This window comes from Nicotiana tabacum, chromosome 18 (assembly GCF_000715075.1).
Source record: "Nicotiana tabacum cultivar K326 chromosome 18, ASM71507v2, whole genome shotgun sequence".
Lineage (NCBI taxonomy): Eukaryota > Viridiplantae > Streptophyta > Magnoliopsida > Solanales > Solanaceae > Nicotiana > Nicotiana tabacum.
In genome coordinates, this window is record NC_134097.1 from 141,438,370 (window position 1) to 141,510,458 (window position 72,089).

At 39.3% G+C, this 72,089-nt stretch overlaps 2 protein-coding genes and 1 long non-coding RNA gene across 3 annotated transcripts; all 3 read right to left on the reverse strand.

The window, feature by feature from the left end:
• Positions 1-24,280: 24,280 nt before the first annotated feature.
• Positions 24,281-36,375, reverse strand: LOC142172842 (uncharacterized). The gene is made up of 3 exons (XR_012701806.1): positions 35,871-36,375; positions 25,704-25,772; positions 24,281-24,765 (listed from the first exon to the last, which is right to left on the reverse strand). It is a non-coding gene; the product is annotated as an uncharacterized LOC142172842 (long non-coding RNA).
• An 11,503-nt stretch (positions 36,376-47,878) lies between these two features.
• Positions 47,879-48,702, reverse strand: LOC107791128 (zinc finger protein ZAT12). Its single transcript, XM_016613141.2, has one exon. It carries the CDS (start codon positions 48,545-48,547, stop codon positions 47,996-47,998), a length of 552 nt encoding a protein of 183 aa, XP_016468627.1. The 5' UTR covers positions 48,548-48,702; the 3' UTR covers positions 47,879-47,995.
• A 2,579-nt stretch (positions 48,703-51,281) lies between these two features.
• Positions 51,282-52,119, reverse strand: LOC142172739 (uncharacterized). The gene is made up of 3 exons (XM_075236415.1): positions 52,063-52,119; positions 51,411-51,908; positions 51,282-51,299 (listed from the first exon to the last, which is right to left on the reverse strand). Exons 1-3 carry the CDS (start codon positions 52,117-52,119, stop codon positions 51,282-51,284), a joined length of 573 nt encoding a protein of 190 aa, XP_075092516.1.
• Between the last annotated feature and the right edge of the window lie 19,970 nt (positions 52,120-72,089).

Genomic DNA, 72,089 nt, shown 5'->3' on the forward strand with positions numbered 1-72,089 from the left:
ACGTTTTGATTACAACGACTAATCCTATCGATTTTAATCATAAAAACTAACAGCCTCGAAAAAGGGGAACTAACAGACTCCAACAAAAAAATGAAAATATAGACTAGAAAACAGACTAACAAACTCCAATAGAAAGACGAAAATACAAACTCAAACAAAATTATGAATACATTAATGCCTAAACTGCTCTGGGGGCCCGCGCGACATCAGTTGGTCTTGCCACGGGCCTACGCGCCAAATCCCCTTGGAGATGATAGAGATCTTCCATTATCTAGAGGACGAAGGTCATTACGGTGGCGAAGAACATGGATCTGGTCATGTCCTCACACTTACTGCATTTCATTGTGATGTAGTCAGCGATCCTTCTGACCCTTTCTCTTATGATGCCCTTTTCTTGCAACAAACGCCCAATCTGTTGGGCCCTAGCTTCCAAAGTTTGTTCAGCTGTATGGTTTTGTTCTTGAAGTTGTTGCAGATCTTTTTCTAACTGTGACAGCGCTGCATAACAGTGTTCTCTTTCTGCTTTGAAATCTTTTGCCTGCTAGATCATTTTGTTCTCAAAGACGGTGATCTTTTTCTTCAATCCCACAACCTCATTGTCATATTTCTCTTTTAACTGTATAACCAAGCGCGCTCATTCGTCTACATTTTTAGCCAATTTTGTTCGAGCCCTTCCTAATTCACCCTCTACCTTGTTCAGATCAAAACCATACTCATTCACCTTCTGCCTAAGGTTATCTATAAGCTTTCCATCTTTTGCACTTCTGGCGGGGTTTTCGGCTGCTATATTCATTTCCCGAATTTGGGCTCGAAGGGCGTCATTTTCTTTAGCTAGCTTTTTCTTCTCGCCATCATCCGCGGCGGCTTGCAAACCATTCTCAAATTGAAGATCCTTGACTTGCTTTTCCAGCTTGCTTATGGTAGCCCTATACTCATTTTCTTTGGCCAACCAATCCCATTGCACCTGCGTTCCATCGGTGAATTGTTGGACATGGGGCCTTTTTGTGGGCCGTTCGGGCTCCAAATGGGTTTGGTACCTTTTACCGTACCAAGCTGTGTAACTAGGCTCCAACTCGCCTCTGGATAGATCTCGTACCTGGGTCTTTGGCTCTAAAAACCTACATTGATGCCAAATCCTCCGCACCCTTTCTTCTGGAAAAGAGGCTTTTGGTTCCAACTCAATGACCTGCCGACTCAAGTCCTCCTCATGTGGGATGGTCTGGTATCTGCCTAACTATCGTAGAACTCTATGCGGGGCATAAGGCTAAATGCTCCGGAGGCCCATCAGTAGAAGAAAACACACCTCTGCTAACATATAAATGACTTCCCTGACCGAGAGCCACCCGAATGTCCATTCAATCTTGTTTGCAGTCAAGGAGCTCAAGTGTGCATACCATGCTTCCGTACAGTCCAGGAACTCATAACCCTCTATCCGTTTTTTATGTTTTTCAATGCATTCAAGACCGGTCATGCCACAATTCATGTATCCCAAACGGTGGCAAAGGTGTTCCTCCATATAGAGTTGTAAAAGCATATTGCATCCTTCAAAAAACTTCCCCCCTTTTCATCAGGCGGTTAGGGCTCGGTAAATTTCCGCCAAGATCATCGGTACAATGGTGCCAATTACCTTCTTGGTCATGAAGTCATCTATCCCCACAAGCCCCAACTCAATGTTCCCATCTTTTCTGGGACAAATCAAAACACCCAGGAACACCACTATAAAAGCTAATCCTCTCCGAGCTTCCCACTTATCTTTGTTTCCCGCGTGAATAAGACCGGTATCTAGCGTCTGAAAACCAAGGGGGTTACCATAACGTCGGTACAGAAAGTAGAAGGTACAAAATCCTTTTGCTAAATTTCCGTCTTGAACTTCCCGACTGATGCTTAATAGGTCCAAAAATCTGTGCGGAGTTACTGTTCTAGGTGCCACCGGGTATTGATTTCTAAGATTCCCATTAAAACCAGCATAGTCCGTTATCTCATCAAGCGTATGAGTTAGGTTAAAATCAGCAAAGTGGAACACATTATGTGCTGGGTCCCAGAATGGTATCAGGACCTCAATTATATCCTTCCTCGGCTTAATCTTCAAAAGCCCAACAAGACCACCCAAAGCTTTTGTCACAATTTTTCTGTTGTCCTCCCCCAAATAATGTCACCACATGTGTAGCTCTAACGGGATTTCTTCGCGGACTGAGAAAGGTTCATTTTGAATTGTGCTCATCCTGCACATTTATTTAAGGTGATTGATTAAAAGACTGTGATTTACTTTAACTCTAGAAAAAAACACTCATTTTCACAAAATTTTAAAACAAAACATTCTTGCGAATACAGCCCTTTAGCACCTTAAGATAATGATAAAAAGAACAATTTTAAGGACTGTTTTTTTAGTCAACCAAAGTTTTTCAGAAAAAAGCCTAAGTGGCTATTCTTGCAAAACGGCCTTCCGGCACCTTTTGGGGCATTTTTGGCTATTTTAGACAAGAATGGCGCCACCTTATTACTTATGACAAAATAATGACACTTCATTTATATATTTTTTAGGTTATTTTTACAAAAGTAGTTGGGCCCGATATGGGTTGCCTACGTATCCCACATCCGGTGAGAATCAAACTTGCGTAGTTCGGCCAATTTTGACGCAACAGAAAACACAAACTTTGAAATAGCTTTTTCTATTTTTTTCTTTTTTTTAGAAAAATCGATAGAGTTTTGGGGTATTTTGGACACCAGGTTTTTTCACAGGCGGGTAAATTCTTCTTTCTCTCCTCCATTTGGGTTTTCTCAATTTTTCCCTTATTCTAGACGCCGGTCGACATGCAGTCCGAATCAAATAAATGCGCAAGCAGCAAGAAAAAATGCATCGAGATGGTCTTTTGATTTCAGGTGCACCTGTCCTAGATGGACCCAACCCTTGTGTTGAGTCCCCAAAGTCAAAATGCACATGATGCAAACAAGCGTTCCTATTAGAGATCTCGCATGAGGCTATGTTATACTAAGTTTAAGAACCTTGATTTATTTGTTCTAGACCTGGCTTACCCGAGCGGACAGCTCGAGCCGGGGAGGGGGGCAGCGTATCGGGAATACAAAAGCTTCACCGGCTTTGTAACTTGTCCGAACCTCATTCTAAAATTGGAATATGACTCTAACAGAAGAGAAGTCACATAAAGTGCACACTTCCCAGATAATTTAGAACGAGGTTCAACAATATCAAAGCGGTAAAAAGCAACATTTAGCACATTAGGCCCAAACATGTAAATAAAATCAGATAGAAAATAAAGCCAAATATAACAATTATTCTAAGCTCGAATTCTTGAACCCCAATCCAGAAGTTCTGGGTTCTTATCCCCAGCAGAGTCGCCAGAGCTGTCACACCTCCTTTTTCCTACCCTCGGAAGGGGCATAAGGGAGTTTTTTCCAACTTAAAGTGACGATGGAGACATGATTGTTTATTTATTCAGAGTCGCCACTTGGGATAATTTATGGTGTCCCAAGTCACTGGTTCAAATCCCGAATCGAGAAAAGAATGACCCTATTTTATAGTCCGCGAACACAGAAATCCGGGTGAGGAATTCTGTTAACCCGGGAGAAGGTGTTAGGCATTTCCAGGTTCTGTTGTTTTAGCACGGTCGCTCAACTATTATTATTGGCCTAATTATCTGATTTTAAAACATTTTTAAAACCTATGTGCATTTTAACTTTAAAACTGCTTTTATTCATTTTTAAGAAGATTCAACGCTATTTAAAACACGCCTTGGACCACGCCACATGAAATGCATCTGCGGTCCGCGACATATTTTATCTAACGTTGTTGGGATTTGGATTTAGGTCACATGAAATGCACACCCGAGTTTAAGGAAATTAATTTAAATTACGCGCCTAAAACAACTACCCACTTTCAAATGTGCGAGGGCCATGGAAAATTCGCTAATGGCACGCCTCGAATTATAAAGGGTCAAAATTAATTACTCGAAGGCCATGAATTATCTAACTTTGTTTATGGCACACCTCGAGTCTAATCATAAAGGATTTCTTAATCTGATCTTTGGGGGCCATAGGCGATCTAATTAAAATGGCACGCCCCAATCCACTTAATTAAACATACAAGCTACCTTTATTTCATTTGCAAAATAATTGATGGCCAACAACGAAATAGAAATCCAAATATTTAAGCAATCAGTTGGTTTCGAATCACGCTAAACTTTAACAAGTTACACAAAGTGGCAAGGTTGAACCTAATTCGAATCCATGAATATCTCAAACACTGCGTGCCTTTAAATGACTTGCAGATCTAAGTCCAATTATGCCAAAAAGAGCTGCAGCATATAAGGCCCGACAGTGGCAGCACTGGTGAGGAAATTTGGGCTCGAGAATAAGCCCAGAAGTAGAGAACATTCAGCACATCCCATACAAAATCTGATTCATATAACACTTTTGAACAAAAACCATAGGTTTCAAATTATCTCTAAAGAAAACAAGATGTGAAAGAGTCGAAACTGAATCTGAAAATTCCTAAACCTGAAATCGAGCCCAAAAATCCATTTGAAAGCCTTTACGAATTCAAATTACTCGGACACAAGCAAAGGAAACCTGAATGTCAAAACTGATACCACTGAGCTACTCTATAGACCATGAGAAAACTGACCAACATAATAACCAGCTAATTGATAGGGAAAAACAGATCTTGAACCAAATATGCTAGAAGAAACAAAATGAATAAACTATTCTAATGAGCTTTCAACCATAACCATAGGCAGTACTTTTCAGAAAAATCCCACATAAGCCACATATCAAGCTAATGAAACTCATATTCCTCCACTTATGCATATTATCCTAAACATGAGCAACTCATAAACCATACACATGTGAACAACAAACCAACAAGAGGTGTTCTCCTGCAAATACCTCCAATTCGACAGTGTAACAAATTCCAAGTCCAACCTTAAGATGAAATGTAATATGAAGGATACGAACGAACACAACAAACCATAGATACATTAAATTACTACAAAAATTACTAAAAAACATAGCTAACATTCCATAGGAGGAGGCTAATATTCATTTTGAAATCTCCAATCAATTACAAAAGCTCCAAACTTGCATCTCATATATTCAGAGAATCCAAGAAGTACCTAGATGCAGGAATCAAAGCAAAAAAAATATGAGGAGATCTGTAGCAATAGAATAGTGCCAAGTAGCAACTCAACAACAGCAAACCCAACTTCCTTGAACCATTTTCGAACCCCAGATGAATCAGAGATTCCTTCAAAACATGAAGACCCCAAGAATTACAGGAAAAATTTCAATGTAACAGTAATTTTACGATATGTCTTTTTCTTCTGATTATTCAAACCCTTTCAGTATTTTTCAACTGTTTCCAATTTTCTCAAATCTGATCCCCCTTGAAATTTTAGGCAATAGGACCTTTATAGAGGGGTTTTAGGGCAGCAGTAATGATTTTGCTAATTATCATTTACCCCTTCCCCAAGTCCCTTTTGTTCATTTTAAACCCTGATTTAAAACCTATTTTTTTTAAGTCAGTCCCTTCCCCAATTTCCTGGAAGCTTCCCTAGGCAGTTACAAAAGATTCCCTCTACAAAAATACCTTAAGTACCTTTTTAAGTTCTGTTATTTACCCTCCAAGACAGTCACATGAGTCAGATTAACCCAAGCCCATGGGTCTGTATACTAACAGCCCAAACCTGCAATTTCAAACCAACACTCAATGGGTATTGAAGCTCACATGACCCAAACTGCTAAAAACAAACGATAAAAAAACAGGAAAGGGAACTAAACAAATTGCGGAGGACACAACAATTTAAACCAAGAGAACACTTAACCAATTTTAGCAGTATTTCGAATCCTATAAGCCAAACCGGATGAAACCAAACAGAAGAATCAAGCTATGAAATAAACAGTGAACAAAATGGCTTAGAAGCAGTTAACCTCAACTATATTCTCAAAATGAATTCAACGAAGATGCAATTAAATGGGAAGAGAAGAAATAGAGATAAAATAAAAAATAAAAGAAAAGAAAAAAACCTACTGTGATTATGAGAGACAACTGAGTGGCCTAGTAACGGGCATCTTTTAACAAACTTGGTGATCTAGGTCTCGCATGGGGCCGACGGGCTTTGAAATGAGACGAAATCCATGCTAATCGCTCGTTCTCAAGGAGAATAGTCGACTGGCATAAGCTTCGACTTATTAATGGCCCAAAAAAGCTGCTTCAACTCTGAAAGGGAGCAAGGTTAAGTTTCCGAGTTTCGATGCCAGATTTGGGATTTGGAGGCAAGGGTGGGGACTTTGGGAAAATTTGTATCAGATTTGTATTCTATGGGGTGTGGGGATTATGGAGGATGAATTTGGGGTTAAATGGGTGGCGTCGCCGATCGGAAATGGCGAAGAGATTGAGGCCGGCCCTAGGGTTTGCTGAGGAGGGTGAGAGACAAAAAGGAGTTAGAACTAGGCTGTCTCTGAGAATGCTTGGATAGTCTTAAACGAAAATGGAGAAGTGTTTTGGGCCGTTGGATGAAACGAGATGAAAGGCCAGGATTTGTTGAAGCTTGTTGAACTCAAAACAGCGCAGTTCTATTCCCATACTACATCGTTTCTAGGGTCTTGGGGGCTGAAGGCTTTGCGCCGAGTATGGGCGTGGTTCGGATGGGTTCAATGGAGATTGGATGGGCTGTAACAATGGTTTAGCCCAATTCTTAAAAGACAAGTCAATTTTTCAACTCCTTTTATTCTTAATTTCTTTTCTTTTAACCAAATTAATTTAACACCTAAATTAACTCTTAAACTAAAACGACCTACCAAATTAAACTAATCACTTAACACAGTATTTTCAAATATTAAATAAATCCTAAAGTAAAAGAAACTTCAAAATTTAAAGTTAAAAAAGAATTAAAAATGCAAAACGAGTCATTTTGTGGTTTTAATCATTTATATAAGACAACTAAATTGCTAATTAACCTAAAAATGTAGGATTAAATCCTAAATGCAAATGCGATGTATATTTTGTATTTTTTTTGTCATGAATAAAATAAACGAAACATGTACAAACAAACGCAAACAATTTAACAAAATGCTACAGACAATCTACGAAATTGCAAATAATGGGAAAATTTTATTTTCTTGAATTTATGGGAGTAATTCACATATGGCAAAAATCACATGCTCACAGTCAACACAAGAGTCTCAAGGTCACGACTTTCTCCATCCTAAACAGAACAACTTGTTTTTTATCATGATATCAAAGGCAAATGTGCTAGGCCAAGTGAAGCTTTGCTTGAGGTATCCTTAACTACAAACTACTAAAAACAAAAAGGAAAACGGACTCAAACCCTTAAAAAGGTTGTCACGCCATCCATCATTGGGAAGAGCCACCTGGTTCACACAACACTCCACCTTTGAAAAAAACCGTAGCATCAAGAAAACCAAAGTCTTATTGAAAACGTCCAAAACAAAACAAAAAGCTACGAACATAAATAAGAAGCTAAAAACGAAAAATTTTGTGGAAAATAGAATGAATATATACAAGAGGGGATTTGAATATACAACGGATGGGATGAATATATACAATGTGATATAGCTTTATATACAAACCCAAAGTAAAATAAAAGTGCAATAAATGTAACTAAATATTAAATTATATACAGACCAAAGAAGAAAAATCAAGAAAGCATAAAAATATATCAATATATATACAGTCATCCATCAAATGAATAGTAGGGCCTACCCCCTCAAATGAAAGCTGACATTGTCCCCAATGCCAACTAGTCTAAATAAACACCAAAAAGATAGAGAAAAAGGATATAGAAGACTCCCTAAGCCCTGTCTGTCTGCATAGGATCATGAGTGGTCCTTGGGTCCTTTGTGTGCTCGGGAACCTCAGACTGGTTCCTGGTGGTCTACTCCTTTGCTACTGGGACCTGGACCTAGACCTCGACAGGCTCTGGAATTGGTATATGCTATGGCTGACTAGAGGAAGTCTTCGGTGGGTCCACCAACTGAATGATAACATCATTAGCTCTAGGAATCCTCCTCAGAGGCCTCTGTGTCTGCTCCGGCTGTGGGTGAGCTACTGCCACTAGGTCATCAAGCAACAAGTCTAAAGGCAGTTGGTCTGCCTTCAGTCTATCAACATCTGCCCCCAGCACCTTCACGGACTCCTTAGAGGCCCATGTCTTCCGCAGCTTCTTATGCTCCTTAGCAAGCTCCTTGAGAGCCTTGCTATGTGAATCGACTACCTTTGAGAGCGCAGCCTGAGTATCGAGGATCTTCTTCTGGTTGTCAAGTATCTCTTTGAGCGCATCCTCTATTGACTGTGGCACCTGTGGAGTTGGGGGAACCGACTGAGCCTCAACAGTGGTAGTCAAAATGGACAACTTGGATGAGGCAGTTTGCATCCAGTTGTTGATACTCAAAAGTGCTTGGCTCAGATGGTGGGCAGTAATAGGATGGGCCCGGGTAGATGTGATCTTCGGGCTTGCTGATATGGATGGACCGGGAGAGATATCTGGAGATGTGGAGGTATGCTCAGCAGAAGACACTACCTCAACCGGCTCCTCAGACTGGCCAGTTGGAGCAGTAGCTGGTACTTTGTAGTTCTTGCTCTTGGGGTTGTCATCCCCCTTCATGCTATACCAGGAAAATGGGGTTGTCTCCTTGACCTTGATGTCATAGGGCCTTTTGTCCACATTTAAGTCAAAGAAGTACATTGTGAGGATACTGGGGAAAGGATAGTTCTGGGATGCTCCGCGCCCACAATAGAGATAATCCGGGACATCACATTCCCCACATCTATGGGTACCCCTCCATAATCGAAGCAACCAATACAGCCCGGTGGAGAGGAAGGGTGTTGTCATGAGTGGTAGGGTCCAACCGATTGCAAACAAAAGTCTCCCATCCCCTCCCTTCAAAGTCAAGGTCCTTCTCAAATATTTTGACCCCAGCAATCAACCAATCGGGGACGGTACCTGGGATTGCCAGGTACTGTGCAAGCCATGGACAGACCTCCTCACCCATCTCCATCTTCGCCATATACAGAGTCTTATCCTCCTCATTGAAGCCCAGATATTCATTAGTCGACTTCCCATCAAATAACGCCTTGAGGTTCCAAACCTTGGTCACTTTGGAGCCCTTTTTGATGTGGGCTACATTGCAATAAAACTCCTTGACCAAGTATTTGTTGGCATCTACACAAGCATCTAGGAAGTGCTCCCAGCCCACTCTAGTCCTGAACTGTCTCTACACATCAAGGTTGTAAGGTAGTAGGTCTCCATCTATGAAGCTCCTCTCCGGAATCAATTTTCTCACCGGCCACCACTCCCGAAACTTATGGTATGCTACCTCACTTACAAATCTATCTTCCCAAGCTTCGGGTATCCTAGTTCTAGCAACGCCTCACACTTGAGGCTCACCACCTTTAGCTACTCCCTCATCTCCCTGTATATCCTCCTCACCTTCTCCTACACCCTTCCCGGATAATGAAGCTGTGGGAGAAGTGGAGTATTCCCTACTACCTTCACCTGAGCCCTCAGACGACCCAGAAGAAATGTTCACTGATGCTTGCGCAGCGGAGGGAGAGGGAGGAATGTCTCTATGTCTGGCCCTCTCCGGATACGGGATGTATTCTGGGACTGAGTCCGAAGAGATCTCCCGAGAGGGCTCGTACTCACTCCCCGACATGTCAATGGCTCTGTCAGCCGCTTTTATGGCCTTCCTCATGTTATTGATGTTTTGCCTAGCTTGGGGAGTGAGTTTGACCATTTTCTGTTTCCCACCCCGGGAGGATTCACCTCTGCTGGGTAGTTTCGAGCCTTTTCCTCGTTATTTAACCATAGCTTGCAAGCACAATTAAATGAACTCGTTAATATCATTGTAGCAGTTGAAAGCAGTGTTACAGAATGAGTTGCAAATCAGGCATGAAGAATTGCAGACAGTTGCAGAAAACAGCCCAGTGCGGACAACACAAAATGGAGTGCAGCCGCACAGGGGTCAGTGCGGACCGCACAAAATTAACTACGGTCCGCACAGGGGTGGGGTACAGAATACCCACCCTCTGTATCGTGACAGTATGGACCGTACAAAACAATAGTGCGGCCGCACAGGGACCAGTGCGGACCGCACTGCCCAAAGTTCAGCTTCCCAGAAGTTCTTCAGTGCGGTCCGCACAAAATGGTACTGCGGACCGCACAAGGGCACCGCGGACCGCACTAAAACGACTACGGTCCGCATTGAGTGCCCAGATGTGGCACTAAGCTAGGGTTCATGAAATTTTTCTTTTAAGTCCAATTTTTGCACCTAATAGGTGTTGCTAAGTGATTACCCAATCCATTAAGCTAACTAATTCCGCTTGAATCAAAATTTAAACTAACCTAACTTAGCAGTTAAGAAAAAAAGGAAAGGAAGAAAAAATAGCAGCTAAGAAAATGAAAATTAAATGAAATTGATAAAATTAAACAAGTAAAAAGAAGATTGTGGTACCAGATTATGAGATGAATTGAAGCAAATAAGTTCCAACAAGTAATTAGGAGCAAGTAAGGGTAGTGAATAGTGATTATATCTCTGAGATTTCAAATTTGCGAAAATTGTAAAAGGGAGCCCTCAGGGTCTATTTATAGAAAAGCCCCTGGGGCCCATTCTCACAAACCAGTGCGGACCACACAAAATGGACCGCGGTCTGCACTACACAATTATGTTCAAACCTGAGAAGGTAATGCTCTGCGGGCCGCACAGAATGGACTACGGCCGCAGAGGTCCAGTGCGGACTGCACAAAATGTAGTGCAGCCGCACTGCAAACTTCTGAGAGGTCTCGATTCACCCTTTCACTAGTGCGGACCGCACAAAATGTAGTGTGGCCGCACTGGCAACTTTAGAGACCTGTGCATATTTTCACCTTGTCTTACTCTGCATCAACACAACCCTATAACATCTCACAACTAGTTAGTCCAAAAATCAGTCCTATACTACAAAGAAAATCAAAGAAAACAAGAGGAAAAACACATGGGTTGTCTCCCAAGAAGCGCCTAATTTAACATCGCGGCACGACGCAGGTTACCATCACATCATTTGAAGTGAAGAAGTGCCACCACGTGGCTATCATCAATTTTCCCAAGATAATGCTTGACCCAGTGCCCGTTAACTCTGAAGACTTCACCGTTATTATTTTTCAAATCAAGAGCACCAAAAGGGGTCACAAACACAACTTCATACGGTCCACTCCATTTGGATTTGAGCTTTCCCGGAAACAGACATAACCGGGAGTTGAACAAGAGAACTAAATCACCTACTTTGAACTCCTTTCCACGAGCATATTTGTCATGAAGGTAGTTCATCTTGTCCTTATATAAGGATGAATTGGAGTAGGCATGGAATCTAAATTCATCAAGTTCACTGAGCTGCTCTACACGAAGATTGGCTGCAATATCTCATTCAAGATTCAACTTCCTCAAAGCCCTTATGGCCTTGTGCTCTAACTCAACCGGAAGATGGCAAGCTTTCCTAAACACCAACCAATATGGAGACATACCAATCGGAGTTTTGTAAGCCGTCCGATAAGCCCATAGAGCGTCATCCAACTTTTTCGACCAATCGATCCTATTTGCATTGACCGTCTTTGACAATATGCTTTTGATTTCCCGATTGGAGACTTCCACTTGACCACTTTCTTGAGGGTGATAGGGGGTAGAAACTTTGTGATTGACACCGTACTTAGAAAGCAACGTGTCAAAAGATTTATTGTAAAAATGAGATCCCCATGACTAATAATCGCACGGGGAGTGCCAAACCTTGTGAAAAATGCTCTTCTTAAGAAATGCAACAACAATCCGGGCTTCATTGTTAAGCAAAGTCACGGCTTCAACTCATTTTGAGACATAGTCAACCGCCACGAGAATGTAAGTATTCCCACAAGAGTTAACAAATGGACCCATGAAATCAATGCCCCAAACATCAAAGATATCCACTTCAAGAATGGTATTAAGAGGCATCTCATCCCTTTTTGAAATTCCACCCGCTTTTGGAAATCGTCACACCTCTTCACAAAATCACCTGCATCTTTGAACAAGGTTGGCCAATAGAATCCACAACTAAGAACTTTCGAGGCGGTCCTCACCCCACCGTGATGGCCGCCATAGGGTGAAGAATGGCAAGCCTCTAAGATACTCAATTGTTCTTCCTCCGGGACACATCTATGAATCACACCATCCATGCAAATCTTGAACAAGTATGGCTCATCCTAATAGAAATCCAAACTATCCCACTTGAGCTTCTTCCTTTGGTTAGAAGAGAGCTCACACGGGATTATTCCAGACACAAAGTAATTGGCAACATCGGCAAACCATGGTATATCATTCATTGACACCGCAAGGAGTTGTTCGTTGGGAAATGAATCATGATCTCAAGGCCATCACAAGGCCTCCCCTCCTCCTCCAAACGGGACAAGTGGTCCGCCACTTAGTTCTCACTACCTTTCCGGTCCACAATTTCTAGATTAAACTCTTGAAGTAGTAACACCCATCGTATCAATCTCGCCTTGGAGTCTTTCTTTGTCATCAAGTACCTAAGAGCGGCATGATGAGTGTACACTATGACCTTGGCCCCCATAAGATATCGGCGAAACTTTTCCATTGCAAATACTATAGCCAACAACTCTTTTTCGGTAACCGTGTAGTTCCTTTGAGCCTCATTCATGGTCTTGCTTGTGTAGTACACCAGATGAAACATCTTGTTAACCTTTTGACCCAAGACAGCCCCAACCGCAATGTCACTTGCGTCATACATGAGCTCGAAAGGTAAGCTCCAATTTGGTACGGTAATGATTGGGGTAGTGGTCAACTTAAGCTTGAGAAGCTCAAATGCTTGCATACATCCCTCATCGAACACAAACTTTGCATCCTTTTCTAGTAGCTTGCACAAGGGGTTTACCACCTTTGAAAAATCTTTTATAAACCTCCGGTAGAACCCCGCGTGCCCAAGAAAACTCCTCACACCCTTGACGGAAATGGGGGGAGGAAGCCTTGAAATCACCTCTATCTTGACTTTGTCAACTTCAATTCTATGCTTTGAAATCTTGTGGCCCAACACTATGCCTTCCTCCACCATAAAGTGGCATTTTCCCCAATTAAGCACGAGATTGGTGTCTTCGCATCAGGCTAATACTCTATCCAAATTTCTCAAACACTCTTCAAAGGAATCACCAACCACACTAAAATCATCCATGAAGACCTCCAAGATATCTTCCACCATATCGGTGAAAATAGCCATCATGCATCGTTGGAAGGTCGCCGGAGCATTACACAACCCGAACGGCATCCTAGAGAAAGCAAATGTGTCATATGGACAAGTGAATGTGGTCTTTTCCTGATCTTCCAGAGCTATCAAGATTTGATTATACCCCAAGTATCCATCCAAAAAGCAATAAAAAGCACGCCCCGCAAGACGATCAAGCATTTGGTCAAGGAATGGCAATGGGAAATGATCCTTTTGGGTCACCTTGTTTAGCTTTCGGTAGTCCATACATACCTTCATCCGGTAACTATCCGAGTGGGAATAAGTTCATTGTTGTGATTTGTTACCACAGTCATACCACCTTTCTTTGGTACACATTGCACTGGAGAAGTCCATGAGCTATCGGAAATGAGGTACACAACATCGGCATCCAACCACTTGATTACTTCTTTCTTCACCACTTCTTGCATTGCCTCGTTCAATCTTATTTGATGCTCCAAGGAAGGCTTTGCATCATCCACCAAAATAAGTTTGTGCATATGGAATGCGGGGCTTATTCCTCGAATGTCAGCCAAAGTCCATCCAATTGCCCTTTTCCGCTTTTGAAGCACCGTCAAAGTGGCCTCAACCTGCAGGTTAGTTAGGTAAGAAGAAAGAATAGCTGGTAGAGTAGAATTTGAGCCTAAGAATTCATACCTGAGGTGTGGAGGAAGTGGTTTCAACTCCAATACCGGGGGTTCCTCAATTGATGGTTTTGTTGGTGGAGTTTTCCGGTTTTCAAGATCCAAAGACAATTTTCTAGGCTCATAAGAATAAGAGCCCATTCCATGTAAAGCATTCACGCACTCCACTCGGCTTGCATCCTTATTAACATCAAGATTTAACAATACGGCTTCTAATGGGTCCTCCACATTAATCATTGCACTAGTGTCATCAATTATCACTACTGTGACAAGGTCAACAAAAGAGCACACCTCGGTACTGTTGGGCTGCTTCATAGATTTGCATACATGAAAGATGACTTTTTCATCTCCCACTCGGAAAGTGAGCTCACCCGCTTCAACATCAACCAATGCCTTCCCCGTTGCAAGGAAAGGCCTTCCCTAGATAATAGGAACCTCATAGTCCACCTCACAATCTAGAATCACAAAGTCGGCCGGCAATATGAATTTGTCCACTCAGACAAGCACGTCATCAATAATTTCCAAAGGTCGCTTCATCGATCGATCCGCCATTTGAAGTCTCATTGAGGTTGGCCTAGGTTACCCGATATCCAAAGTTTTGAAAACCGAGTAAGGTATCAAATTGATACTAGCTCCCAAGTCACATAGAGCCTTGGCAAAATCTGCACTCCCAATGGTGCAAGGAATGGTGAAAGCACCGGGATTTTCAAGCTTCGGGGCCATTGAATGCACTATAGCACTAACTTGGTGAGTCATCTTTATAGTTTCACAATCCATAGAACACTTCTTTGTAACCAAGTCTTTCATGAATTTTGCATAACCCGACATTTGTTCAAGTGCCTCCACCAAAGGCACATTAATAGATGAGCTTTTCATCATGACAATGAACTTTTTAAACTGATTATCATCCTTCTGCTTCGCGAACCTTTGAGGATAAGGTGGAGGTGGCCTTGGCAAAGGAGCCTTGGCTTTTGGCACAACCGGCTCAAGCATGTCAATTATGTGTTTCCTAGACGAGTTCACATCATTTAGAGTTTCCACCTCGACTTCTTGAATATCAATCCTCACTTCATTGTTCACATTTTCATCAACCACATCTTCAACTACCAAAGGGACTTCGTCATCTTGCAACTCAACATCATCATCCACGACTTGCTTTTGCTTAGAGGCATTCACTTCACCGCCTCTCCCATTTCTTTTTGTAACCGCCATAACATGATTGTTCCCACCCTTTGGGTTCACTACCATATCACTTGGTAGAGCACCCTTCGGGCAAGTATTCAATGACTGAGAGATTTGGCCTAATTGCATCTCCAAGTTTCGGATAGAGGTATTGTGAGAAGCTAACTATGCATCAGAATCCGCATTCCTCTTCATCATCTGCTCAAACATCATTTCATTTCTACCCATATCATTACCCAAAGAACTAGGACCTTAAGATGGAAATGGTGGTGGATTGTTCGGTTGTTGGTACATTGGGGGCCTTTGAAAGCCTTGCCCCCGGTTTCCTTGGTTTCCATTGTTCCATACTCCTTGATTATTATTGTCACCCCAATTATTGTTATTACCATTCCAATTCCCTTGGTTGCCTTGATTGTTGTTCTGATTGCCCCAGTTGTTGTTTTGGTTGTTGTTCCCCCAATTGCCACTGTTTTGTTGTTGATTGCCCCAATTGCCTTGAGGTTTCCACTGTTGTTAGTTGGAAGAGTTTCCCCGTTGGCCTTGATAGTTGTTTACATATTGAACCTCTTTACTTTGGTCATCATAACCATCATTTTGAAAACCATCACATGCATCATCAAATTGCTCAGAATTCCCTTGATTTTGTTGCCTTCTTTTCCTTCTCTTGTTGACAAGAATATTAACACCCTCCATGGCATTCACTTGGCGAGGATTTTGGACTTGTTGTAACTGTGCCTTAGCCAATTGATTCATAGTAGTTGTCAACTCCACTATAGCTTGCCCATGGTTATGTAATTCCTTATGCAAATGAATCATCGTAGGGTCGCCTTGAGGTACATTGGCTCTATTTTGCCATGCAGAAGAAGTGTCGGCCATCTCATTAGTACATCATATGCCTCATCATATGACAACTTCATAAAGTTGCCCCGACAAGTTGGTTCACTATGCATTGATTTGTTGTATTGATGCACCGGTAGAAAGTTTGTTGGATCATAGCGTCGGTCATATCATTATTGGGGCATTCCTTCACCATCATTCTATACCGCTCCCAAATCTCATGCAAAGGTTCCGTGGGCTCTTGCTTGAAAGCCAATATCTCATCTTGAAGTGCCGCCATATGCCCGGGTGAAAAGAATTTAGAAATGAATTTATCTGCCAACTCATCTCAAGTCGTGATGGAATGGTTGGGGAGTCTCTTGAGCCAATCTAATGTCTTCCCCCGAAGTAAGCATGGGAAAAGTCTCAACCTAAGAGCATCTTCGGACACATTCATTTGTTTGCTCCCCCAGCATGTATCCACGAACCCCTTGAGATGTTTGTAGGCATTTTGATTCGCAGCGCCCGTGAAGTACCCACGATGCTCAAGTAAGGTCAACATCGCATTGGTTATCTGAAAGTTGCCCGCCCGGATTCTGGGTAGGACAATAGCTCTTGCATAACCCTGGTTTGGAATTACTCTGGGAGCCAGTCTTGGAGGTGGCAGAGAAGGGTCTGGAATATTGTCATTTGGATTAGCATTGGCATTGCGGCTTCTACATTGTCCTTGAGGTACAAGAGGCACCTCATCTTGCTCAACATCATCTACCTCCTCCCCTGCAATCACGTTTCCAAGAGGGTCATTAGCGTTGTTCAAAGCCATATTGGTACCTGAGTAGTGACACAAACAAGTAAGTAACAAAGAAGGAAAGAAGAACAATACACAAAACTAACTAAATAGATAGCCAAAACTGTTAACTCCCCGGCAACGGCGCCAAAAATGTGATCGCTGCCTATTCCGCACCACTAAAAAGTAGCGAGAGAGGGTCGCAATAGCTTTTACCCGATTTTGGGTCGGGAGCGATTTCCACCGAGAAGTAGAAGGGGAGTTGAGTATCTATTTAGGTTGGGATTGCGTATTGGTTCCAAATTGCCTTCTATTCATTTTTGGGTTTTCTTTTATAATTCTACTATTATCAAACTACAAATTATAATTGTAACTAGATTAAGCTAAGAGTAAAATGCTACAAGTTGTTCAAATATTCTAAAAGGCACTAGGGTAGTGACTTTCACCTAGGTGGCCAATTGACGGGTAATTGCGTCTAAGACACGATTGATATGATTGGGGAATATGTTATAACCGTTGCTCGATATTACCCATTCTCACACCTCTCGATAGAAAGAATGATTTTGCCCAATTGACTTTCTCAAGACCAATTGGGTATGCATATTTGCTCAAGCAACTAAGGTCCAAGTCGGGTATTGCTCTCTCTAGGTTTAACCCTTTAATAGGGACTACCAATTCTCTTGAGTCCATCCCAATTCCTTGTTGGATCAATTTCGGAGACTTAGGCTCTCTTTCTCAAGAAGAGCCCAAGTCAACTTAGCACAAACTAGTATTTGCAACCACTAATTAAGTAATTAAACCATGAAATTGACCCAAATAGCAAACACCCATAGTCAATCTAGCCCTGAATTGCAACACCCATCAATTACCCACACTAGGGTTGAGCCACAACCCTAGATAATGGGTCTAGCTACTCATACTTGAAGAGAAAAACAGAGAAATAGATGAAGATGAACACATATTAATTAATTGCTAAGCTAAATACAAAGATTCAATGATAAAAAGTAAGTAAAAATTCCCAAATTGGCTACAAGATATGTTCCCACGAGCGCAACAGCTATTCTAAAATGTCTTATACCCTAAAAATGGAAAAAGAATCTATTTATACTAAGCTGGAAAAACTGGACAAAATGCCCTTGCGGGGTTAGTGCGGACCGCATAAAATAGTGTGCGGCTGCACTAGGCTCTTGAACTTGAAAACTTGGCTCTCTAAACTCAGGCTCCATGGACCGCACAAGATGGATTGCGGCCGCGGAGGCTTCTAGTGCGGTCCACACAAACTGGACCGCGGACCGCACAGGCTTGAAAGCTCCAATCTTCACCCTCTCTGAACCTTTACTCTGTGGACCGCATAGAATGGTAGTGCGGCCGCATTGCCTTCAGTGCGGACCGCACAAAACCTTCTGCGGCCGCACTGCCTTGATGCCCGAAGTACCAACTCTCTGAGTCTCCCTAGTGCGATCGCACTGGGCCTGTTTTTCCTGAGTTTGTCTTGTCTTTGGTACTTGTGCAAGTTTCACTCCTTTTGAGCTGATCTTTGACATCTTATCACTTTATTGATCAAACCTGCAATCAAGCACAACTTATGAGCCTTTTGGGACTATTTGTATGAATTTATAATCAAAGCTAAGCAAGAAGGAGTATAAAATGCGTCAAAATTCCTAGTTATCAAGGGCCTATGTTGTGAGGAAACACTAATTGTGATTATGAGGCCGAGGACCTGAGATTTGTACACCACGATGTGGCTGGTTGATATGAGGTCGAGAGCCTAGTGATGATGTCATGAGATGGCTTGATATTGTGCTTGGGCCGTAAGGGGCCCCTCCAGGAGTCTGCACACCCCTAATGAGCGCGGGTACCCATTGTGATGTGAGATATAGCCCCTCCGAGGGGCAATCCTTTATTTTCTTATTTGTCTTATTTGTCTGTCATTTACCTGCTTAATTGTTAAAAAGAGCGTTTCATGAAGTTTGAACTGAACTAAAATGACTTTACACATTATCACTGTTTTACTATTTTCAATGGCTTTTACTGCTTCTGTATAGCCTATAATGTGCCTTACGTGATTTCTTGTTTTTAGTATTTATTTATGATTATTACTCACTGAGTTGGAGTACTCACTTTACTCCATGCACCCCGTGTGCAGATTCAGGCGCTGCTGATCCTGCTTGCGAGGGTTGAGAGCTGCCGGTAGATTTTGGAGTTCACGAGGTAGCTGCTGACATGCGCAGTCCCGTGTTTCTCCCCCTTTATCTCATTTCTTCCTCTGTCAGTGATTCTATAATAGTTTAGTAGACACTTCAAAATTGTAGTACATTGATAGATGCTCATGACTAGTGACACTCCGGTATCGGGCTGTGTTGGGTTTTATTTTTGCAAATTGTAATGTTCACTACTTACTTTTGGATTATTTATTACGTTTTACACTTAATTCTTATTGCTTAACTGCTTAAATTGAAATGGGAAAGTGTCGACTAGCCTTGTCTTCACGAGAGGCGCCATCATGATCGGGTCCGGGTTTAGGGTCGTGACAAGTTGGCTTCAAAGCCTAGGTTACATTGGTCTCACGAGTTATTAGCAGGTTTAGTAAAGTCTCACGGATCAGTACGGAGACGTTTGTACTTATCCTCAGCAGGCTGCAGAACCTTTAGGAAAAACTTCACATTCTTGAATTCTTATCGTACGTCCTTGATTCAGCTTGAAAAGTAACTCTTTGAATTCCTTCCACGCGTCGCATGCGCGCATGAGCGCTCATTATCATGCATTTGATAAACATAGTTATTTTAAAACATGGTAGTTTACGATATCGAGTAAATCAAATGAACCAATGATTGCGACACTTTAGAGACATTACGATTTCTTTGCATTAGAATTTTGAAGGTCCCCAGTTTAGTAAGCGATTCTTCGGTCGTTCTGCATGTGATGAAGTTTGTTGGATTTGCTCCAGAATTTTGAGAATCCTTCTCAAAATTCTACCCCAGTTACTTAACCGATTATCTGACTGTCTTGCATATGATGACGTCGGTTGGACTTGCTCCGTAATTTTGAGGGTCCTCTTCAAAATTTTGCCCCAATTTCTGGTTGTGGGGAAAATGAGAATTTTATTGAGATGTGACCGAACCTATAGAGCTGCCTGTGTGTCCCCTCTTAAACGAGAATCAGGTCAAACGTAGTTCAATTATATTAGATGAAAAAATGTAAATAATTTAAAAATAGTATCTCTTGACTGCTTCCGAATTGATATGTTTTGGCTAAACTTCTTCCTCCATTTCTGAAAGTATGAGTGCTCCTCCTATTAGTACCCTGTGAACCATGTAGGGCCCTTGCCAATTAGGCGAAAACTTTTCTTTAGCTTCGTCTTGATGTGGGAAGATTCGTTTCAACACCAGCTGCCCCGGTGTGAACTGTCTAGGTTTGACCCTTTTGTTGAAAGCTTTGGACATTCTGTTCTGATAAAGTTGACCATGACATACTGCATTCATTCTTTTTCTGATGGTGACAAGTGCATACTTATGCAGGTTTCTTTGGCTGTTTCGGAATCTCCCAAGTTGGCTATCTCAGTTTCGTCCAGGTTGGACTTAGGCTTATTTTCAAAATTCTCAACTTCTTTGACAATTTCCTCAGGTATCATATCGTCTTCATCTATCTCTTCCGAATCACTATCCTTATGTTGCATTGTCTCATTACATGTCACAGTCGTGGTTCATTAGGATAAGTCATAATAATGTTGTAGAGAGAAAATGTAAAAGATAATAATAAATACTAAAATAGCAATGAATTAAATAAATCTTGAGAACATTAAAACAAGTATGGCCCGATAACTCGAGCAATTATTTCAAAACAAAATGCGTCTAAACAAAATACTGAAAATGTCTTAAATGCATAAAATTGCTTTTTTATAAATAGATCGTGTTAATTGCCAGGATACCCAGGAACTTGATGAACTCGGGATGGTGCAGTAGTCCAATTATGAGAACAACTCCCTTACCCACGGTTTGGATTGTAAGGTCTTCCTCCTCCTTAACTATTGCATTGCAGTCCATGTATTCATTGTCTAGAAGCAGATTCCTTATGCTAGCTAAAGCCCCATCTTCTTCAAATCCCCATATCACGTCAATCTGTTGAAATGTCTGGTGCAAATATGGTATTGGCTGTTCGAAAGGTTAATAGGGACCACTCCATGGCGGCGACTAATCATCGTACTCCTTCCAGGTGTATTAGTATCCAATCCAAAGGTTGTGTCGTGACGTTTTGGTTGTATTGGCTTAGTGATACCCTGGAGATTCTTGCCGAGACCTTTACCGGGTTCATACCATGTCCATAACAGTATGCTTTCAATCTTATTACTCCACCACTTGTCTTTCTCGATTGCATTGACGCACTCAACGCGATGGTACGTCTCTTCACCCAACTTACTTCTATTCTCGACAACCAGAATGGTTTGATTGGTGTAAATGGGATTACTTCCTTCTCTATGAATGATCACTTCCTGGTGATTCCATTCGAATTTCAGGGCCTAGTATAGCGTAGAAGCTACGGCTCCAGCATCATGTATCCAAGGTCGTCCCAACAGCAGGTTCTATGTGGCGGATATGTCCAATACTTGAAATTCAACATCAAACTAAATCGGGCCCATCTTCAAACAAAGGTTGATTTCTACAATTGTGGCCCTTTGAGACCCATCAAATGCTTTCACGTTTATAGTTCCTGCTCGTATCTCGTGCAAACCTTTACCCAACCTCTTCTAAGTAGTCAATGGACAAATTTTAAGACTCGAACGCCCATCTATCAGGACCCTGGCAATGAATTTATCCTCAAACTACATTGTGATGTGTAGTGCCCTATTGTGACTTAGTCCTTCTGGTGGCAATTCGTCTTCGTAAAAGGTGATCTTGTGGCTTTCCAACACTTGTCCTACCATATTGGTCATTTCTCCGCTAGTGATGTTATTGGGTACATAAGCTTCGTTCAATACTTTCATCAATGCATTCCTATGTGCCTCAAAATTCTGTAGTAGGGATAGAATAGATATCTAAGCAGGCGTTTTGTTCAAATGATCAACCACAGAATATTCTCTTGCTTGAACCTTCCTCCAAAGATCATCCGGGCCTGTTTCAATGATAGGCTGCTTGGGAGCGGCTTCTTTACTTGTTCCTCCCAAATGCTCAAGTGTGTAAACCCTGCCGGTCCTAGTCATTCTTTGTGCGGAACCTGTTTCTTCTATTTTACCTTTTACCTTTTCCCTTTCTTCTTGCCTCTGCAACATAGTCCAATGGTATAACATTGGAATTAAAGGATGGTGTGGGTGCTACAATCACAGTGAAGGGTGTGGTCACTTCCACCTCAAACGGAGCTGGTGCGGCTGAGGGCATTGTTGTATTAACCTCAAACTGAGTTAGCGTGGCTATTTCAACCTCAATTAGTGACTAAATTTACACTATAATGGGTGTGAGAGTGACTGGAGGTACTGTGGTTTCATTCCCTTCACGAATGAGTCCAATTGATCCTTTTGGATCCCATTCTTCATCAGTTTCGATCACATTTACCCCTTCGCCCCTGTGATTTGGGAGGGGGGTTGTTGCGGACATTTTGTGTAGCCTCTTTTGCTTGTATAACCTTGGTGTCAATTAACGTCTGGATCTTATCCTTCAAAGTGTGACATTCATAAATAGTGTGTCCCTTTATGCCCGAGTGATAGGCATATGTCTCGTTTGGATTGACCCACTGGGAAGAGTTTTCCATAGAAATAATGGGAATGAGGGTAACATAACCGGCAGCCTTCAACCTTTCATAAAGTTGATCAATGGGTTCGATGATGGGAGTGTATTGTCTGGGTGGTCTTCAGTCAAAATTTGGTTTGGGTTTCTGGTAGTTTTGGCAGGCTGGTAGTGGTGAGTGGTAATATGTTGGTTGAGTGTTATAAGTATGGTAAGTGGTGGTAGGTTGTTGGTATCTGGGAGGTGAAGGCTGATACGTGGGTGGTGGGGTTTGGTATGTGAGAGGAGATTTTGGTCCTTGGGCTACCATCACGGCTCCTGCTTCTTTCTTCTTGGATATGCCTCTTGGCTGCAAGGCCTTGTTTGAAGCTTGGAGTGCTTTAAAGTTCGTCACCATTCCGCTTTTAATTCTGTCTTCTATTCTTTCTCCTAATTTGATGATGTCAGAAAATTTATGATTTTCAATAACTATCAATCTCTCATAGTATTGCAGATCCTGGGCCCGAACAAAGAATTTGTTCATCTACTCTTCCTCTAATGCCGGCCTTACTTTCGCAGCTTCCGATCCCCATCGAGTAGCATACTCGCGGAAAGTTTCTGTTGGCTTTTTCTTGAGATTCTATATATAGAAGACATCTGGTGCATTCTCCGTGTTGAATCTAAACCGATCCATGAAATTTGATGCCATGCTTACCCAGTTAGCCCACTTCTTTGGATTTTTTGCTGATATACCAAGATAGGGCGTCTCCAGTAAGGCTCCTCATAAATAACTTCATACGGATTCTTTCATCTTTACCAACCCCTACGAGCTTGTCACAATATGTTTTGAAATGTACCTACGAGCTTGTAACCCTCCGGCAGTTCTACGTCCGGCTGAATACACAAATCTTCATAGTTCAAACATTTGATGCCTTTACCACCTTGGACTCGACTAGTAAGCTTTCTAAGTTCCTCTACCATGTTCTTGATGAGCAGATCCTTCTCAGTGGATTCAGGTATGTATAGGGTTTGTTATGGAGTGTGGGGGTAAGGTTTCTTTGTATATGGGGTTGCTTTGAGAACTCTAGGAATTTGGGTATAGTGGTGGTCGTTGGTTGAATTTTGAGGATCGGGGATAGGTTGTGGTTTGTAGATACTGGGTTGGCTCATGATGATGTTGTGAAGGAGTCGGTACTGGTGGAGGATTGGGATTTGAGGCGGTTTGGCATATTGGTGAGATGTATGAGGATATTGTGGATGCTGGTTTGGTGTATTTTGGGGAGGTGATGGGTTTTTAGTGTTTTGTTGGTTGATGTCGGGGACGTTCAAAGTGAGGGAGAGGTTTGCCAAGTTACGGACCTGCTCGAGTTCCCCTTATAATTCCAATATCTTGTGTTCCAACCTTAAAACCAAGTCATTCGGTGCTGGAGTGCTTTGACCATATGAAGTTTCGACATTCTCCTCATGCGTGGCATTGTCTTTCCTGATATTTTGTATCATCCATTCTGTCCTTTCCTTTGCTTTTAGGATCGTTTGGAGGAGGAGGAGGTGGAGGACCTCTTGATCTGGTATGATATGCTGATGATGCCAGTATGCATGAACCAACCTTAGGGGATGGGAATAAGCAAATAAAGAAAAAGAAAAAACAAAAGGTAAACAAGTCAGTGATGAGTATTAAAAGGTTATCTGCAGTATTTAAACACATATTGCAGAATTATAAATTCGTGTCCTGATTTGGGGACCTCATTGTGCCCGATGTAGGCCTAAATGACATATAGATTTGGAGAAAATTGATGCTAATAACTGCGTCATTTCATTAATATGATAAATAAACCGAATCTCTACTAAAATGACAATAATAATAAAGAGTCACTAATGACGCATGCCTTATTACAACCAAAACCTAAAACGAGTCTAGAAAGTAAGTAAAATATAATTTCTAATCTATTTGGTCCCAGAAGGACCTTCTCCATACTTGGTCTTCTGTCATGACCCTATACCCGGACCCGATCGTGATGGCGCCTCTCGTGAAGACAAGGCCAGTCGAAACATTCCCATTTCAGTTTAAGTAGTTAAACAATAAGAATTAAGTCTAAAACGTAATAAATAATCCAAAAGTAAGCAGTGAACATTACAATTTGCGAAAATAAAACCCAACAAAGCCCGATACCGGTGTCACTAGTCATGGGCATCTATCAATGTACTACAAGTCTGAAGTGTCTACTAAACTATTACAGAATCACTGACAGAGGAAGAAATGAGATAAAGGGGGAGAAACACGGGACTGTGAATGCCAAGCAGCTACCTCGTGAACTCCGAAATCTGTCGGGAGCTCTCAACCCTCGCAAGCAGGATTAGCAGCGCCTGAATCTGCACACGGGGTGCAGGGAGTAAAGTGAGTACTCCAACTCAGTGAGTAATAATCATAAATAAAGACTGAAAGCAAGAAATCACGTAAGGCACATTATATGCTATACAGAAGCAGTAAAAGCCAATAAAAACAGTGAAGCAGTGATAATGTGTAAAGTCATTTTAGTTCAGTTCAAACTTCATGAAACGCCTTTTTTACAATTAAGCAGGTAAATGACAGACAAATAAGACAGATAAGCACATAAAGGATTGCCCCTCGGGCAGAATGTCAACAATACCTGCCCCTCGGGCTATATCTCACATCACAATGGGTACCAGCACTCACTGGGGGTGTGTAGACTCTTGGAGGGGCTCCCTTACGGCCCAAACACAATATCAAGTCATCTCGTGGCATCATCACTAGGCTCTCGGCCTCATATCAACAAGCCACCTCGTGGCGTACAAATCTCAGGCCCTCGGCCTCATAATCACAACTAGTGTTTCCTCACAACATAAGCCCTCGACCTTACTCAGTCAGAATCTCACAAGCCACTCGGGTAATAGTAAAACATGATGCTCAGCCCAAAATATCATTTAAAATATTATTTTAAGTGTTAAAGCAGAGTAGACATGGCTGAGTTATGAAAACAGTAGAATATAGCATGACTGAGTACAAGTATAAAGTCAAAACAGTGAGGAAATATCAGTAAAAATTCCCTAAGGGTTCAAATAGTTGGCACAAGGCCAAAATATGGCATTCAACCCAAAACATAATGGTAGCAAATAGTTTTTAACCAAATACGCAGTAAAATAGTCACTCGGGACGGACTAAGTCACAATCCCCAACAGTGCACGACCCCACGCTCGTCATCTAGCATGTGTGTCACCTCAATATAGAACAACGATGTGCAAATCCAGGGTTTCATACCCTTAAAATATCATTTACAATCATTACTCACCTCGATCCAGTCCAAACTCTAGCCTGCGATGCCTTTGCCCTCACGAATCGACCTTCGAATGCTCCAAATCTAGCCACAATCAGCACATAACCATTAAAATATGCAAGGGAACAAAGCCCACTCAAATATATCCAATCTACATCAAAAATTCCGAAATTGCTCTAACCCGGCCCCCCAGGCCTATATCATAGAATCCGACAAAATTAACATCAATAGAATCCTAGTCCTCCCACGAGTCTATACATATCAAGAACATCAAAATCAGACCTCGAATGGCCTCTCAAATCCCTACTCAATGGTCTCTTAATCTCAAGCCCTAATCACTCAATTTTCTTCCTTAATTTTCACTAATACCATGATTAAACAATGAAAAAATAATCATAAACATGAGTAATAAAGCTCAGGGAACTTACCCAACTGATTCTCTTCGATTTTCCTTGAATTCACTGCCCTAGCTTGCTTCCCGTCTTCAAAAATAGAGCACTTAGCAAAAATTCGCGAAGGAACATTATATGCTTTCTGACCTAGGAATTTTCGCATCAGCGGTCCATTTCTTGCTTCTGCGGTATCGCTTTTGCGACCAAATCCACTGCATCTATGGTTTTCATTAAATAGCTAATTACCGCATCTGGGGTTAAAAACTCGCACCTGCGCTACCGCAGGTGCGCCCACGCCACCGCTTATGCGGTTCCTGAAGGACTTCTACTTGGCCGCATATGCGGTTACCTTCCGCTTCTGCGATCATCGCACCTGCGGCCTCCCAACCGCAGGTGCGATTATGACAAAAACCAAATGCTTCAGCTGTAAAAACTCAATTCCAATTCTTCCGTCACCCATCTGGAATCAACCCGAGGCCCCCGGAACCTCAATCAAAAGCACAAACAAGTCACATACTACCATTCAAACTTGTACCAATCTTCAAAACACCTCAAACAACATCGAACCACCCAAAATACATTGGATTCAAGCCGAAGCTTCTAAAATCTTCCGAATTACGTTTTTGATCAAAAAGTATACCAAACCACGTCCGAATGACCTGAAATTTTGCACACCCATCCCAAATGCCACAACAAAACTACTACAACTTTCGGAATTCCATTCCGACCCCTATATCAAAATCTAACTTATCAACCGGAAAATGCCAAAATCTCAATTTCGTCAATTCAAGCCTAAATCTTCCTCGGACCTCCAAAATGCATTCTGATCACGCTCCTAAGTCCCAAATCACCTAAAGGAGCTAACCGAATCATAAAAATTCCGATCCGGAATCATATATCAACAAGTCAAATATTGGTTAACCCTTTCAAATTTCAAGCTTCGAACTGAGAACTGTTCTTCCAAATTCACTCCGATTACCCTAAAAACCAAAACCGACAATTTACATAAGTCATAATACATCACACGGGGCAAGTCATGCCCGAGAACTGGCGAGCAAGGTGCAAAAGCTCAAAACGACCGGTCGGATCGTTACATCATCCCCTACTTAAACATATGTTCGTCCTCGAACGTGCCCATAGTTGTTCCAAAAGCCAACCAATCGCTGAATAACCCTTACGTGATCCCACGTCACCCTATCTCATATAGGTCTGATAACACAATGTTACTGAGGTTTCACAATCCAACCTAGTCCATAAACCTTAGAACCACATTTCCACTTCCGAAATTATCCACAAGATTAGAATCTCAGATCTATATTCTAAATAAGCCCGAACAAGCTGTAATAACCCATACATGTAGCCTCAGGTGCAATTACATGATATAACACATAACTCCAACACGTGTAGCGATAACTTCTAATCACAGTAGTTGCACACAACAACCGAATGCCGATAGAAAACCTCTTATTGACTAAAGTCTCATTCCAACACTTTCATATACTGCCAATGATAAATGAACACGCAGTAAGCCGTAGCTATTTCTCATATCAACCATTCATGAAGCCACTTCTCCTTTAGCAAAGACCATAGCAAATTTCTGAGCCAAACCTCGATATTATCCTTCCAACATACTGAAATTGAATCTGTTTGTATTCATTAAAGATCCTGACGACCTCATCTAGTCCAACACAACTACTCTGGTGACCTGACACCTCAATACAGTCTAAAGCCACAACTTGCGCAATCCGCGCACCAATAAGCAACAATCCGAACATACTCAAATCATGAAAATGACTTAAATGAAAGAGATGTACCGCAAGATCACCAGTACCACCACACACAATGCTGAGAACCCGTCACACATAATAGAAACAGAATGCACAAATTTAACCCACAGGATCATATCTCCCCATAGCTTCGCTCCAATGCGCGGCCTCATCCAAACACTGGTCCACATGAAACACCTCAAGTCACTATGCTCAAAATCGACAAACATGTGCAATATGATGTCTAAAACCAAAACAATCATCATAGCCACCGTGAAGCAATAGACATAACATACACAAACCCGAAAGGACACAATCGATGTGCCATCTACCGAGCAATATCCAATACTCTTCCCGCTCAACTTCCACTATGAAACCCCAATGGAACCGCACCATGAGTGCCTATAACCAACAAATCATAACGCCTCACAACACAAAAAAGGTAACTCATAGATCTCCCCAGATTACTAATAAGCTCAATACCAATCGAATCAACACATCCCTCAACAATACAACTCGAAGCCAACCAGGCCGACTCAAGTTAGAACACACATCCACATTGGCCTGCCAACGAACCCTTTATCAAGGAAACCCTGAAGTTGCTCCTTCAACTCCTTTAACTCTGCTGATGCCATACGATACGGGGTCCAACACCAAATCAATGCCGAAATCAACAACCCTGTATGGTGACATGCCCGGCAGCAAGAAACACATCCGGAAAAGTCCCTCATCACTAGAACTAAATCAATAATAGGAATCTCTGCACTGACATCCCTCAGAAGGCCAAATAAGAAAGACAATCCTTCTCCATCCATCCGCTGGGTTTTCGAAATATAAAACCACCCTACTAGAACATAATCCGTCGAACCTCGCCACTCAATCCGTGGCATTCACGGCATAGCCAACATTGCTTCCTTAGCGCAATAGTCCAGAATAACACGACACGTAGACAACCAGTCTATACCCAGTATTACATCAAAATCTAACATACCAAGCAGCAAAAGATCCACTCGGGTCTCCAAACTCCGATAGTCACTATACAGTGCCGATACACCCGACCCACAACCATAACATAACCTGAATATGGGAACTCCCAGTCTCCAACTCCATATATCACACAAACCTCTATATCTGATCCCAATTCCGCCGTCCGAATATGCAACACACCTCTAATACCCAATCTTACCACGAGAGGCTCTCTCATAATTCTTCTGTGCTACCAAGCAAACTCGAATATCAGCAGTCGATCCAACAAGAGAGTGTCGCAATACTACTGAAGTACCATCAACTTAATCACATTGCCTCGTTTCTCTTTTTTTGTAACATATACCCTCGTCAAATCACCCCGATTAGCAATACCTTTTCTTTAATCATCTGAAACTGCCCGTTCTGCCCCAGAATTTGTGACCTCCCTTTCAGAACTGAACTGTAACCTTACACATGCAAATCTCAATCCTCCACAACATACCGCATATGCCATACCATCCTGGGATAACATGATAACTTCATATCCCTTTCGAGCCACAAGCAACTATGTACTCAACCAACCAAGAACTTTTCATTGAGCCCATCTAGAAGGAAATCACTATACATCCCATGCTCATCATGCCATTCAAAAATATACACCTCCAATCCGTGGTAGAAATCATCAAGAACTCTCTGAGTTCCCTTTTGCACAAAACCAAATCTGTCAGGACTGAATCCTTTCAACTCAACCAAGCTACGCAGGCCACTACAACCCCAGGGCATTGCCGCGAAACACATGTAGAAACTCATTACCTCGTAAGCACCCAAGGAACTAATCATATCCTTACCATACCGATCCGGCCTACTACCAAGCTATCACATCTATCCAAGTTCCTTCTGATTTACCTTCAACTTGATACTTCTTCTTGCTATAACCCACAATTCCTCAACCCAGACTCACCACACGAGACCCAAGCATAAAACCACACCGTCTAAAACTCATACGCCGTTGATTACTCTCTTAAATATTCCCGAAAGCACCACATTCAAAATACTTTATTCTGAAGAGACTTCCTGCGAATCTAAACCCGTTACCTTCACCTTCCTGATACTGATGTATAGAATCCCATAATTGATATAGAAATGCCTCAAGTTTTGACACTCTCCAATTGCAAACCTCAGTTTCTAGACAAAAGTATAACTTGAAGACCTCCAATTATTACATGTAAAAATCTTGAACACATTAGAACCATTCCCGAGAGTCATTCACTCTACTTAGACCATAATTGGCTCGATCAAAAGAACCGACCAATCTGTGCCTCATTAGCACTTCTGACATCGCAGAATGTAACCTTACCTTAATGAAACCAAGCCACTTCCTTTTTTCTATGCACCGCACACCCCTTACCGATAACTACTCAAGACACTCCGTGATTCTCATACACCTATGAAGCATAATATAACCTTTATCAAAATTTTCCTTTACTCGAGCTATCCTCGGTCTCGATCTCCATAAGCCATAACTGATTCACCAGCACGCCTCAAACTGGAACCAACATAGCACATAGTCGTGCAATCAACTAATCAATAGCAGACTCCCCCACTTGGCTCGAAGCCATAGATCAAAACACACACAATAACTCATAATACATATACTTTATTACTGTCATAATACCATAGTGAGATTAAACTCGATCCTTTATAAGCTTGTGAAACACAGACCATCTGGTACTTTAAATCTTCTGCAAATCTCGCATTCACTCTCATAACAGTTAAACCCACTCCCTTAAGCAACCCAAATCTAAATTTCAACACATATTTCTCACTTGTAATTGAGATCTTCTAACAGACAACATAAGGATCACACGACTTTAGAACAATTCGCAGGAGATAACCCACATGCGTCGCCTCAAACTAATATTTTTGTATACCTTCTACCGTCATAAATATTATGCAGTCGCTTAGTCTTCCTGAGCCTGAACTCATACCGCAACATGAAATTTACTTCACTCCCAACTAGGAAACATGAAAAGATTCTTCACACCCCCATAACTATGCATCGATGGCTTGTGATTCCCTGATCGAGGGACGAGGTGTGACCTCTGTGTGTTGATATCGGCTAGTCTGGAGGACTTGAGGCCGGATTTTTACCTATAGCTTAAGCCCTGAGCTGTTGATTGCGTGAGCGCGTGTCTCTGGATCTATATATTCTGTTGTGTCCCTATTGAGGGAAGTAATAATTAGTTAGCTACGTGATGAGTGTGATGTGACTGCGAGATGTATTCCTATGATTTGGAAGCGACGAGAAGGGTCTACTGGAGAATAGAGGAACTATTAGGTGCTTGATTTCCATCTTGATTTGAGGTATAGTCTCGAAAACTTTATTTCTATGGTAGCTAGATGTTACCCAAGGTAACTCGAACAGGATCTCCAGAGCAAAGCAAAGCAAAACAAGCAGGCAAAGGCATGAACCAACCTTCCGTGCAAAACTCACAATTTTTTTTTGGATGCAGGCACAATGAACATGATAGGAGCATTTGCAAGTATACACATACCAAAATCCCTATCTTCATAATGGCAAGGCTGTCAAACGCAAATATGTCTCCAGATAAGGAAATACTCTTTCACTACTTATTATCTATTCACTGCATGAGGCTAAACCCTGCCTCCTCAATTGCATAGGGGCTAACACTGCCTTCCATTGCATGAGACTAAGCATTGTCTCCTCTTCTTGCATGAGGCTAAGCTCTTCCTCCCTAATTGCATAAGGCTAAGCTATATCTTTCTTTGCATGAGACTAAGCATTGTCTCCTCTTTTTGCATGAGGCTAAGCCCTGCCTCCCTAATTGCATAAGGCTCAGCACTGCCTTCCATTTTTCATGAGGCTAAGCATTGCCTCCCCAATTGCATAAGGCTAAACACTGTCTTCCCTTGCATCGAGACTAAGCATTGTCTCCCCATTTTGCATGAGGCTAAGTCATGCCTCCTCAATTACATAAGGCTAAGCACTGCCTTCCATTTTGCATGAGGCTAAGACATGCTTCCTCAATTGCATAAGGCTAAGCACTGCCTTCCATTGCATGATACTAAGCATTGTCTCCTCTTATTGCATGAGGCTAAGCCTTGCCTCCCTAATTGCATAAGGCTAAGCATTGTCTTCCCTTGCATCGAGGCTAAGCATTGTCTCCCCATTTTGCATGAGGCTAAGCCCTGCCTCATCAATTGCATAAGACTAAGCTCTACCTTTCCTTGCATGAGACTAAGCATCGTCTCCCATTTTGCATGAGGCTAAGCATTGCCTCCCCAATTGCATAAGGCTAAGCTCTGTCTTTCCTTGCACGAGACTAAGCATTGTCCCTCCTTGCATAACCACAAATGTTGTCTGTTCAAAACCTTACACTATTCTCTTCTCTCGGGGCTAAGCTCTGCCCCCCTCTCCCTCCCGACCTTACATAGGACTAGCTCTGTATTGTTTCATCTCAAGCATCATGTCTTTGCATCTCATGGGCTAAAGTATAGCCAAATTTTCCAAAGGCGTCATAGTCCGAAGGTATCATCCTCATAGCCGGAAGACACCATGTCATAGCCTGAGGATCCATCAATGTTGCACATCATTATTCAAAGGCATCATAGTTCAGAGGTACCATTCTCATGGCCCGAGAACATCATTTCATGGCCTGTGAATCCCTTATCTCATGATTCATGGCCCAGGACGTCATGGTCTAAGGACATAATCCTCACCGTCCGAAGACAATCTTCATGGTCCAAAGGGAATTTGCATCATATTTAAATTCCCGCAATAGCCTATATATATATATATATATATTTGCGTGCATCGTATTTTAAGTTTTTGCAGGTAATCCAGGAAATAACCATTCTTCAAACAGGAGCAACCTTCGCTCCGATTTCCGCTCACATCATTCACACCCTGCCGTTATTTTAAACATAACCGGCTCCCACCAATTACTCACTTTTACTCTATGACCATTCAGATATCTGCCCTGTGATACATCTATAACATCTCAAATTCACATTCGTGACTTCGCATAAATTCATCCGATACTATCCTACTCAACAGAATCCTTTCCGAAACACATGACCATTCCTATAATAATTCCATCGATTTCATTCACTGTTGGGTCCAGAACTACACATGGTCTGATTCTTATAAAACCGTGGATATGTAGGTAGCTCAGAGACCAGGATACAGCGTATATTTTTCAAAACACCCCATTCGAACAAAATCGATCTTCATTTCTTTACCCGACAACTCTTTCATCCTTCCCGGATAAAGAGGGGTAGCTGTTGATACCCAATTTTTCCCTATATTTCCAAATATATATGTACGTATATATATATATATATATATATATATATATATATATATATATATATATATATATATATACATACTTTCAAAATAGTGCACATGCATCATCATTTGATTTACAAGCATGCACAAGTATTTTTCATAGTTTTTCATAATTTTTAAAAGCTTTAAATCAATTTATTTCTGCATTTTTATTATATAAATATCCAATAATTATCTTTCATATTATTTTAATGATAATTTAATCATCTAAATTTATCATTTATACCAACATAATGTTTAAATATTTTTCAATGCATTTTAATAATTAAATTTGCATTTTTAAGGCTAAATTGCACATTTTGCGATAATAGCTCATATGTACTTATGATTATATTATTTATGCAAAAAATAACCTTTTATATTTTATTGTGTTACATAATTATTTTAAATCATTTTTATGCACAAATAATATTTTTTTACTTTTTTATTATGTTTATAAATTATTTATTTATTAAAATTAGGTATTTAAAATCTGACCCTAATTCTACAATTAATTTCGAACCTAAGCTACCCAAACGTAACCCAATTACCCAAGCTCAATACATCTAGCCCAATACCCTTACCCACTCAATTAAATCCGACTCAGTCCCGCTCAAATTTTTTATCAACGACTCATAAACGACCCCTCACTTTCCATATATCCCCTTCTCCCAAATCCTAACCCCATTTTCCTAAACCCGCCGCCCTCTACTCTCCTCCTCTAATGAACCCTAAGCTCGTCGCCTCTCCAAAATCCCCTAATCCCGTTCCCAATGGGATTTTCCTCCCATTTACTTACCTTTTCAGCATATTTTCTTTTATTTGGTGATTCTTTATAGAATAACTTAGTACTTGCCTAAACATGGTAAGTACCCCACTCTGATTCTGTCCTAATCGATCTTCACCTTTTGAATCTGGATGATATTAAGTCCACACATGTTATTTTGTACCGTGTGAGCCATATTTGCTCGTATCTCACTGATTTGTACTTAACCCTAAGGTTAGGGTTTTCAGATCCTCTTTTGATTCGAACCAAAACTGGTTCAAGCCTGGATTTTGAGTATTATCTCGTCATTATTCACCTTATTATGTGAGAATCTGCTTATTTTTGTCGATTTCTTTTACTTACTCTAAATTAGTATTTCGGATTTTTTTAATCGAACCAAATCTGGTTCGACTCTGTGTTTCTTTTGAATAATTTCATGTCTATGTTCATTTTATGTAATATGTGATTTTTTGCTTGTATTTGTCACACTTCCATTTTACCCGAAGGGGATATAAGGGAGTTTTTCCAATTTAAGTGACATTATTCGATATGGGATTATTTAATTCATTTAAGAGTCTCCAATTGGAATATTTATGGTGTCCCAAGTCACCGGTTTATTTTAAAATCCCAAATCGAGGAAATTTGACTATGTTTTAAAGTCTGCGAACACAGAAGACCGGGTAAGGAATTCTGTTAACCTGGGAGAAGGTGTTAGACATTCCTAGGTTCTGTGGTTTTAGCACAGTCGCTCAACTATTATTAATTGGCCTAATTATCTGATTAATTACATGTTTTAAACCTATTGTGCATTTTAACTTTATAACCACCTTTACTTATTGAACCGCCGTTTTTAGGATTTGTGAAATTTATTTGAACGAATCGCGATTGCGCGCACTCGTCTGTTTTTGTACACATTGCGAATCGCGTCACATGAAATGCACTCACGGTTTACAACATGTTTATTTTATTATTGTTCGAAGTTGTGATCGGGTCACATGAAATGCACACCCGAATTGGAGATTGTGTATCACGACTATGCCACGAGAACCATACTCATAACCATGATAATTTAATATTAATCACGCCTAAAGCCACTAGCGCATTTAAATTATGTTCTTAATCTTTGAGATTATTGCCGGGTCATGAATTTATGGAGATAGAGTTGTCAGTAAGGACAGTGACTACTTGTTGATAGGAATGATAATTTGCCCATCAGGGAGATAATAATTGTAATAATTTTTGTTAAGATGAGATAGAAGAGGCACGATACTATTGCAACAACTAATATATATACAATAACACACAGGAAACATGAAAGAGAAAATGAGGAACGTTGTTTTGGCAGAATAGTACTGAAGAGAAAAAAAAACAGAGTAATAGAAGGTTGGTTAATCTAAGTGGAACAGATAATGGGGTGGTTTGTTACTATGTTTGTTATCATAAATATAAAAATAAAAAAAAGGAAGAGAATAATATTTTAGAGTTGTTGCTTCTTGTTCTTCAATCTTGAACCATTTGCTCCTGATTCCTTCTGTACTATTTCAAATGTAAACACATGAACCATTTTGGAAGCTCTTATTTTCTTCAATGGCTATGGACATTAGTCATTACCATTATCTTTTCCTTCAGTATATGTGATTCTTGGGTTCAACTTATTATCTTTGGTTTTCCACTTATTTTCATTAGTTTGCTCGCGCCATGGGATATTAAGAAAGGAGAGGATGAAGGAATGTGTTTGTAACAGATTTTGTAGTAGTAAGGTATATTCAGAGTCATATAAATTACATGGCTGAAGAGTACTAAATTCCAACAACTAATTTCTCAACACACAAAAAAATAAAATAACACAAGCGACATAACAGAACCGTAAATCAACACCTTGCCAGAAATTTAACAATTTTTTATTTTTTCAGTAACAAGTACAGATTTAGGAATATGTACCTAGTGCCTGAGTCAGAAGTTGAAATGGCCAAAAATCGAGCAGGAATAAAGACGACAAAACCTAGCAAAAGAAGCCACAGGTTCAACAATCAACCAACAATTTTGGAGTCTAAACACTCTTAAAATCCCAGAAAACAAACAAACCAATCAATTGAAATCCTTTTTCTTTCGAAATTTCCAGATCCGAGAGTTTTATTTTTAGGAGGCAGAGTTCTTCATTTGTTTTGTATCAGTCTCCGTTGTAAGAACGATGGTGTGCGGTTTTGATAACGAAACAATGACTGAATGTGTGTAAGGGTGTGAATTAGATGAGAGAATGAGAAAAATCAATGAGAGTGGGAATGGAGAAGAAGGCCTCGACGCTGGGTATAGGAAAGGGGGTCTGATTTTTAGGTCTCTCCTTGTTGAAGAAGATGAAAACGGCGCTCTAGGATTCTAAGGGGGAAGGGTTTTGTCCATTATTTTTTTTAACAGCTTGTTTGGATGGTCGTTACTTATTGTATCGTATCGTATTGTTACTTTAAATACGATGTTTGTTTTGATTGTTATGTAAATTTTATTGTATTGTAGCGTTAAATTCGTCGTTACGTAATGACGAAATGTGTCACTTTATATAGTGACTGATTTGGTGTGGTTGCGTCGTTATCTTGTCTTTATCTCTCTATCTCACCCTTAACTATTATTAAATTATTTTATTTTATCATTTACCCTACCTTTTTATATATTAAATTTACCCCGTATCATAATTTATCTTTATAACATTACAAATTTATTCTTCATATTGCTAGTGCATGATATCATGAAACAATGGCAAACGATACAATCTATCCAAACATTGTATTCATCAAACGATACAGTACAATACAATACGATACGATACATTATGAAACGATGTGTAACAACCATCCAATTGGTTTTTCTCAAGAGTGGGGGTCCGATTTTTTTGTGTTAAAGATCAAAGAGTCCCTTCTCTAGGGTTAGGTTTTTATGAAGATAGAGTTTGGGCCATGAGGGTATTGGTATGGTATTGGTCCAATTGAAATTGGCCCAGTCTGATTTTAATTTAAAAAAACCAAGCCCCTTTTCCTTTTCTTATTTTTCTTCCTTCTTCTTTGATTATAAAATCCTAAATCAATCTAATTTGTAAAAATTAAAATTATTTATCTACTAAAATAACTAATTAACTTAAAACTAAATAAAAATACTAATTTCTAAAGACTAAAAGCTAAATATGTAAAAATGATCATTTTTTGTGATTTTTCTTAATAATGCAATTAACTCAATGTATAATTCCTAAATTCAATGAATATTTTAGATATTTTTTGTATTTCCTATAATTTTAAAATACTAAACATGCAACTAAAATGCAAACAACCATTAGCAAGAAATTCCTAAAATTCTATAAAAAAAAGTTAAAATAATTAAAACAAATGTATTTTTTGTGGATTTATAGGAATATTTTTTTTCATCGAGCAAAAATTGCGTGTTCACAGTATATTCTGCTGATCTTGTGTATTTTTACCTAAAATTAGGGTTTAAACTTCTTTCCTTACTGATTTAAGTGCTTGTCCTTTTAGTGTCTGAATCAATTATTTTTCATGTTTATGTTTTAGTTTCTGCACTATTTAAACCCCTCTCCACTCCCCTTTGATGAGGTTTTTAAGTTTGAAGTTCGAAAATCTTTCACTACTATAACAATAGCTATATGCTCCTACTCTTTTGAATAATCCTGTTCCGTGTCTTGATTCTTGGCCGGCTGAAAGCCAAGGCCAGAAATCTCCAAACTCTTGCTTCTGTTTGGTAATATTCACTATATTGTTGGATCCCTTTCTTCTCTGTTTCATCTCAACTGGTGAGTTATTAGACCTTTTTGCCGTTTCATTCTGATTATCTGTTTAATGTGTTACTTCAATTAGCCTATGCCATCCTAAATGCTGTTATGTTGTGGTTTGAGATATGCTTAAACTTATTTTGAGTTGATTAGTTAGATTCTGCTTAAATTCTATGTCATTGATGACCATCTCTCGAAGCTAAGTTTGTTATGAACCTGCTTGTAAACATGCTCTCATACCTTCTATGTGGTTTGGTTAACTAGGTACAGATATCTTCCTTAATAGGATAACAAGTCCGTTTCTGAGTGCATTATAATGTGTCATGTTTGACTTTGTTCTCATTATATTATTACACCTCTAGTAACTACCCTAATCAGTTTTTAACATGCTCTGATCTATTGCTAATTAATGTGATTCCTTCTTATGATACTAGTTTTTGCACTTAGTCTACATTGAATCCTCTGTTATCACTATGAATCTATTTTATAACTTGTCTTGCTAGCATGTGACTGAATTTATTCCCTAAAACTTGATTAAGATTGCCTAAGTTCAAGCATGTCTACTATTTGGTTTGTATATGTTCAATATGTGTTCTGTCATTTAGTGGATCCCCTAATTTCATTCTACTCCTCTACTATCTAGCCCTTTTGAATTCTGTTCCTAGTCGGCTGAAAGTCAAGGCTATTTAGGTTCTGTCCTTTGACCTCCCTAGTGTGAGCATTGCTTAGGGTCCATGTGAGACCCTTGTGAACTCTGACACACTAGGACTTGGTCCCTAGTTTTCGAGGTAATTTTGAGCCCTTACCCGATCTTTGGTGATGTAAACTGGTCAAACAAAGTTATTTGCAAATAGGTGCCTTAACGTACCTTAATCCGTTAGGTGGCGGCTCTCTCTTTTAAAACTCTTCCTTAAAAGAGTTGTCACGTATCGAAACCCGATTTCACGAGAAAAAAGGGCGCGACACCCGATCCAATAAATATTTAAATTGTGCACTGCCAGAGGGTCGAATGTCGCAAACCATAGATGCATCTAATTAATCTACCAAGGTGTTCGACCCGTTTCACAATAGTTATATACATTCAAACAGTCAATCAAGAATTCATCAAGGAGCAATTATTCAAGGAAAGGAAATTTCTCTTTTAAGAGTTAAGAAAACGATGTCTAGCCTTTAAGAAATTTATTTACAAAGTTCGATATGATTTAAACATTTTAAATTGACAACAAGATTACAAATATCACAAGTAAAGCATGCTTTTGGTTCCTAGACTACCCGGACTTAAGCATAGTAGTAGCTACGCACGGACTTTTGTCACCTCGTGCGTACGTAGCCCCCACAATAGTAGCACATAATTAATTATTTCACCTATGGGGACAATTCTCTCTTACAAGGTTAGAAAGGAGACTCACCTCGCTCTGATGTTCCATAATCGGCTTATAATCCTATCCGACGACTCAAACCCATTAATATATGCTCAAACACTCATTATAATCCAATTTATAACAATTTCTAACCCCCGATCGAAAAGTCGATAAAAATCACCCTCGGGCCCACGTGCCTGGATTCCGAAATTTTTCGAAGATAAAGTTTATCCATAACCTCACAAACTCAAATATATAATTTACCCTCAATTTCATGTCCGAAATCATGGTCAAAATTCAAGAATACCAATTTTCTAGGTTTTCCTCAAATTTTCCACTAATTTCCATGTCCAAATCCGTACATAATTATGTATATAACTCAAAACTAGCATAAATCACTTACCTCATGCTTGGTGGTGAAAATGGCACTCCCTAGTTGCTCCAAAATCGGCTCCCATGAAATAAATGGAGTGAAAATAAGCCAAATCCCGAATTTTAAAGAACCTCATTGCCTTCAGCCTTTCCGCACCTATGGTCACTTGACCGCTTATGCGGCCTTTCATCAGGCCTCTCAACTCCGCATCTACGGCTCTACAAACGCAGGTGCGGTCCCGCTTCTGCGGACTTTGACAGCATCTGTGTTCCACCTTTCCCTAGCCAAAAACCCGCTTTTGTGGGTCACTTCCCGCTCCTGCGGGCCCGCACCTGCGGTGCTCTTCATGGAGGTGCGGTTACACCATAAGCCCAACTGCTTCAGCCCTTCCTCAAATTTCATTTTCAATCCGATAACCACTCAGAATCCACCCGAGGCCCTGTCCAATCATACCAACCAGTCCATAACATAACGCAGACTTGCTCGAATCATCAAATCGCATCAAACAATGTAAAAACCCATGAATCACACTCCATTTCAAACTTGATGAACTTTAGAACTTCGAACTTCTTCATTCGATGCCGAAACCTATCAAATCATATTCGATTGACCTTAAATTTTGCACACAAGTCATATTTGACATTAAGGACCTACTCCAACTTTCGGAATCGAAATCCGACCCCGATATCAAAAATTCCACTTTCGGTCAAACTTCTCAAAAACCTTCAAGTTTCTAACTTTAGCCAAATAACTCCAAAATGACCTATGGACCTCCAAATCCACTTCCGGACGCGCTCCCAATATAGAATCACCATAGAGAGCTATTCTCAGACTCAGAATCTCAAACGGACATTGATAACACTGAAATGCACTTCAACCTAGATTTATGAAATTCTTCCAAAATGCTAACTTCCAAAATATGCGCTGAAACGCTCCCGGGTCATCCAAAGTCGATCCGGATATACACCCAAGTCCAAAATCATCATACGAACTAGTTGGAATCTTCAAATCCCAATTCCAAGGTCGTTTACTCAAAACTCAAAATTAGTCAATTCTTTCAAGTTAAAGCTTCCGAAATAAGAATTTTCTTTCCAAATCAATTCCAAACTTCCCGAAATTCAGTTCCGACCATGCGTGCAAGTCATAATGCCTGAAGTGAAGCGGCTCATGGTCTCAAACTGTTGAATGACACACTATAGCTCAAAACGACCGGTCGGGTCATTACAAAAAATATGCATGCTTTTGTGAAAATATGTGATAAGTGACAAAGATTGAGCACAATTTCAAGGAGGCATGATATGCCTTTGAAGGGAATACTTGAGGTCAAAATCTTTGATGATTGGGAACAGACTTCATGGGTCTATTCCATCATCCAATGGTCATAACTACATTTTGGTTGCAAATGATTTTGTGTCGATGTGGGTAGAGGCTGTGGCTTTTCCTACAAATGATGCTAAAAGTTGTGGTGAACTTTGTGAAGAATAACATTTTCACAAGATTTGGAACTCCACGTGCTTTGATTAGTGATGGAGGTACTCATTTTTGCAACAAATTATTGGGCAACTTCTTGGATAAGTATGGGGTGTAACACAAGGTCGTAACAGCCTGTCATCCGCAAACTAGTGGTCAAGATGAAGTTTCAAATAGGGAGGTGAAGCAGATTTGGAGAAAACAATACAAACAAGTAGGAAAGATTGGGTTAGCAAGCTAGATGACACTCTATAGGCATATCAAACTTCCTGCAAGACTCCAATTAGCACTTCGCCATACAGATTGGTTTATGGGAAGGCTTGTCACTGAGCTTGGGCATAAGGCATATTGAAAATCAAGAAGCTCAATTTTGATATTGGATCTAGCTAGGGAAAAATGAATGTTGCAACTTAATCAGCTCGAGGAGTTTCGGTTTCACGCTTATGAGAATGCAAAGTTGCACAACGAAAAGGCAAAGAGATGGCATGCCAAACAGATTATGCATCGTGAGTTTGAAATGAGTTGAGACATTCTCTTGTTCAATACAAGGTTGAAGCTATTTCCTGGGAAGGTCAAATTTAGATAGCCGGGTCTATTTGAAGTGGTGCATGCTAAGAATCATAGAGCTGTTGAGCTATAGGATCTGGAAAGTGGTGGCACATTCTTAGTCAATGGTCAAAGAGTTAAACACTATTAAGGGGTCGCATTCATCGTTAAAACCCATTGATAAACTTGGTGAATACATGAAGGAACATCTTCCATCGTGTCATGATGTTAAATTTGGTGCTTCGTAGGAGGAAGACCATGGCGATGTTGTAAATGTCATGCCGTAATATTAACTAAGGCTCTTGTTGGGAGGCAACCCAATTCATAGAATAGTTTAGCTTAATTTGACTTTTTTTATTTTGGGGGTACTAACTGGTTGATTTTTGGTGTTTAAACAGGTATGGGTGAAAACCAATGGAATGATATGATCAGGAGCGAAATAGGGAGGTTAAAACACATAAAAGAGTCTAAAAATAACCCAGCCCAGTGAGGTAGGGATCTCGCTATACGCTTGGCGTTACTTAGCCAAGTGCGAGTAGTAACTTGCGTTAACCTTTGTGTCGCGATCCCTCCCCCTCGTGCCAATCGTGGCGTCACTTGACTAGGTGCGAGCTCATGCTCGCGATAGCCCTCACCCCGCCCTATTTTCCCCTCTCCCCATCCCCCACGCCGCTGACCCTATTGCAAGAAGGGCCTCATGTCCAATTTCACGAGGCCAGATAAGAGTTTCCTTTCCTTTCTTTTTTTATACACGCCAACCTCTTTTAAATCCCCATCCCAAATACCCCACGCTCAAAACTCACTACTAGCCCCCCCACCCCCACCCCCCACCCCCACCATATCTCTTTCTCTCTCTCAATCACTCAAAAACCTCCCCTTTTCTCACACACACCAATTACAATACTAATTGAACATCACACATTATCTCTTCAATGTCTAAGGTATGGTCTCCCATCTCTCTCTCTTCTATTTAGGATTATCTGAAGTAAATTAAAACATGCATAAGGGAATGTTTTGAATGGTAAAATTGTGCATGCTTGTCCCAACCCCGTAGGATTGATATTCTTGTTGCTCAAAAGAGTATTTACACTCAAATCCCAAGCCAATTTGGGAGGTTGGGGCATTCCTTACCCACACAAAAGCTTCATTCTAACTATTGCACACCAAGTGTTCGCTAAAATGCTTCAAAAGCAAATTTTGTCCCAATTGGAGCTCAAGTCTCCGAAATTGATATAATTGTGATTTGAAAGCTTAAATATCATGAAATTTAAGTATAGGGTGTCTTACTAGAGTCAGAGTAAGTGGTTAAAGTATGGTACATATATTGTCTTCCCATATGAACCATGTGTCTTGAGAATAGACTCATGCTTAATTTCACGTGGTGAAGTCTGAGTAGCCTCGATTTACTTGACAACCATGTGCTAAATTCTAAAGTGTGGGGTTGTTAGGACCACTTTTCATTTTGATTAATGGCCCTCCATTTGACTAACATAAATATGTGTAGGTACAAAATGGTGAGTCCAAAATCAAATGCACAACATACAGAAAAAGGCAAGGGCAAAGCTACAACCCTTACTAAGGGAAACATAGCTTTTGCATCGCCACCTCAGAAGTGAAACCAAGGAGAGGGTCCGTCTAGTAGTCAAGCTGAAGGACTGCAAGCAGTTGCGGCTATGGAATCCTCACGACCAAGGCTTAGGGGTGAGCGCGAATACGAGCTCAAGAGCATACCCCTATTGGCTAAGAAGTGGTATAAAAATTGTAGTCTCGTGCACATACACTCGGACGTAGTGGTGGAGGAGCATTGATTGTGATCTAAGCATCCGGAGATTTAGAAACCGTTCCATGAGTTGGTTTGAGACTATGTCTTCAAGATCCCGGATGGCATCAATGTGAGCATAGTCCGTAAGTTCTATGTTGGATGGGATCCAGATAATGAGGAGCAATTAGTGCCAATTGGGGGGAGATTGATCGATATCTCTACTTCTTCCCTTTGTGCTCACTTGGTGGCACCTGATGTCCCGCATGTTCTATTGAGAAATTTTATTGCCCGAACAACTTATTAGGAGATTCGACACCTCTTCTGTGGTGTCAGTTTTGTTGCTGCTTGGGTCCGTGATAAGAGAAGTCACTGCCATATAAAATTCCCAAATAAAAAGCTAAAATTGGAGGCTGAAGTATGGTTGATGTTGATCAATATTAGGTTGTTACCACGTGATCACGATAAATATATCGGGCGTGAGAGAATGTGCTTCTTGTACTTCTGGGTTATTTGATATGCCACCAGATAGTGCTGGTGAGGAGGAGTGAGAATGTGGATAAATTGATCTTTGAAAATATGCTGACACAATACCTGAGGATGGAGAAAGTGGATGAGGAGCTTGAACTTGACATGATCATCCCAGCGGCACTCTGAGAGACCGATATTACGAGCATATGGGCAAAAGAAGGTCCTTATCCCAAGCAGCACAACTGAACACTGCTTCGTCGAAATTTTTTACTACATATATATATATATATATATATATATATATATATATATATATATATATATATATATATATATATAATAAGAAGAAGATAAAATCATTAAAAGTGATACCACTTGCATTGAAACAACTCAATAGTCTAGTGGTTCACAACTTCAAGTTTGATGTAAGAGGTCTTGGGTTCGAACTCCCTTGGCTCTACAAAATAATATTTGATTGTTACAGGCCTATTGCTAGAAATAGTGACACCGCTTATGAAAAATCCTACGTACACCACTGATGACGGCTTTATGCTTACATGTGCAGAGCGTCAGGCTCGTGATGATAGTTCCATGTCACACTTCTATGGGATGCTTGGCCTGTAATTGCAGATTGGTAGCTGACTGACTACTCCAGAGGAGCGAGCATACCTGAATGAGTGTTATCCGCTCAATGCTCATTCTAAGCATTTGGTTGGTCTGGGTGAATGCCAGAGGTTGATTGAGGATGAAGATGTGAACACACCCCAAAAATTCAGATCCCGAGCCAGAATAGCCCGAGGAGGAGCCCAATAATGGTGATGATGATGATGACTAGGAGGCGGCTGAGGGAGCCTTCTATGCTGAGGAGGATGACGAGTAGTGACCAGGGATTTTTCCCTCCCTTCTTGATTTTAATTTCTTTTATGCACGAGGACATTGCTTACTTCAAGTGTGGGGTGGAGGATTCTCATGGTGTAAATAGTATATTAGTATCTTTTTAGCTTCTTATTTATTTTTGATAATCTAGCTTTAGATTAGTTTTTTTTCTCTATTTTGGCATTGATTAATTAGATAAATACATGAAAAAATAGAAAAAATTAGTGTAGTATTTATAGTTTAATTTAGTAGTAGTGTAATATGGCGGGGGGGGGGGGAATCAAAAATAGAATAATTTGGATTTTTCTTGACGATGGATCTCCTAAACAGTTTTCGTGAGGAACTAAAGTCTAACCAAAATCACAAAAAAGAAAAAAATTGAAAAATAAAAAAAATCTAAAAATATGTCTTTTAATTTTTTTGAGGTAGTAATAATCCCCTGTAGTTTTTCTTTGTGCCTCAATTCTTTTTTCATGTGATATTGTTTAAACCAAGTAGTAGTTTTTTTTAGAGTGGATTAGGATTAGGGAATAAAAGGAGAAAGAATGATGAAACTAAAAGTCATTGACTTCTTTGATAATAGCATATTAGGTTTTGGCATGTGTAGTATCTTCCCTATATTTTGAAATTGTCCATGATGTCTTGTTTAGTTGGATAACATGTTTTATGACGCTTATGTCTCATTTTCTTGACGTATGTCCATTTTGTTATTAATTCTTAGTATCTTGTGGTTCCGTGAATACTTGCATTAATTTGAGAGTCGGAATGGACCATTCTTAGTGACACATTTGCCATCTGTGGTGAGTTTTTTTTGTAGTCTATGTCATTATAATTGCGTCTAGAACTTGCGCAGCATGTGAGTTGAAGCGAAATTTTAGGTGATACTCGGTTTGGAAAATGATTTTAGACCTTGTTTGATCTTTTTCAGCTTATTGTTTATCACAAATAAAAATTATCCCTAGTTAACCTTTTTTGAGCCTATAAACTTTTATTTGGCACCCACATTACGAGCTTATACCCTTCTTATTCTTAATTGACATTATTTTACCTCTTAAAGCACTTTAATTGTAGAATGAGTGCTAGAAAAAGTAAGGAGAGAACTTGGGTGGCTTTTGAGTGGAACAAATAAAAGAAAAAAAGGTTTACTTGTGCTGTAACAAATACACCACTAGCAAGGAAAAAATATTGTTGAAAAGAAAAGAGAGAGAAAAAAAGAGAAACGAAAATCTAAGAAAAATTGAGTATACATAAATAAATTGACATCTTATCTTGCTAATGGGGTATGAATTAAAGTAGTGCTTAAGGAAGAAGGGAACATTTTAGTTGGGGGTGATCTTATTTATGAAATCGAAGTCGGGTTGAAAAAATATGCGCTTAAAGTTAATTTTGCAATGTGTTAAAGTACTTACAAGGGTTAGCCACTATTACTAAAATATATCATCATACTCGTCCCTTATCCCACATTACAACGATGAAAAGGTCCTAATTGATTTTAAATCGAGCGAGCCTACATTAGTAGACGTTTACATAAAGAGCAAACCTATGAAATCTTTTGCATGCATGTTACTTCTTTGTGAGTACGAGAGACTTCTTTGATTTATGTGAGTACTTAAATTATATTTGATCATGACATTCGAATGTGCGGATTCTACTTGTTCTATTTGATTTTGTTGTGAGAGCACATGGTTCCACGAGGGATATGTAACGTTATCAGACTTCTCTACGATGTTGGGTGTTCAAGCCATGATTGCGTTATGACATTGAGATAGTTTTTTAGGCTAGGAGTGTATTGAGCATGTTGTCTTTGTTTGAATATATTTGAAGTTTGGCATAAGCATTTTGAATGCATATGCTAGAGCTTAATTGTTGCTATCAACCATAGTCATTGATATAGTGTGCTTCAATTGTGGTAAATATAAAGGCTGAAGGCTAGTGTAAATTGTTGGTTGACTCGAGGAACGTTTAAGTGTGGCGTAGTGATATTTGGCTATAAATGTCTATTTTAGTACCTTACATTTTGGTATTTTAATGCTAATATGTACACTCTTGAGCTTAATTGAGTTATTTTTATATGTAGGATCATTGGAAGATGAAAATGAGTAAAGGTTGCACACAAGGAGCCAAAAATATATTAAAAAACACAAAAAGGCAAAAATCGGAGAAGGCCAAGAACCAAGCACCAGGCGATGCCTGGCTCTTGGCGAGGTGAAGCTGGCGACCAGCCTCGCGTCGCGAGGTCCTTAGCACGCCATTGACCTGAAGCGCTTTTGTAGCAAAAGGAAACTGAATTTCTCTTTGATTAGTTGAACCTTTTGTAGTGTGCTAAGATATTAGGTCAAGTTAGACGAAAAGTAAGAGTTTGTTATTGAAGTGATAATACAAAAAGAGCTAAATAAATAATAACATTAAAGTCATATCATATCATAATACTTGACACTTTTTTAAAAGTAATTTGGAGACAGACATTTCAGAATCAGAAGCTGTATAAACTATAAAGTCGAATTCTTTATAGAATCTATACAAATGATTTGAACCTCAGCTACATGTAACCCCAGCTTACACGTTTTGCACATGTACAATTTGTTCTCCCTTGGACTTTTACAAATTATCACTTGGCACCATGTCTTCCCATAAATAGTTCACCACTTCTGCCTTCGCTCCGAGAGAAGACTATACTGTCGAGCGTCAAGTTATGATAAAAATACAGTTGAGATACAGGAGAACCAGAAGCGTGATGCATCCTTAGACCATTTACCAAATTTGCTTTGCAACCGTAGGTGTAGAAGTAGCAAAATCGCTTGGTGTAGAAGGAGCCAACAAATTGTGCAAGGTCCTCAATTCTTACAACTGCATAGCTGGATAAGGAAAGGAAGAGGTAAAGACAGAAGGACGATTTGGGATGCTAACCCATCCTATTTATAGTCGATCATTTGAGAATTCAGATTTTCCCCAAGTGAGAGGATATTCATAGCTTAAACCTCCCCATGATTTAAGCTATGAATAACTAATTAATTCATTTTTTGGTGAAATTTCTTTCTACTAGTTATATATCCTTACTGTTGTAATAAAAATCTTTTCTAGATCAAACGTTGAAGCTATAAATGGAAGCCTGCGTGACCACCTCATCCAAAACGCACACACTTTAATATGATACAAAATAGGTAGAGGTTCTGAGTTCTTGCTATATAGTATATCGTATAAACAAATAGTACCACGTACTTGCTTTATGGAAAAAGAATCAGATTGATACGCGAGGGAACATTAAGGACATAAATAAATAGATAAATGATAAATAAATTTATGTTTTGATACCATGTCATGTTATGTGAAAGAATCAATTAATGGAATGAAGGAAATATACAACTCGAAAAGAATTAAAAAATCAACTACATCTTAGCTTCTCCTAATCCTACGTACTAGAACAACAATGGAGGGGACTTAAAAAAAACATCGCAAAATTGGAGATGAAACGGGTGCCGTCGGCCATAGCTTCAAATCAACATCTACATCAGGGGTTAAGTTCAAGTCCAAGCCACAGAAAACTCTCTTGCTGCTATTTGACTTCTTCAACACCGGTATTATCTTCTTTTCGACGACCGAAACAATTGTCTTTCCGGCTGCCGTGGACGTTTTATTAATTTCATCACGATGACGCCTCATATGTCCACCTAAGGCTTGACCCAAAGAGAACTCCATACCACAGATAGAACATTCATGCATTTTATTCTTTTTGGATTGCACAAGAAAATCTCCGGCGCCAGTAAGTAATCTTGGCCGTTTATGACTTGCACGGTGGCCCCCAAGAGCTTGGAAAGATGGAAAGCGTTTATTGCAAGTCTTGCATTCGAAACCATTGTGATAATCTCGATCTATTGAAGTCGTGGTGTTGTTGTTGTTGTTTAAACGAGACAATAGCATTAAGGCGCAGTTAGCCATGGCTTCTGCTTCCACTTGCAAATCCGCTTCTCTACTTCTTTTCATGGCATTCATAATAATACTGATGGAGAAAAGAATGAATACACGAAGATATTTTGTGTTTTTGTTTTTTTTGGTATACCAAGTTTTGAGACTTTGAGAGAAATGTGAAAACTTGAATAGACTTTAGAAGTAAGAGATATGATACACTTGGGTTGTTTTGCTTCACCTATATATAGGTTTGAGCACAAGTTTGCATGTTTCTGAAAACGTGATAAAGTAGTTTAATTTGTAGTACTAAGTAAATAGGACAATTTAACAATGTTGTTTGACTTTTCTTGATGGTTAAGTAATTAGTCAAAAGAAAAAGAGTTAGTCAAAGAAATACAGTTAGTTTACAAGTGGAAAATGTGGTGATCATTTCAAGTCAACAGTTGGGTATTGCTGACACGTGTCAATAGAATATTTCAGGTCATCTTATGAGAGCGTATATGTTGGATTCGTGGAGGTTTCTACAACACTTCCACCAGCTTTCACCAAGTTGACACTTGCTCGAAAAGGACAACGTTGTTTTTTAAGGGTTAAAAGAGAAAATACGGCGTTTTCCATCTCATAATTAATTACCCTTCGGTTCACCACTAAACTAAAAATATATTTTTACTTTTATTTGTCAACTGAATTTTTTTTTGTTTTATCCTTATTCTTAATTACTCATTTTTTACGTTATATTTAATTTTTTTTAAATACTATTATTGTTATAGGTATTATAATAGAAAGATATATTTCATTTATTATTTTTTTTAAAAGTACAAAATCTATTGTAGATAAGTAAAAGCGGACTGAGTTGTAATAGTACTTTCTTGGTTGGTGTCTTGGTGATGTACGCAGTGACCAACATGCTTTGCTATTTCAGGACTTTTTATATATGGAACTGCCAAAGGCAGGATGATTATTCTTATTTTTTATAATTAAGATTAAATATATTACTTCAATACTTAAAGTTTGTTACTCCTCCTGTTTTAGTTCAAAAGGCGTAGTTTAATTGGATAAGAAATTTAATAAACACACGAAGTTAATAGGCAATTTCTAGATTATGAACTCTAGAATTCAGAGGAAGAAGATGAAGAATGTCTAGAAGAAGACTAGAGAGAAGTTCGAGAGAGAATGAGTGGAGAAGATAATAAAATCATATATTTTCATTTTTTTTAAGCAATCCACTAGGCATAGCCTAGGGTTAGTTTTTATTAATATATAAAAGGAGAAACAAAGTGTCATGAAATCTTAAAAAGAGCACGAAATAAATTTTGTAAACTTCATAAGACCTATTATCAAAGTTGAGTAATGTACTCAAAGTTGATATCACACAAAGTCTAATAAAATTTGTATAACTAAAAGGCAGCCCATACAATTCATGCATTAGTATACGTCTTTCTCCTTCGCATTTGCTTCTATCCAGTTGCAATTTATGTCTTGCTGTTTGCATACATAACTCTTTTCTATGTGGCTTATCGATCGCAATGTCCAGTCCATTCCTCTGTTTGTGCTGCTGTATTATTCATGCATCCGATCTATTCTTCCAGCTTAAGATTGTTGAAATTCATTAGCCACGCTTTATCTGCATTCAACATGTAATGTCGACCTAGTGGTGCCTCCTAGGAAACTGCACGCGTACGCTGACTCTTCTGTCGCTATTGCTTAATGAGAGCAGTGTATTCCCACGCGTATACTCTTTTCGTTCGATCCCTTTGCTGTTGTTGCGCCGAAGATGAGAGCACTGACCATTGTTTAATCACTAGCCATTATTTAATTACTACCTTTGTCGAACACAGAGCTGGAGCATCCTTGTGCTCGCACATGCTGTAATCCAGCATTTCTCGAATTGTGCAAATGTAGTGCATGCTCAAATGTCAAAGCATTCATGTCCAGCATGCATTACATTTCCAGCGTGCATTTCCATGTGAAACCAGGCGTGCCTCCCTGTTGGAATTTAAAATATACTCTCAAAATAGCATGCCCCAACTGCTTTGGTTGTGACAGCTGCCACCATCCATGCGTGCATCAAGATTCTTTGAACAGGTAACTGCACGCGTGCGCTGATTCTTCCGTCCCTACAGTCCTTTTGATTCCTTGCATTCTCGATTGCGCTGCCCAGACCAGTTATATAATCCATAGAGACAGGCTTTTATTGTAGAATCCAAAATCACGTGGCCTCCACTTATAGCTGAAGCATACGAATTGTATCCCAAAGTACCACCACAGATTTCCATGTGTATTACATTTTCCCATGTAATACTTTTGTTCGACACCATGTTTTGTCTTCCACGCTTTCCACATTAACCATGTGCGCACATGAAAGGGTTTCTCGAAATCACTACAGCCCACAATGCTTAGTTCGATTTATTAAAATTAGCTGGATGTTTGCAGCGTCCATAATGTGAGTTTACAGCTTTTGTCGTAAAGCTGATTTGTATTTTGTTTCCAAAACGCATGCTTAATTCTTTTTCCATTCCCTTGACCAGATCCTGTCGAGTGCCATTCATGTTCCAGCAATAAACAATTAAAGAACATGATTTCCTACAAATTCTCTAGCGTGTTGGTGCAAAATTCAAACGATTTGGCATCTGTTACTGTCCAGAACTTCACGTGCCCATCTTGTTTTCCCATGTTATTTCAATACTTCCCTTTGATGTGGATGACAACCATGAAATGAACATTGTAAAAGTGCCAAAGCCCACCTTTAATGTCCTCCCAATGGATTGAATGCAATGCATTAATACCACCACTTAAGATTCAACTATAAGATTAGGATTTAGCTTCGATGAAATACCTGCAAAAAAGTGAAAAACGTTAGCGAAAAAATTGCTATCCAAACTCTCCTCAAGAATGATTCGAGTCCGATAACAAAAAGAATCCTCTTTTCCTCCTAATTCCTTGCAACCTTCACTCTTATGTAAGGACATTGCATCTTATCTTCGTTAATAATCCTCCTTCCTTTTGAGTCCATATCCCAGAAACCATGACATTCAGTATTTCCTTCATCTAGAGCATAATTGGCAAGGTGGTCTGCTAATGTATTCCCTTCTCTGAATATGTGTGTGACCTTGATGATACTTTGTTCCTTCAATCTTAAAATCTCCTCTACATGTTCAGTAATATACCAAGGAGGCTTCCATGATTCTTCTATAATGTTCTTTAATAGCATAGAATCTGTCTGCAGCCATATCTGGAAATAATTAAGATTTTTGCACATCTTCAATGCCTCCACAATAGCTACCGCTTCTGATTCGTTGTTAGTTCCTTTAGAAATCTCCCTTCCTTCTGCATATATCAAATCACCTACCTCATCTCTTATGCAGAAACCAATTGAACTCCTCCCTGGGTTCCCTCTACATGCTCCATCCGTATTCACTTTGATCCATCCTCTTGAAGGAAATTCCTATAAAACTTTATCATATTTCAGTCGAGGTGTGTATTTCTCCATCATTGTCAGTAAGTCCAGCCACTTCTGAGGCACACGTAGTCCAGGCTTTTTCAGTTGGACAAGTGCTTGCACAATAAACGACACCTGGTAAATAACTCTGCTCACTGACACTGCTTCTCCATATTTCAAACTGTTTCTTCTCTTCCAAAGTTCTCATACAATGCATGCAGGTAAAGCTTGTGATACTGACTTCAATATAGGTACAACTGGTGTTGTCCAACACTTTGTAATTGCTTGATGTAATGACAACCCATCTAATGCAATTCCTGCTCTCCTCAGGAAGTAAGTCTAAACACTTCTAGCTGCATTGAATGTGAAGAACAGATGTAGTAATGACTCCTCCTTAGGATCAGTACAACACCAACATTTAGATGGCATTGAGTATCCTAGTTTACGCAAGAAATCATCAAGTGGCAGTTTGGCTTTCCACACCTTCCACAGGAAGAAAGATATCTTGAAAGGTAAACCTTTTACCCATATCATCTTGTAAGCTAATCTTGGGTTGGCTCTTCTTCGCACGTAATCCCATGCAGACTTTACTGTAAAATGTCCCCTTGTTTCAAGCATCCAGAAAGGAGTATCTAACTGTGAACTTTCAGTTGGTGGTCTAATATTCTGCACAATGTGGTGTGCCAAATCTTCAGGTAGGCTCTCAAACATTTTATCCACATTCCACATACCATTTTCAACCATATCATTGACATTATGAATATCCTCATCGATACCAAACTCTGCAGGTACTTGAAAATATAAGGCTCCTATCTCAGTCCAATTGTCGAACCAGAATAGAGCTGATCCCATTCTCAGTTTCCAGTAGATTTGATGCTCAATCAAGTCCCTACATTTTAGCATTTTTCTCCACGCGTGGGATCCACCCTTCCAAGGTACAATTACTGCATTTAGTTTCTTGCAGTACTTTTGACTAATAAATGCACTCCACAAACTGGGCTTTGTCCTGAAATTCCACTATAATTTGCAGAATAGTGCCTTGGATACATCATGTAGGGACCTAAAACCTATGCCTCCCTCCTTATAAGGCATACAAAGGTTAGTCCAAGACGCCCAATGTCTAGTGCTGCCTCCCACATTGCTGCTCCAGAAAAACTTGGCAAAAACGCTATGTAATTTGTTGATCACATAACTTGGTGGATTAACTGCTGACAACATATGAATTGGGATACTCTGCAGGACATTTGCGATCAAAACCGCTCTGCCTCCTACAGATAGGAGTTTGCCTTTCCATGACTGCAATTTGTCCATAACCCTGGTGATTAATCCCTGGTAATAGTCTCCCCTTCTTCTTGCATAAAAAATAGGACATCTGAGATAGGTCATAGGGAAACCTTGTCTTCTTATGCCTGTAATCCTTTCCACCTTGTTAATCACCTCATTATCCGTTAAATGATGCAGGTATATGGCTGATTTGGCTTTGTTCACCAGTTGACCAGATGATGATTCATAAGCTTGCAAAACCTCCATGACAAGTCTCAATGAAGTTTCATCAGATGAGCAGAAAATGATCATATCATCAGCGTATGATAGATGATTTATTTTTGGGCTCCATTTTGGCATTCCAAATCCACAGAAATACAGGTTAGTGTGTAGTGAATTTAATCCCCGAGAAAGTGCTTTTGCTGCTAGAATGAATAGAGTTGGTGACAAAGGGTCACCCTATTTAACTCCCCTCGATGATTTAAAGAATCCATTAGGCTGACCATTTATAAGAATAGAGTACCAATTGTTCCCAATCAAATCAAAGATCAAGCCAATAAAAGCTTCAAGAAATCCCATTTTCCATAGTATTTTGGTCAGGAATAGCCATGAAAGCCTATCGTAAGCTTTTGTCATATCAATCTTAATCACAACGTTTGGACCTGCTTTTGTTCTCAACCTGATACCCTTAATGATTTCTTGAGTTAGCAGCACATTCTCAACTATGCTTCTGCCCTTTACAAAACCTGCATGTTCCTCTGAGATTATGCTTCTGCTTCTGTCATATTGAATGAAGTAACCGTGTAATTACAATATATATAGTTAGGTAATTAACTGCTAATCTGACTCAACTAATTGACCTCTTAACTAATTAATGGACATCTAACTACCGGTAATTAAGAAGACTAAAAAGACTAAAATGCTCTTACACTTTAACACTTATGTTACCCCTTTATCAACACTCCCCCTCAAGCTAGGAGGTGAGAAAATATTTAGAACTCCTAGCTTGGACATTAGGTGTTCATGTTGAACTCTGGAGAGACCTCTAGTAAGAATGTCTGCAGGCTGATCTTTGCTAGGAATGTACTTTGTTACTATCAACCCTTGTATTATTCTTTCTCTTATAAAGTGACAATCTATTCCGATATGCTTGGTTCTCTCATGGTATACAGGATTAGTTGCAATCTGATGAATAGCAGCTTTACTATCACTGTATACCTCAATAGGCAAGGTTACTTCAATGCCAATTTCTTTCATGAGACCTTGTAGCCAAATGAGTTCAGCTACTGTGGCTGCAATGCTTATGTATTCAGGCTCTACAGAACTCCTAGATACTATTATTTGTTTCTTTGATTTCCAGGCTACTAATGAGTCTCCTATCTTGATTAAGTGCCCTGTTACTGATTTTTTAGTAATTGGACATGTTGCCCAGTCTGCATCACAATAGGCAGTATTGTTGTTGTTGTTTGAACTAGATAATAGAATCCCTATTCCAGGTTGGTTCTTGATATATTTGACAATCCTCATTGTTGCTTCCATATGTGATTTTTTAGACTATTGTAAGAACTGACTAAGTGTTTGAACACTGAAGGAAATACCAGGCCTGGTCATTGTTAAATAAAGCAGTCTACCTATCAATCTCTGATATGAGTTAATTTCAGCAGGAGGATCATCTGTTAACTGATTTTTACAGTGATTATCATATTTTCTGGTTGTCAGTTTAGCATTATTGTCTAGTAGAGTAGCAATGGGTCTAGCAGCACTCAATCCAAGTTTTGATATAAGCTCTAGAGTATATTTCCTTTGATGCATTAGTATCCCTTGTTTAGATCTTGCAAACTCAATATCTAAGAAATACTTTAGCTCACCCAGGTCCTTCCTTTTAAACACTTGATGCAAGCTGTTTTTTGTTTCTTCAATCAATTTTAAATTATCACCTGTTATCAGCATATCATCAACATATACCAAAACCATAGTAGTACCCTTAGAAGTCTTCTTAATAAATAAAGAGTGATCAAACTGACTTTGTTTAAAGCCAAATTTTATTAGAGCTTCAGTTAACTTTGCATTCTATTGTCTTGGAGCTTGTTTTAAACCATACAAAGATTTGATGGGCCTGCATACTTTCTCTCCCTGGCTCTTAAATCCTTATGGAAGCTCTATGTAGATTTCATCATATAAATCTCCTTGAAGAAATGTATTATACACATCCATCTGGTGTATATGCCATTTTTCTTTTGCTGCAATTGCAAGAACTATTCTAACAGTCTTCATTTTAATTATTGGAGAAACGATTTCTTGATAATCAATTCCCTCTTTTGACTGTATCCCTTTGCTACTAATCTAGCTTTAAACCTTTCAATTTCACCTGAAGCCTTATACTTCACTTTATAAATCCACTAACACCCTATTGATGTTTTTCCTTCAGGTAAGGAAACTATGTCCCATGTATGATTATTCTGTAATGCATCAATTTTTGTTTTCATTGCTTATATCCATCTTGGATCTTTTATTGCTTCTGCATAAGTTGTAGGCTCACTAACACTTGAGGAGGTATCAATAAAAGTTCTGTATGATGAAGACAGGCCTTCATAACTGATGTAGTTTGATATAGGATATGGAACTTCTTGATGAACATTGAGTGACATAAAGTCACTTAACCATATAGGTGGTCTTTTTCCCATATCATTTCTTCTATGTCCAGTCTGAACTACTGGATTTATGTTATGCATAAATCATGTAGTTGATATTTCAAGTCTCTCAGAGTCTCTATTTTGAGGTTCTTGATATAAACTATCCATGACTTGATTCTCACTAGAATTATCTTGTATAGGTTCATGAATATGACCAAGTTCTATTTCATATTTGGAGTTTGAACTACTGTCTGATTATGTACCTGTATATAATCAGGTATTGAAAATTAAAGATCTTGCAACTGAGAATTTGAAGTTGAGAATATAGGAGCTGAACAATATTCTTTCCTTTTGAAAGGGGAGACATCTTCTCTGAAGACTACATCTCTATTAACAAAGAATACCCTATCATGTAAGTCATACAATAGATATCCTTTTGAGTCTCTGCATATCCCATGTGAACTGCAGTTTTGATTCTTTAGGATAGTTTGTCATGTTGATAAACTATCTTTGCATAACATAGACACCCTAACACCCTTAAGTGAGTATATGAAGGTGACTTCTGATATAGTTTTTCATAGGGAGTCTTATTGTTGATGACAACACTTGGAAGTCTGTTTATGAGGTAAACAACAGCAGTTACACAATGATCCCAAAATCTTATAGGTATTTCAGCTTGGCATCTAATTGTCTTGGTGACCTCTAAAATGTGTATGTGCTTCTTTTCAACAACTCCACTTTGTTGAGGAGTGTAAGCACATGAAGTTTGATGAACAATCTCAAACTTCTTAAACATTTCATTGCATACTGAGTTTATAAACTCAATACCATTATCAGTTCTAACAATTCTAACAATTTTGTCAAATTGAATTTTAATTAGGACCACAAACTGTTGTAACAAAACACACACTTTTGACTTTTGTTTAAGCAAAAACACCCAAGTCATTCTTGAAAAATCATCCACTATAGTTATGAAGTATTTATTACTATTATATGTAGGAGTCCTGTATGGTCCCTATAGATCCATATGTACTAGATCAAACTTGCTTACAGATTTAATGCTACTGATAGGAAATGGTAATCTTGACTGTTTAGCACAAGGACAAACTACACATTGCTTTACTGTATCGACTATAAGATCAGTTTTACTATGAAGTAACTTTTTGAGAAATGTGGATGAAGCATGACCAAACCTCTTGTGCCAAAGATCCCTTTCCTTTGTTGTAGTTGAATTACTCTGGTCACTTTCCTTTATTCCAGCTGTTACTGCTAAAGATGTTCCAACCACTTGTCTTTCTAGTATATAGAGTCCATCATCCTCCCTACCAATCGCCCTCACCTTCCCACTGAAGAGTTCCAGAAATACATAGAAATCAGGGAATAAGGCTGTTTTTGTCAGTTTAGATACTGATAATAAATTGAATTTAAATGATAGAACATAAAACACATTAGTAATTGTGTTTCCTTATGATATGGCGCTAGCACCAGTGTGTGTCACATAGGAAATATCTCCATTTGGCATGAATATTTTCTTTGGTTTTTTCAGACTGAATTACAATAGACTCATTTAACATATTCAAATTAGCCACCATATGGTTTGTGGCTCCTATATCTATTATCCACTCTTGGAGACTATTGGAAACCATCAGGGCATAAATAATACATGTTGTGTTGGCTGCAGGAGTTGTAATTGTGCTTGAAGACTGACTGGTTCCAGACTTGTTAAGTAGTTGAAGTATTCAATCATATTACTCTCTTGAGATTGTGCATCCTGTCATCTGATTCAATTGGTTGAAATTGAGTCCATTCATAGTCCTTTTATCCTTATATCCTTGATTTATATTCATATTAACACTTTGTAAAGAACTCTTTACATCATTACAACCATTATATGTCTGTTGCACCATATTGTCAGTCATGACATTGTAGGCAACATTGGTTCCTTCCCCCCCCTTTTTTTTGGTCTATAATTAGGTGGATAGCCCACAATCATGTAGCAATTTTCTTTGCTATATCCTTTGAGTTTACAAAAGTCACACTGAATATTGTAGTTTTTCTTGAATCTTTGATTTCCTGTGGATCTTGAGTACATCACTGCATCAAAACTTCCTGACATCATTGCAGGATTGGCACCTAAAATTCATGTGGCATTTGTTATTGACTTCTGACCTTCATCACTAATTATCATAGCATAAGCTTGATTAACCGTAGGTACTGGACTCCTAATTAGAATCTGACTTCTAGCCTGGACATATGAGTCATTAAGTCCCATTAAAAACAGATACAACTTAAGTTTTTGAAGATATACCACAAACTACTTAGATTTAGGGCAATCACAACCTGGTGCAGGCACCAAGTCTTCAAACTCTTCCCACATATCCATAAGTTTCGAGAAGTATACTGAAATAGATGCAGTACCTTGAGACAATATTGCAATTTCTTTATGCATATTAAAAGACCTTGAATCATCTACCTTGTTAAACCTCTCAGATAAATCTTCCCAAACTACTTGGGCACAAGATGCATACATAATCCATCATAGAAGATTTTTAGACACAGAGTTCATAATCCACGAGAGTACAATTGCATTTACTCTCTCCTAGTGATTCCATAGAATTTTTGGAAATGTTTCTTTCTTACATGAGCCATCAATTAGTCCTAACCTATTTCTTCCTAGTAAAGCAACACACAAAGATAGATCCCAGATTGAGTAGTTTTCAATACCTGTGAGTTGAAATGGGATGATTTGAATATCGCTCACATCGGCTGGAAACATGAACAGAGGATCATTATAGTCGATTCCAATTGGTTAATTTTCAGTTCCAATAGTTGAATTTTCAACTCCAGAGTTCAATTGATCCCTTGCATGTTGTTGAGATCCAGATCCACGACCTAAACCTTGTTCGTTTTCCATTGACAAGAATTCACAAGATTTTCGGATTGTTTTTCCTGTAAATGAGAAAGATCGATAACACAAGCTAGAATTTCACGCTCTACTGCTCTGATACTATGAAGTTAATAGGCAATTTCTAGATTATGAACTCTAGAATTCAGAGGAAGAAGATGAAAATGTCTAGAAGAAGACTAGAGAGAAGTTAGAGAGAGAATGAGTGGAGGAGATAATGAAATCATATATTTTTCATATTGAATAAAGCAACCGTGTAATTACAATATATATAGTTAAGTAATTAACTGATAATCTGACTCAACTAATTGACCTCTTAACTAACTAATGGACATCTAACTACCGGTAATTAGGAAGACTGAAAAGACTAAAATGCCCTTACACTTTAACATTTATGTTACCCCTTTCTCAACAATACACAAATATTTTTAAAATTTGTGGTCTACAATAATCATAGATATTTGTGTAGCTATAAATAATTTTATTAATGATAAATTAGAAGTGTAAAGTTAAATTAGTTTTTATATAAAAGGATATCATACTTTTTGGGACATATTAAAAAGGAAAGTATGTTATATATATTAGGATAGAGGGAGTTATATATATAATCTAAGCTCCATATATACACACTAACAATGTTAAAAATATTTATGCATGCAATCAAATTGCTTCCAAGATGATTAATATGAGTTACATGTGACTCTCTACATAACATATATAGATTGGAACCTATTATATATGACCTAAATCCATTATTTAGGGGATGATTCAATCAAAATATATTTTTTTTAAAAATACTCGATGGTATAACTGACAATGCTTGAAAATGTACAAACAAATAAATCTATGCATGGTATTTACTTCTGCATTTTTCAGAATCGGGATAGTGCTTGGTTTTACAAGTAGATTATCGCTTCATTATTTTCATCAATTTATTGGTTTTATATCAAATTTTTCGAAAATCAAAAGAAAAAACTAAAGGAGAAAAAAGAAAGCTATGGCTTTTTATTATGTACAATATATACTACACTTAATTATGCTTAGTTATTCAAAAATATATGTCATAATCAGTACTAATTGAGGGTCGTTTTCGACCTTTTAAGATTCCACCAATTATTATTATTATTATCTCATTCGGCCTATTACTTTAAGGTAGAGAGGGGATTTTATTATCCAATTCAAAAGGTGAAGAGGTATTGTTTTTTCGAACCTAAAAATAAAAATAAAAAAATAGATAGAAGTTAAAATGGAAGTTAGACGAGTCCGAAACCAAAATAATGAATTTTTGGACTCAAAATACCTTTATACGGCTAAAAAAAAGTTACCTTTCTAACTAAAACGCAGTATTATATTGCGTTTTAGTTTAACGGAATTGTAGCCGTTAAAGGAAAATGCAGTATAATACTGCATTTTAGTAAAGCGCAGTATTATACAGCATTTTCCTATTAAATTATAAACTCTCCTTCTTCCCCGCGACAAAATCAGAAGGTTTCATTAAAAAAAAAAAAACCTTTCCAGCGGTCCCCCCTCCCCTAATTTTAAAAAAAAAATTTAGTGGACCCCACCCGTCACACAAAAAGTGAAGATTGTAGGTTCCGCATACAACCCAAGCCTTCGATTGTTGTGGTTTCCTTGTTTCGGGTTCAAAATTTTAAATTTCAAACATTTCTAAAAACATAAATCGAGGTATTCCGATTTAGTTTATGTCGAAACTCGTATAATAATTCATATTTGTTTCTTTGAATGTGTTTCCACGTTGTTTTGTGTTTTGTTTGCGATTAAATTTGTATGTTATTTTTATCCAGATTAAATTATTAGTGTTTAAAAGAAATAGTTAAAAGTTGAGAAATAATTTTTATTGTTAATAAAAATGTTCATAAATTTCTTTTATTGTTTTATATATAATTTCGTGAATGTTATGTTCATATGTTTGTTGTTTTTATTTAGTTTAGATTATTTATTTGCTTAAAGAATAGTGCCATTTTAGCGTAGTAAAATATAAAGCCTTATAGCGTAGTAAAATATAGAGCCTTTTAACGTAGTAAAATATAGAGCCTTTTAGTGTAGAGTCTCTGTAGTTTAAATATCTACTACTACAAACTCTATCCAATTACATTTTACAAAAATTAATTATTTAATTTATAAAACAAACACACAGAACTAACAAATTAATATATGTTGTCAAATTAAATATCGAGCAGAACTCATAGATATATACCCTATCCAATTAAAAATTAATTATTTAATTTATAAAACTAACAAAATTGTAAAATTATTAAAATTGACAAACATAAAAATTTAGGATAGCTTGGTGCTACTGGGCCTCAAATATCGAGCATGGACCCCATATATATTTACTATGTCCAATTAAATAATTAAATATTTAATTTATAAAACTAACAAAATTCTAAAAATATTGAAATTGACACACATAAGAATTCGGGATAGCTTGGTGCTACTGGGCCTCAAATATCGAGCCTGGAACTCATAGATATATACTCTGTCTAGTTAAATAATTAAATACTAATTATTATAACATAACAAAATTTTAAAAATATTGAAATTGACACACATAAGATTTCAGAATAGCTTGGTGCTACAAGGCCTTAAATATCGAGCCTGGAACCCATAGATATAAACTCTATCTAGTTAAATAATTAAATATTAATTAGTATAAAACTAATAAAATTGTAAAAATGTTGAAATTGATACATATAAGAATTCAGGATAGCTTGGTGCTACTGGGCCTCAAATATCGAGCCTGGAACCCATAGATATATATTGTGTCCAGTTAAATAATTAAATATTAATTATTATAACACAAACAAAATTGTAAAAATATTGAAATTGACAAACATAAGAATTCAGGATAGCTTGGTGCTATTGGGCGTCAAATACCGAGCCCGGAACCCATAGATATATAATGTGTCTAGTTAAATAATTAAATATTAATTATTATAACACAAACACACAACTAATTTTGTTTAATTTACAGTAGACGGCATGGACGTGCCGCCTGTGCATCCTGGACCAACCTCGGATCAGATATTAGTGTTACAGGGCGATCATAGGTCCACCTACCTATGGGAGGGACAACTAGTGGATCAGACTCTCTGCGCCAGGAGACCGGACGACGTGTGGGACTTTTTGAGGGATAGAGCTTTCCATTCCCGCGTAGTCCAGCGCCTCCGTAAAATGGGCTTCTATAGGATTTTTGAGATTGGGCGGCTGCAACTCGAGTGGTCTCTGATCACGGCGTTGATAGAGCGGTGACGACCGCAGACACACACTTTCACTTGCCCATTGGCAAGGCCACCATCACGCTTCAGGATGTTCAGGTTTTATATGGGCTGCCTGCTGATGGACTGGCCGTTGCATTGCCTCAGTATATGAGATCTATGACGCATGCCTAGTATTTGGACTTGCTGCAGCAGTTCACTGGTTTCAGGCCACAGGGTGAGGATGCAGCTAGAGGGGGCAGTCGCATTGCTGTGACAGCTATCAGACAACATTTGGAGGTATTGCACCCCGATATCACCGGCGAGACAGATGATCTCCATATTCACCGGTATACGAGGTTGGTGTTGCTCCTTCTTTTTGGGGGTGTCTTGTTCCCTAACACTTCGAAAAATCTAGTGAGTATGAAATATCTACCTCATCTTCAGCAGCTAGATGAGTTACCCCAGTACAGCTGGGGTGCTGCTGTTCTTGCTTACCTGTATAGGAGTATGTGTCGGGCTAGTATGGGCACCCAGAGCGACATATGTGGTTTTCTGCCGCTTCTACAGGTGACAACATATTCGAATACTCTGTTCATTACTTCCAATTCTATATAGTCAAAATGACTCTTAAATTTTACGTCGACCTTGTATGTTAGGTTTGGGCCTGGGAGCGGTTCCTGCCGTTGCAGCCACCTCTACCACCATTACCTCCGGATGTAGCACCTCCATTTCTCCCTCTAGCTAGGAGGTGGGTTCTCCGGCGTGGGAACTACCGAGGCATTGATGCTCATCATAATCTCCCCCTTGTCAGGGATGTGTTGGATATGTTGGAGGCCACACAGGTAAATATGTACCTAAACTTACTAGTTATAAAGTCACTTGTGTTGCGCATACTCACTTTTATGTTATTATTTGATAGTTCATTTGGACGTCATACAACAACGAGTTGATAGCTAGCTTGCCTGATTATTGCTCGGTCGACCGACAGCTTTGGAGCACTTTCGTCCCGCTGATGTACCTCAATGTTGTGGAGCATCATGCCACAGAGAGGGTACTTCGCCAGTTTGACCGTCCATAGACTATACCGAGGGAGCCTGCATAGGTAGCTACATATTATTAGAGGGATGATCGTTCGAGGGTGGACGACGCATTTGTAGCATGGCTAGAGGCGCAGGTCCATATTTGGGAGTAGCGAGAGGACCTGATTCTGCCACCACCTTCACAGATCAAGGCGGCGACTATTGAGATGTATACGTCATGGTACCGCCATCACACCCGACTGATGATCGGGAACCCCGTTCATCAAGCTGGCGGTCGGTTCAGACCATACGCCGGGAGGCACGAGGCATTGGTATGTTTTTGTTGGAACCAATACTTATTACTGTGATATATCATTATGTAATTAATATTTTAAATGTTGTGCAGGCTATTGGTCATCATATGGTTTACCGGTTGGGATAGGAGATTCAACAACATCGATAATCCTACAATCGTTGAGTATGGCTGACGGGTGGTAGAGTTGGCTCTCCGGACACTACAGCGAGCCAGAGAGGACGAGAGGTTAGATCACGCGGCTGAGTATGTGGCGCCATAGCAGCACCATCAGGGTAGGCCTATCCCATGAGCAGGGGTCGGGCACAAGCCAGGGCTTCCCCACGAGGCAGGGCTGTCCCACGAGGCAGGGGTGCCCCACGGGGTCATGGAGGACGGCGAGGAGGTGGTCCCCAGCAAGGGGGCGTTAAGAAACCTGTTGATCTACCTATTGAGGCACCTGATGAGGATCTTGGAGATAGGTTATTTCCCTCAGCTAGACGAGCCTTCCAGTAGCATGTCGTTGTACAACCTTCAGCTGGATCTGCCAGCATCGCAGGTAACCCCATCAGATCCATTGTTGATCACGGGTACATTCGACGGAGATGTAGAGCAGTTATTTTCAAGCCATCTACCACACCTGAGGATCGGCCGACCCGAGACGTGGATGGCGGGCACAGGTTGAGTTTTGGATCATCTCCGTCGGTTGATGCGGATCTAACACAGGCACAAGTATGTTTGTATTACTGTTAACTTTTAATTTGTTTTCTTTTCCTTAATGATTTGCCATAAATTAATTTTTAATTTTCTTATTAAGGTTTCGTCCTAGCCCATCATGGAGCCCACTGTATGCGATGATGAGGACACCACGGATGCTTATACTCAGGAGTCCGATGAGACCATGGTGAGAATATGTTCTTGACTTAACATATACATTACTAATATACATTTTCATATTCTAAGCTTAGTAATTGTTTTGTAGGTTGCTGACGGACTGACAACCCCTTCTAGCGATCCTGCCAGCTGTATTGGCGATCATGCTGCTGCGCATCCTCACATAAAGAGGTGACTTGATGAGGATGATCATGATAGTGTACCCAGGCGACAGGGGATGCGCCTCAGGCTAGCGGCTGCATTGAAGCACACAGGTTGTGGGACTCATTGATTTCTTTTTGTTTGTATTTTGTGTAAATACTACATTATGTAAATAATGACAAGAATTGTATTTTAACACAATTTGAACAACAATTTTATTTTAACAGTACAACACAAACATAGCAAACCTAACATAACATAAATTCAGTACAACTAATGAAAACACATGATGAGTGAAACATAAAGATACACTACTATGCTCAGCACATACATGTCATTGTTTAGTCACGACCGCCTAGTATTCTCTGCTCCAACCACTTGAGTTGGTCTTCCAGGTATTTTTCTTCTTCCACCTCCTTGAGTTTCGCCTTCAACTCGCAACTTCTTGTTTGGATTGCCGCTCTCTTTCCCACTGCTTTAAACACAAACTATGAAGAGAATACAACTTGTCTTTGCAGTATTCCTGCTCACAGAGTTCATCAATCCATACCTCAAAATTACAAACAGGTTCGTCGGGTTGCCTATAAATCTTGTTCATACCCAGTAGCAGCGTCCGACGTCTTCCCAACAATCGTGCATCATGCATCTTTTGCTGCACTTGCACCTTGGGACATAAAGGGGTTGTTGAGACATTTGTTAAAGCGTAAAGAGAAACCATGGTTTTATGGAAATATTTGCTATTGGTTATTGTTAAGCGCGGAAAATAACTAGAATGCGCCCCTTATTTATAGGCAAGATTTCACACAAAACGTAGTATTATACCGTGTTATACATATTAAATTTTTCTAAAACGAAACAGCTTTTGCGCAGTCGGTTCAGATTTTTTCAGACCGACAAGACAACACGCAAAACATAGTATTGTACACGCTATACATATTAAATTTTTCTAAGACGAAATAGCTTTTGCGCAGTCGGTTCAGCTTTTTTTAGACCGACAAGACAATACACAAAATGTAGTATTGTACCGCGCTATACATATTAAATTTTTCTAAGATGAAACAGCTTTTGCGCAGTTGGTTTAGCTTTTTTCAGACCGACAAGACAACACACAAAACGTAGTATTGTACCGCCCTATATATATTAAATTTTCCTATTGATTATTATCCTTTATTTTCTTGTACGTTGCTTTAGTTATTTTCTTCGATTCTCTTTTTAAGACAACGACCATTTTAATTAGCAAATTTTCAAGAAGGATAATAAAGGATGTCTTGATTTTATAGGTTTTTTTAAAATTTTCATAAATGTTGCTTTAGTTATGGTTGTTGTGCTTTTATCTCTTCGAATATTATGTTATGAAATTTCAATCTTCAGGTTGGTCTTCTTTACTAACACCAATAAGTTGAATGTTTGAACTACCATATCATTATCCTAATTCAAAAGGTCATGTTAAAAAATAAGATGTAACAAGATTGTGGAACATAATTTTATTTGATAGATATTGCAACATACACAAGTATAGACACTTATTACAAAAAAACATTACGAAAACAAAGGCTAGGTGTATCCTTGATAGTTGGGTACATTCGACGAACTTGCACCAGGAGCTGGATTACCACCGCCACCCATACCAGCTGAAGGACATTTACGATGGTCGTGTCCTATTTGCGAGCATATGCCACATTTACGCGCATAAACGGTGTCACCAACATCCATTTGGTTCTGTATACGCGTTCTCTTTTGCACTTGCAGCTTGCACAAATAGTCCTTGTTACATACCATTTTAAAATGTTCCAGCGGCCAATAATGCTCAGCACCCAATGGCTGCAACTGCCTACTATATGTGTTTATGTATGCAGCAACACTGTATTGCCAATCAATATAGTTGGTTGCCCCTAAACCAACTTGTTGAAAGCACTTCAAGGCATGTGCGCACGACATGTGGTAGATGGTCCATTTCCCACATGAACACAACTTGCTGGCTTCATTCACCATCTGTAGATTATTCCCCAAGTGTCCGCGGATAGCGGTGCGAACTTCAAAAACCCCGGTCGTGATCGTACTGTAAAAATGAATGCCAATGTGTTCACCTCCTGTACTTCTCAAATCTTCTGATCGTTATTGGCATAAATTGAGCACCCATGTCCATCAATACCGATGCAGCTCTATGCCTTTCAACAAACCTCTCCGCAATCTAATTGAATGTCATCCGGACCATGACAGTGGCAGGCAATCCATGTGCATACTTCAACAAGCCGTTGAATGACTCTGACACATTTGTAGTCAGGGCTTCCCATCGTTTGCCACCATCAGCATGCAATGTCAACATGTGAAGCTCATGTCCCATCAACCAAGTATAGGCTCGTGGATCTAACTACCGGATCGCTTCCATGCGCCTCGTGAATTTGCACTGCTGGTGCTCAGTTGCAGTTATCTACATTAAATCATGCAAGGCCTTGTCGTGATATTTCTTCTAGAAATTGGCCTTCAGGTGCCTCACACAGTAACGGTAGTATGCATAGGGTTCCCGTCATTCAGGAAAATGCCGTACAGAACTTAAAATACCATCATGTCGATCAGATATTAGACAAATACCTGAACGCTATTTGACAACATGCTACTTCAAGTGGTTCAAAAAAAACGTCCACGTCTCTTCGCTTTCATTGGCACAAATGGCAAAAGCTAGTGGAAATATTTGTCCGTTGGCATCTACTGCAACTACAATCAAAAGCTTAATATCATACTTTTCATAGACATGAATACCATCTATGGAAATTACAGGATGACAATGCACAAAATCATTAATTGCTGGTTTAAATGACCAGAACACATAGTTGAAAATATATTCGGGTCTGTCCGGACTCCGCTCACGCCTCCATTCAACAATAGACCTAGGGTTAAATTGTTGTATTGTGGCCATGTACCTGGGCAGAGATGAAAATGACTTATCCCAGTCACCATAAATAATTTCAAAGGTACGTTTGCACCCGAGATATGCCTTTCTTTTGGTTATAGTACACCCATACTCCTGGTGGACGACTGTAATACACTATTTAATCTTGGACCTAACGGACACTTCCAAGTATAGAATCAAGACGAGAGAAATTAAGTCTACATCCATGTTGAAGTGATTCTCATTGAATGTGTCCATTCCACATCTGTGGGTGCTAATATATTTATCCACTTTCCACAACCCTGATTTCTTCTTGCTGGCACGCAACATCCAGTGACAACCCATAAAGTCTCTATGGTATACAACCTTGTATACCTCCGTAGTTAACTCCCTTACCGTCATTTTACGGCACACTCTTATGCTATAGATTTTTATAACCCTAATTAGGCGAGCTTTATTGGGGAAATACATGCCCTTTTCCAGCACCGCTGGTCTAGACTCATCCCACATTGCTGACCGAAATTTGTCAGCATCCCTTGTGAGGCCATCTACTTCCGTTATACTTGGAAAATTATCAAGGTAGGGAATATTCCGCTCATGAAATGGTACGTGGGACTCGTACACTCTTGGTCTAACGGGAGGTGGAGGAGCATGCTCCCTCATCAGCTCAGGTTCGACAGTCACTTCCTCCTCATCATCACCCTCATCAGGGAAGGGTGCGTCATCTCCAGACTCATCAGCATTATTGTCATAATCACTATCATCTTCCTGACTCTGCGCATCTGCCAAATTATGAGTCAATACGTCGTCTATGAGCAACTGTGTGAGGTCACGAACATGAAGTTGCTCATTTTTACTACACAAAAAGAACAAAATGATAAGCTACTCAACTAGATAAATACTTTACATATATCTATATCAGTTTACTTACAAGTCGTACTGTGTTGACGTTCCATGATGGACACTTTCTTGTTAGTGATGACTCCTGGATGGACCGCCGTGGTCCAACACGCCAGAACTACGCATATTCCAACTAGGAGTGTGGTCATAACTTGTAAAATTCATATCTGAATGGTACCCCTTATGGAAATATGAGTGTTAATATAAATCCAATTCAAACATAAAATAAACATCGCTAAAGCGTAGAAAAATTGAATTTTATCAGTCGTCTTGTGGATTATATAAAATCAAAAAATTATTTTATCGCAGCTCATTTGCCGGTGGTGATAAGTTTAAATCAAGGCACACTCTTTCATCAGGAATCTGTCCGGCAAAAACTGCTCCAGAATAACCACACGATGACTGGGGGTTATCCCTACTATGCACGCCCTCATTATTGGGAATGTCTTCAACCTTGAGAAACATTTCCAACAATTTTATTACAATAAATTTCCTGTATCATCCGAAATTCGCAAAAAATCTCTAAGAGTTTCATCATCTTCGATGTTAAACTCAGAATAATAAGCAAACCCCTGCGGAGTCACAGAATACGGAAATCTACCGGTTACTTTAAGGTTCACCGAATGTTTCCTCACACTCATTTTTTTACATAACAACGATACCAATTTATCATACTCTATTGTAAGCGGCAATTTAACATGACACTGTGGAGGTGAACTATACCTCACAGAGTTATTCTCCATACAACCTCACCCCCCCCCCCCCAATATAATGAAACCCTTATTTTTGGCTCTTCAGACATTATAAAAAAATGCTTGATAACAAGAAGAGAAGTATGAACGGAAGTTTGAAGGAAAGTTTTGAATGGATTTTCTAAGTCCTAACGCCTTTAAATAAGGCAAGTCCTAGCTTGGGGTGCAGAATTTATTTTATGTAAAATGCAGTATAATACCACGTTTTATGTATTTGAATTATTGTTATGTCAGTTATCCGCATAACACTTATTGGTGGGCCCAAAAATAAAGTAAAATGCAGTATAATACTGTGCTTTAGTAAAACGCAGTATTATACTGCGTTTTATACAAAAAAAATGAATTATTTATGTCAGTTATCCGCAGAACACTTGGTGGGCCCAAAAATGAAGTAAAACACAGTATAATACTGTGCTTTCGTAAACGTAGTATTATACTACATTTTCCTTTAACAACTACAATTTCGTTAAACTAAAACGTAGTATAATACTACGTTTTAGTTAGAAAGGTAACTTTTTTTTTAGCTGTATAAAGATATTTTAAGTCCAAAAATTCATTATTTTGGTTTCGGACTCAAAGTTAGACGCTGCATGCATGTGATCGAGTTGTCAAGCAGTTACCTTAAAAATATGATAAGCAAGTTTCAGTTAGCAGTTGGAGTTAGAATATTCGATTGCAATGTATTAGGTTTTTTCCTCGAATGTGGCGTAGTATTAGTTGATTAGGTGCAGTCATTGTGTATAAATAAAAACTTATGAGAAAGAAGGACTAAAAAAATAATAAAAAGCTTATGTAATCACTTGCTAAGAAGCCAATGAATTAATTAGCTCTTTCTTGGTGAATTTCTTTTATATTATTGTTTAGTTCTCTTTTTCCTAATATTGTTAATTATAGATTTCTGCTCCATCGTAATAATATCTCCTTTAGTTTGGATTAATAGGCACAACTTAGCTAAGATTCAATTGTTATGGTGCATTGTAAGGTATGGGACTAGAGTCCTATATCGGTATTGCAATGTATTGATATGGGGTTTATGTATAGGTCCAAATTTGGTAACCATGGTAACGGATAAACAAGACAAAGGACGGGGTTGACCACGATACAACGATTGAAGGTTGTCCTCATAAAGGCCGACGCTAGAAGCGGGCAGCTGAGATAGGATAGTAACGGTAACTTAAATTCAGAAGAAGGCTTAAAGAATATTCCTTTGGATATTCTTTATGTTGTACTTTTTAGGATTTTTTGGGGAATGTCCCTTCTAAATAGGAAGAGATAGGAAAGAAAAAGGGGATCTACCTTTCTGAACAAAAGAGAACACATTGTAAAGGTTGAAAGAGGAATATACGAAAAGTTGTCTTAATCATTTATTCAAGCACATGTTGTTCAATCTTTATCCATAAATCTCAGGATCTCATATACATTTTGGATCTTTCGTTTCACCACATCACCGTCAGAGTAAAGGAACATCCCAATCATACAATCATCGGGTGAAAGTTCCTTTTCCAGTATAATCTTTGTCAATGCATACATTTATTATACATTTATACTATCATCAATCATAGGAAATTAAATCTACTACTTAATGCTCCTGAACCCTATTCATTACGAAAAGGTACCATTTTACTAGATCTGGAATTTATTAAGTTCAACTAAGATCCGCCCTTCTAACTTATCATTAATTGATTCAGCTTTTATTTGCTCAAATAATGTGGCGCCGTCTGTGGGGAGGTTTTAGTTGAAACTATAGTTCTTTATAGATCAAAAAAAAGAGAAAGACAACCATCTTTTCTTCGTTTGCACAAACTAACGATGGTAGGAAAAGGAGATGCAAGACTGAAAGCAATAACAAGCATCACTACCAACATTCTGAATACCATCAACGAAGATGGTAGAGGAGACGCCGAGAACGTGACACCAAATGCCACGCCCAGCCAAAGTGCCTCACCTCCCCCTCACAAAAGTGTAACAGCTTCATGCGAAAGGGGAGCCTCAACATCCACAGCTGAGTAAGCACCACCAGCAGTGAAAAAATTACTGGAAGAGTGGCTGACAATCAATCTAAACAATATACTCGATAGACCCATTCAAAGGGAAAATAGAAATGTTGCACAAGCAAATACCACAATAACTAATGGCGAACAACCCGCCCCTCAAATAGGTAACTCTTACACCACTGTTGATACAGGTAACGATGCACTTGCAGCAGTCCCAAAGAAAATGGAAAAAATGGAAAACGAAAACAAGGCGCTCCGCGACCAGATGAGGGAGCATAAAGAAAGGGTCGATAAGATACTAGGTGCCCCAAAGTTGTTGCCAAAGCAAAATGTTGGTCGGTTCGTCGAACAACCGTACAGTGAGGAAGCGACCCCACATGTTATACCCAAAATATTCAAGATGCCACCATACCTAAATATATACGACGATACAACAGACCCTGGGGATCATATCATCCATTACATCACATCAGTGAAAGGCAACGACCTTTCGAAGGAGAAAGTACCATCAGTGTTACTAAAGAGGTTCGGTGAAACCTTTGTGGAGGGGCTTGACCTGTATTCACAACTGTCAGCGCGATCAATAGCAACGTTCGAGAAAATTGCCGACAAGTTTGTCACCACCCATGCAGGGGCTAAAAAGGTGGAAGCCAAGGTCAATGACATATTCGCCATTAAGCAATCACTTGGCGAGGGACTCAAGAAATTCCTCACCCGGTTTAATGGGGTGAGAATGAGCCTACCAAATATATCAAAAGGGATAGCGGTAGCGGCTTTCTAGAATGGGTTGAGTAGAAATGGGTTGAGGGTAACAAGAAAACTATTAAGCAGGCTCATGAAATACCCTCCCACCACTTGGGAAGAAATTCACAATGCCTATTACGCCGAGGTAAGAGTCGACGAGGATGACCTTAACGGTCCGACCCAACGGCTAACATCAGTTCAAACAGAGTCGAGGAAAGATCATGGTAACGACGATCAAAGAGACCAGTCAGGCCCCCGTCCTAACTGAGAAATACACCAGCCCTATGTTAGAATAGCCATTCCACCATCTTCTCGATATGCAGAAGGGCCGTCAAGTCACACACAGGGACTCAGCAGAGCGAAAAAGGTATGCCTCTAGTCTTATCCACTCAAGTATTTTGTGTTTTCCCTTCTGAAATAGTGTACGCACTAGAGAAGCTCGACACAAAAGAAAAGTGGCCACAACAGATGAAGTCCAACCCAAGCACGAGAAATTCAAATGTCCTCTATGAATTTCACCATGAGAGGGATCACAAAAC

Excerpts from the sequence above, each read along its gene's own strand:
- LOC142172739 (XM_075236415.1), bottom strand. The coding sequence starts at position 52,119 with ATGCATTGTATGAGAACTTTGGAAGAGAAGAAACAGTTTGAAATATGG. Across the intron at positions 51,909-52,062 it reads TTGAAATATGGAGAAGCAGT|GAATTTCCTTCAAGAGGATG; the intron begins GTCAGTGAGCAG and ends AAAGTTTTATAG.
- LOC107791128 (XM_016613141.2), bottom strand. The coding sequence starts at position 48,547 with ATGAATGCCATGAAAAGAAGTAGAGAAGCGGATTTGCAAGTGGAAGCA.